Source organism: Propithecus coquereli, unplaced genomic scaffold (genome assembly GCF_000956105.1).
Source record: "Propithecus coquereli isolate 6110/MARCELLA unplaced genomic scaffold, Pcoq_1.0 Scaffold150, whole genome shotgun sequence".
NCBI classification, from domain to species: Eukaryota; Metazoa; Chordata; class Mammalia; order Primates; family Indriidae; genus Propithecus; species Propithecus coquereli.
This window is the reverse complement of record NW_012139414.1, coordinates 886521-956132: the sequence shown is the minus strand read 5'-3', so window position 1 is coordinate 956132 and position 69612 is coordinate 886521. Positions and strand designations below refer to the sequence as shown.

The following is a 69612-nucleotide window of genomic DNA, read 5'->3' as shown; positions in this document are numbered from 1 at the left end:
AGAAACACTTTTTAGCCTACAATGTCCAACAATGGGCAGGGTAACAGCTTGATAGAGAATTAGAATGGACAATTAAAACATTGTCTAAAATGGTGGGGAGACCAAAGCATGAAGGGCTGGCTGCCTCACCTTCACAAGTATGCACTCATTTCACATGAGTGGGACTAGAGGAGTGTCCCCACTAGACAGTCCTCTGTTTTTCTGGTGGATGTGGGGAGAGGGGTAGGGGTGCTGGTGTGACTATGCGACACTCACCTAGGCAGGAGGACACTGGTATAGACTAAAACTTTTTTCTTTCTTTCCCACATGACCTCAACTTATTTCTTCTTTTCCCTGACTGATGCAGAGGTCATACAACCAGGGCTGCAACTGCAAGTGCTGGAAGTAGGGACAGTACCTAAGAAACCTCATATCAGAGTTCCTAAGGGCCTGATGGGGGTGGGCTGTGCCTCCATCCCACCTGGGGCAAAACTGGGGCTAACCGCGAATGCAGCTGTGTTGCCTGGTGGTAAAAACAGCCCACTAGTTCTGCACTAATGTAACCTTCCCCTATATAATGGCAGTGGACTTGGGGAGGTACTCGCTAGACTTCTATTTCTATCTGCAACCTGTTCAGCACAGTGGCAGAACTTAACGTCCCTTCCAGAGATGGAACTATTTGGGTACAAATGAAGAGAAAGGATAGAACAGTAGCTGAGGGTAAAAGAATGAATGAACGGGTTATGTGATGAGGGAACTCACAGTAACACCTTGAAATAGGCTAAAGCAAAAGATGATAACGTCTCTGAGCTCAATCATACCATACACTCAAAAGGAGGAAGCTCTGTTGCCGAGCCCACTCCTGCTTCTGGAACCCGGCAAGCCGGAGAGCCTCGCTCCCAGAGACATTTTTACACAGTATGATGATGGACTCACTATTAATGACTATAAGGGATTCCAGAAATATGCCAGTGTCTTTTGAGTTGTACATTATTTTGTGGTTAAGGGATCTGTGGCCGGAGACCAGGGATGGACTATGACATAGTAAGAAATATATATTCAATCTCTACGTGTTTCCTGCACACAGTTCCAAAAAACCCCTGGAATCTCCAAAGTGATGTGTTTTTTGTATGCTATTGACAGGACTGGTGGCAGGGGATTCCTGGATAGCCTCAGGATAGGGGCTGGGTGCCAGAGAAACATATCATCATGGGATTAGAGCTGGGGTGCGGCTGAAGGTTGAATTAATCACCAGTGGCCAGTAATTTAATCAATCCAGGTTCAGAGAGCTTCTGGGTTGCTGAACACCTGGAGGTGTCAGGAGGGTGGCATGTCCAGAGAGGGCACGGGAGCTCTGCCCCCTTCCCACATCCCCTGCCCTATGTGCCTCTTCATCTGGCTGTTCACCGGTATTCTTTGTAATAAACTGATAAATGTAAGTAGGTGTTTCTGAGTCCTGTGAGCCGTTCCAGTAAATGACTGAACCCAAGGAGGGAGTTTCAGGAACCTCTGATTCATAGCCAGTTGGTAAGAAGCACAAGTAACAACCTGGACTCTTAGCTGAGTCTGAAGTGGGGGCAGTCCTGTTGGACTGAGCCTTCACCTGTGATGCCTGTGCTAAGTCCAAGTAGACAGAGTCAGAATTGAACTGAACTGTAGGACACTCAGCTGGTGCTGGAGAATTGGCTGGTGTGGGGAGAAACCCCTCACTATCTGGTGTCAAAAGTGAAATGTTCTGGAAATACTTAGTGTTGTGAATGAGAGTACAGAAGGAAATAGGGTTTTTTCCCCTGTATAGGGAAGAAATGGGTGGGATCAAAGATGAAAACACTGGCTTTATATGGATAATTGTTAAAGCTGGATGCTGAGTACATGGAGTAATCACTGAAACTATTATCTTTAGTTATGTAAATTTGAGATTTTTCATAATACAAAGGGGGAAAGTGGGATATTATGAAAAAGGAAAATCTGACAAGAGCTCTTAGATTCAAAATTTTAATTACTGGCCCAGTGCAGTGGCTCACAATGGTAATCCTGGCACTCTGGGAGGCCAAGGTGGGAGGACTGCTTGAAGTCAGGAGTTTGAGACCAGCCTGAGCAAGAGTGAGACCCTGTCTCTACTAAAGATAGAAAAAACTAGCCAGGCGTTGTGCAGTGTGCCTGTCATACCAGCTACTCAGGAGGCTGAGGCAGGAAGATCGCTTGAGCCCAGGAGTCTGAGGTTGCTGTGAGCTAGGATGATGCCACAGCACTCTAGCCCAGGTGACAGAGCAAGACTCTGTCTCAAAAAAAAGATAAACCAAAATTTTGATTACTGAAATGAAAATGGAAGACTTGGAAGATAAAGTACATTTCCCGGGAGAAAAGAGAGAAAATTTTTAGGAGACATAGAGAATAGAGGATCCCTGCAGGAGGTCAAACATCCAGCCAATAGATGTCCCAGAACGAGACAACAGGGGACAAGAAGAGGAAGATGTGATTAAAAAAATACTGCAGAGGCATTTCTTAGCTCTTAAGAGCTTGAACTTCTAGAAGTAAGACGCCTTACCTATAGGACTTGAACATCAGGGGGTAACTGGACATGTTATTGTGGAATTTTAGATGAATCAAGAATAAAGAGAGGCCGGGCGCGGTGGCTCACGCCTGTAATCCTAGCTCTCTGGGAGGCCGAGGCGGGCGGACTGTTTGAGCTCAGGAGTTCGAAACCAGCCTGAGCAAGAGCGAGACCCCGTCTCTACTAAAAATAGAAAGAAATTAATTGGACAACTAAAAATATATAGAAAAATTAGCTGGGCATGGTGGTGCATGCCTGTAGTCCCAGCTACTTGGGAAGGGAGGCTGAGGCAGGAGGATCGCTTGAGCCCAGGAGTTTGAGGTTGCTGTGAGCTAGGCCGACGCCACGGCATTCACTCTAGCCCAGGCAAAAAAAAAAAAAAAAAAAGAATAAAGAGAGATTAAAAGATTTCCTTACAGAAAGAAAAAGCAGATTTCTCAGAAATGACCACCAAGGAAACAGTTTGTCCTCAAATTTTTACTTGGAATCTGCACCTGGAGTCACGGGTGAGCCATCCTAACAGGGGAAAAGAGCACTGTGGGGGGTGGGTGGGGGGAGATGTGTCCTTTGATGGGAGGTGCAGAGGGGGGCATGGAGGAAGGCCTGGGGTTCGGGAGCAAGTCTTGAGGGGCAGGGCAGGGTGTGAAGCAGGGAAGAGGTCTGAGCACGGGAGGTGAAAAGATCTTAGCAGGAAGAGTCTGAAGGGGGTAAGTTCTGAGTGGGGAAGAATGAGGGGATAGATTCCAATGGAGGGGTAGGTCCTAATGGGGGAGGTTTTAACCTAAGGACTAAGTGGGGGGAAGGTTCTTTTCACTCTAAAGATCTAAACCAGCTATGTTTTCTGTATGTATGTATGTACACACACGCAATGAATGGATCTGCTGCCCAGGCTTCCAGCGATCCTTCTGCCTCAGCCTCCCGAGGTGCTGGGACTGCAGGCACAGGCCGTCATGCCTGGCTATGTATCAGCTATGTATTTTTAATCAAGTGTGAGGCCTAATAAAATCAATTCTTGGACATACAGAGATTCAGGTAATGTATCTCCTATACCTGCAATTTTCGTAAGTTGCTCAAAAATATCAGAACAAGGAAGTAAAGTAAGAAAAGGGATCCAGGAAGTAGTGGATTGAACCCAGGAGATGAAAGAAGTCCCAGAACGGCAGCTGTGCATCAGCCGACAGAACAATCCGTACAGACTGCTACACAAATACGGAGATTTCCAAGAGCGAGGTCCCTGAGAAGAAAGGGCACACAGAGATTATATGGTACCATGGAGTTTTTTTTTTTTTTTTTTTTAAAGATACGGATAAGATAAAAAGCAAACAGTTTCATGAAAAAAAGGTAATTAGAAATTCCAGGAAAAACAAGGCCAGGCACGGTGGCTCACGCCTGTAATCCTAGCACTCTGGGAGGCCAAGGCGGGAGGATTGCTTGAGCTCAGGAGTTCGAGACCAGCCTGAGCAAGAGCAAGACCCCATCTCTATTATAAATAGAAAGAAATTAGCCAAATGACTAAAAATAGAAAAAAATTAGCTGGGCACAGTGACGCATGCCTGTAGTCCCAGCCACCTGGGAGGCTGAGGCAGGAGGATCACTTGAGCCCAGGAGTCTGAGGTTGCTGTGAGCTAGGCTGATGCCACGGCACTCTAGCCCAGGCAACAGAGTGAGACTCTGTCTCAAAAAAAAAAAAAAAACAAAAAAACAAAGAAAGAAATTCCAGGAAAAACAAAAGCTAAAAAAAAAAAAATAAAAAGCATTAGTTTTTCAGTTAATAATATTATCATCATACAAAGTAGAGCACAGGAAATACTGTCTTTAGAATAGTATGAGTATGTATTATTTTCATTATAATAATCTACAGAGGGTCTAAAAGTAGGAATAGAACTATAAGGGATGAAAGAGATGGTTTTATATCTTATCAAAGCAAGACGTCAACAGGTATATGTCCAAACTGACAAATCAAGAAATGACAACATAAACATAACATTTAGCCGTATTGAAGAATACCTGGAAGAAACAGGTAAAAGTTGCAATGGTTCCCCTCTGTATTAACTGTCATTGTAACTCGGGGCTCTGGGCCAGACTGCCAGGCTGGACTGGCCAGCTCTACTGCTTACGAGCTACACAGCCCGGCAAGCTACTTAGCTCCTTCACACCTAACTCATCATCTGTAAAATGGAGATAATATCTACATTATAAAGATCTTATATTAAAAACACTAATCCACGTAAAACACATAAAAGAATCCCGGGCATTTAAAATATGATTAATAAACATTTTGAACAAAATTAATAAAAATAAGCTAAGAAAAAAAGTAATAAATAGTGACCAATGCTATCAAAACAATCTAGAAGTAAAATAAAATATGACAAACCAAGAGCAAAAGAATAAAAGCCATGCCTAGGTAAGCTGACGGTGTGGATGGGTCACCTTGCCCTTTGCCCCCAGTCCAGCCAGGCCTGCCAAGTAACACGAGACTCTCTCAAGTGCTGCCAGTTCCTCGGGCAGCTTTCCCAGGTCACTCTTGGCCCACAGGGATTGTCCCTGGACTCCTAATTCCGGTCCCCACCCCAGCCACCTCTTTCCATCAGCAAAAGGCTAACACATCACTTAAAGCTTCTCTTCTCCAGAATACATGGCTTTGGTACCACAGGACATTTTCAGACCCTATGGCATTACAGTCATTCTCCTTTAGGGAAGTTCTGGTATGTCACTAGAATCCTTTTGACAGACAGCGTCCTCCCTTCCTGCCTCCTTTCCACTCCTCTGTCATCACCGCTCAGACACCTGCCACTTCAAATGCCTCTGTGTCCTGTCCCTCCAGCCCCCGCAGACAATCTCAGCTCTCCTCGCAACGGCAGAGTCGAACCGGACTTCTCTCCACACGGCACGCAGCGTCTACAGAGTGCTCACAGCCAGCCCCCACAGGGACGGTGCAAGGAGTCAGCGATGAAGGAAGGCTCTCAATGGCGGCGTGGCACAGTCCTCGCATTTCGTATGTTCTAAACCAGCAGGCAATAAAATCTTGGTCTTCCCTTGAACCTACTTCCTTTGCTTGTGTGATTTTTTTTTTAAATGCTAAGTACAAGACTTCGTATTTCATCTCTACTAGAAGTGCTTTGAGGACGGCAGCTGCTACCCTCTGCCTTGACAGTCTGCAAGGGCCTGACTAAAACAGGACCAGAAAGGCCATCTCATCTCACACGTCACCCACCTCTCGGGGGCCCTCCAGCTCTGCTCAGATAACCCTGACAGGGACTGCACCAGCTGTCAAGATGACCCACTCCCCTGGAACGTAGAGGAGAAGTTCAGGAGTGGGCACTCACCCCAAGGCCATTCTCCAAAAGCAGTCAAATGTGCCACGTTTTCATTGTGTGCTCCCCATGTGGGAGAACTTAGTGTCACTTATGGTAGGATATTTAATTAGTAAACCCTCATATTAGGCCAAATTCTGTCTTCCTATTGTGTCTGCTTGCTGGTCCTGATCTTTGGAAACCACAGAATGTCACCGGTTGTATGTCACCGGTTAACCACTTATATGGTTGAAAACAGCTACAAGAGCTCCCTTTACATCTCTTTTCCAGACACAATAAAACTATCACAAGGGTCCCAGATAGAAGCATGTTGGGAAGGAAAAACATAATGCAAACTCTGAGGATGAAGATGAAAGGCAACAGAAACAGAACGAAGGAAAATGTTAAATGCCACACTCCAAGTGTTTTCCAATTATGACAGCATGTGTTCTAAAAGCTCTTTGGGGCCCCTGGTAAATCACGACTATTGTGGATGGAGCTCTGGTGAATAAAGTGTTACCATGGGGACAGTTAAAAAAATGTCCATCTATGAAAGTTTTTGTTTTTTTTTTTTTTTTGAGAGAGAGAGTCTCTTGTCACCCAGGCTAGAGTGCCATGGCATCAGCCTAGCTCACAGCAACCTCAAACTCCTGGGATCGAGCAATCCTCCTAACTTCAGCCTCCCAAGTAGCTGGGACTACAGGTGTGAGTCATCATGCCCGGCTAATTTTTTTCTATTTTTAGTAGAGGCAGGATTTCACTCTTGCTCAGGCTGGTCTTGAACTCCTGAACTGAAGTGATCCTCCCGGCTCTGCCTCCCAGAGTGCCAGGATAACAGGCGTGAGCCACCGCGCCTGGCCGACTTATGAAACTTTCAATGCAGTATAAACAAATATAGGAATACTGACTCCACTGCTTTGCAAACTACAGGAAAAGCAGTTTCAAAACAGCTTATCAAATATGAACTTGGGGTTTGCAATAAACCTCTAGGTCTCCTGATGTATGTGAGTCAAAGCATTGACTTCTAATCTTGACTTTTTAGATTATCCAAACAACGCTCCTATGCAGAAGTGTATGTTTTGGCCCTTTGGAAATCCTAATGGAGTGAGACTCTGTGCAGAGCCATGGACATACCTGTTCCTTCCACTGTTCAACCTCCCAGCACCAGGAGCTGCAACAGACTCCTGATTCACAGAACTGGCAAGTGGTCCCCTGCTCCATCAGAGCAGGACAACAAGTCCCACTCAAAAGAACAGGGACACCACAGTGTCTGAGTGCCCACGATGGGCATCTTGCTGGTTATCGTCTCCACCCCCTGGGTTTTGGGAAACAGCAGCCACCTTCTCTCAGACAATTATTCTTATCCCAATTCCTATCATGTGGTGCTTGGAATAGGAGATACTCACAGGGCTCTATATACCCCAGACCAGGCCAGGGTCCTGCCCAGGATTTTTCAAATTGAGTTATGGTTGGGACAGGAAGAAGAGAGAGGTGTGGGGTGAAGAAGAGCTCTCTCTTCATCAGAGAGAAGGCTGTGAAGATGGACACCTGGGCACTCCCTGTGGGAGAGAATGAAGCAGAGGGAAACTGAGTTCCCGAGGCCCTCAGAACCACCTGGTCTCTACCTGCCCAAGTGTTGCCCAAACTCTTGCTTTAATTTTGTGAGCTACTCCCAGGATTCCTTCTGTAAATCTTTTTTGGCTGACGCTAAAGATGGGCTTCTGTCACTGGCAGTAACAAGAGTCCTGACAGCCAATACGAGAGCCGGCCCAGAAGACGTTTTACAAGAGGTTGGTCTACTGCTGTGGCTGCTTTACATTTGATCCAACTAACATTTACTGAGCACCGCTCATGTGCCAAGCATGGTTCCAGATGCTAGAAAATACAAAGATGAAAAATACGTGGTCTCTGATCTCAAAAAATTCAATCTACCATAACCAGAGGCTTAGAGAATTGAGAGAAAACTCATTCTACCATAAGTAATCCTACAAGTCAGTAATATCTAACATCTAAGAAGAACAAAAGCTGAAGTGGTCCTAGTTAAAACTAGATTGTCAAGATGACCAAGTTTTTGGCTTATTTTAATACTAACTAGGCCACAAGCACAATAGAAAAAAAAGAGGAACAGGGAGAACAAAGACGCAAAAGCTAAAATATATTACAATCTTAGTGGCAGTGGGAATATGACAATTGTGGCCATTTTAGACCCAAATATAGTCACCATTGATGATAAGACAAACATTCACAAGTTAGAAATACGTGGGACACTATCTAAAAATCAGCCTCCACATCACATCACCTGACTTCAAATTATACTATAAGGTTATTGTAACCAACTACAGCATGGTACTGGTATAAAAGTTGACATATAGATCAATGAAATAAAACAGAGAACCCAGAAATAAAGCCATATATCTACAACCAACTGATTTTCGACAAAGCAGATAAAAACATACAGTGGGTGAAAGGACATCTTAGTCAATAAATGGTGCCAGGAAAACTGGATTAGCCACATGCAGAAGAATGAAACTGGATCCCTATCTCTCGCCATATATGAAAATTAACTCAAGATGGATAAAAGACTTAAACTTAAGACCTAAAACCAAATAAATAAATAAATAGGAAAAATGTTTCTGGACATTGGCCTAGGCAAAGAATTATGACCAAGAACCCAAAAGCAAATGTAGCAACAACAAAAAAAGGGACTTAATTAAACAAAAAAGTTTCTGAACAGTGAAGGAAATAATCAACAGAGTAAATAGATAACCTACAGAATGGGAGAAAATATTTGCAAACTATACATCTGACAAAGGGCTAATATCCAGAATCTACAAAGAACTCAAACAAGAAAAAACAAATAACCCCATCAAAAAGTGGGTGAAAGACATGAACAGATTTTTTTTCAAAAGAAGACAAATGGCCAAACATATGAAAAAATGCTTAACATTACTAATCAGAGAAATGCAAATTAAAACCATAATGAGATACCACCTTACCCGTCATAATGGCCATTATTAAAAAGTCATAAAACGACAGATGCTGGTGTGGATGGGGTGAAAAGGGAATGCTTATACACTGTTGGTGGGAATGTAAAATATTACAAACTCTATGGAAAATAATATAGAGATTCCTCAAATAACTAAAAGTAGCCCTACCATTTGTTCCAGGAATCCCACTACTGGGTATCTGCCCAAAGAAGTCATTTTATTAAAAAAGACACCTGCACCTGAATGTTTATTGCAGCACAATTCACAATTGCAAAGATATGGACTCAATCTAAATGCCCATCAACCGATGAGTGGATAATGTGGTATGCGTGTGTGTGTATATACACCATGGAGTATTACTCAGCCACATAAAGGAATGAAATAATATCTTCTGCAGCAACTTGGATGGAACTGGAGACCATTATCCTAAGTATCTCAGGAATGGAAAACCAGATACCACCCGCATGCTCTCACTTTTTTTTTTTTTTTTTGAGACAGAGTCTCACTCTTTTGCCCGGGCTAGAGTGCCCTGGCATCAGCCTAGCTCACAGCAATCTCAAACTCCTGGGCTTAAGCAATCCTTCTGTCTCAGCCTCCTGAGTAGCTGGGACTACAGGCATGCGCCACCATGCCCGGCTTTTTTTCTATATAGTTTTAGTTGTCCAATTAATTTCTTTCTATTTTTAGTAGAGACGGGGTCTCACTCTTGCTCAGGCTGGTTTCGAACTCCTGAGCTCAAACAATCCGCCCGCCTTGGCCTCCCAGAGAGCTAGGATTACAGGCGTGAGCCACCGCGCCCGGCCTGCTCTCACTTTTAAGTGGGGGCTAAATGAAGGGTACACACAGGCACAAAGAGACATAAAGGACATTGGAAACTAAGAAGTGGGGGAGGATAGGGGGGTAAAGGATAAAAATCTACCCATCAGGTACAGTGTACACTATCTAGTGATGGGTACACTAAAAGCCCTGACTTCAATATTATATAATTCATCTATGTAAAAAAAAACCACTTATACATACCCTCTAAGTCTACTGAAATATTAATAAAAAATTAAAAATAAAATAAAAATTAGTCTCCAAAGTCTTACAGACCAAAACGGATAGGAGGTAAAGATGAAGAAAAGGAAACTGTGGCCCAGATGGGTTCCCAAGCCTGGTTTTAGGACGGACCCTGGGAGAACTGGATTTTCGTTAATGGCAGGACCTGTCAGATTACAGTCCAAAATGTCCAGCCAATAGTCCTCCATTTCTACCACACATTAACAGTAGCCAAACGAGAGAAGTCTTCTGGCTCATGTCTCAGTTCAGAAGACCTGCAAATATGACTCCAAAGTCCCCCAAAAGACCTGAAAGCCAGGGTCAAAGGGTGTCAGTGATGAAGGCAACATTTACTTCTGATGCTGACTGGCTGCATCTGACAGGGCAGGCAGCAGCAGTTTATAGACCATTTGTGAGAATGTCTGGGATGAATAGGCCTTTTCACGGCCTCCTCTCAAGCCTCTTTTGTAGAGAGATGGAGGTAACAACAAAGGAGAGATTTATCACCATGAGCCCGTTCAGCAGCTGTTTTCTTGTTATTCCTTGTTTAACTTCCCTCAAGAGAGTGGAGTTATCTGCCCAGCTAAGCAGGTGTTCAAGGCAGGTGATTTTGTTTCCATTAATTTTCTTAAATAGACCAGACTGGAGGGTTATCTCATGTGCTCATGGGGAAACCTTGCCCTGTGCCTGCTAAATCACAAGGCATGTACTGGGTAGGATGCTAGATTCTGCTTCCCGTTGGTTTCAGCATCGTCAAATCTCTAACTCTAACAGCAAACAGAACTTAAGAGCCACAGCCCATCCCTACCCCTTGACACCTGGATTTTGTCTTCTTTAATGATGTGTTAGAGGTAAAGTGAAGTTGAAGGCTCCCAAGTTCTCAGGAAAAAACAGATTAAGAAAAGCCTGACACTTCAAAGCCCAGCTAAATCATCACACTAATGACCATACTCGCCAGTTTCATGTTCCAAGTTCCAAGCTACCTCAAGGAGAGTTCAACATAAAAATGAAGAATATATTTTTAGAAAATTTTAAAGATCAAGGCCCCCCCAAACCTATAAATTTAACCTCCAGGTCTGGGAGAACTGTCCAATAGTGATCTTCTGTATGAAAAGGTCCACAGTGTCAGCATTCTGCACTATAATTGTGACATTAGCTGCAACAAGGAGCTTTCCAAACCGCTCCCGCCCCCCAATCCACCCTAAGCTAGTAGACAGCCACTGTTCACTGGGGGAGCCAAGAAGAACAACATACTTGTTTACACCAGACAAAACCCTGAAGCCTCTCTGCCACCCAGCCCTTCAATTACCTTTAAGTTTCTCCTACTGTAGAGCCATCTCCACAAGGAGCAAACATTCGGTGACACATTTCTTTCTCTTTATCCACATAGTCCCTGTAATAGCTGTTGAGAGAATATACATTAGTTAGAGAAGGTCTGTGTTTGTAGGAGGTGACATCTGGTGGTTGGAATTCTCCACTCCCATCAAGAGACACTGAAAATTCAGCAGGCCTTAAGGTGAATCAGGAAAGGGTGGAAGTGATGCAGGGAAGGTGGAGGAGATGGGAAAGCTCCCGGGAACTGTTCAGGAAGCCCTTGGACATAAAGCCCACCTGTGAGCAGACGGCAGCCCTGATGCATGGGAGCCTCTCGGTGAGGCTCCAAGGCTGCATCTTGCCAAGTGGCCACTCACACTCGGCATTCTCTATCTAGCCTACCTTGAGATATTCTTGCTAAACAATGGTCAGATCCCCAAATTTCTGCATCTAACTTGACAGGACACTTCTAAATACCAGAAAGGAAATTGCTGGGAAGTCCTAAAAGGGCTGACATGTAACCATTGGTTCCAAATTTAAGACACACACATCAAGACTCTTAATGCCAAGAAAGCTTTAATTAGAAATCTGGATTGTGTATTTAATGTTAAGAGGAATAGAAAATCTCATCTACGCAGAAGAAATATGCCAGGCGTGTTGGATCATACCTCTAATCCTAGCACTTTGGGAGGCCAAGGTGAGAGGATTGCTTGAAGTCACAAGTTCAAGACTAGCCAACAGTTTAAGACCAGGCAACACAGTGAGACTCTGTCTCTACAAAAAAATTTTAAAATGAGCCAGGCATGGTGGTTCGTACCTATAGTACCAGCTACTTGGGAGGCTGAAGTGGGAAGATTGTTTGAGCCTAGGAATTTGAGGCTGCAGTGAGCTATAATCGTGCCACTGCACTCCAACCTGGGCAACAGAGCAGTACTTATGACCCTTTTTAAAAATTGCACTGGACCACCTCTCCGGGGGTGCTTATTTACAGGGTAGGAGGAAGAGAGAGGTGGAAAATGATCCAGACATCTGTAGTTTGGCAGTCTGTCTGACCTCCTCACTGGGAACTGCTGTTTCAGTGTACTGAGCATTCAGAAAACCAGCTCCAGCAGGGGCTGCCTCATAACACGTTCCGGGCAACGTTCCCAGACAGTCCTTTACCCAGGTAGATGGACCAGAACTGCAGCCGCATCACATCTCCTCTGTTCACATTCCTGCAGACAGAAGTCTCACCTGGCCAGTTTCTTCAGCTCATTATTGATGTCGTGATTGAAGGGCTGCTCCTTCTGGGCTCGGACTAAGAAATCTCGGGCTTTCTGATACTCGGTCATGAGAAGACAAGCCTGTCATAAAGGGCACAGTTTTAAAAACATACTTAGGAAAGACGGCATGTTTGCAGTACCGGAGCTGAGCACTGCTGCTATCTTTTCTAGGACGCTTGTTCCCAAGTCCCTGCCCTCCAACTCACCTGTCCACATCTGAAGAGGGCCTTGGCATTTTTTTGGTCAATGAGCAAAGCCTGCTCTCCATAGCGCAGGGCCTTTATCGGCCGGTCTAGCTTCAGGTATGCAAAGGACAGGTTCAGGAGGATGAGAAGCTTGGCGGCCTCCACCAGGTGCTGCTCGTCAAGGGGTGCTGCTCGGCGGTGGAGAAGCAGCAAGGCCTGCGGAGAGGGAAGGCAGATGGTCAAGAAGAGTAATGATGGTATATGTAAATCCTGAAGGATCCACACGCAAAAAGGAGCTAAAAATGAGTTCAGCAAGGTTGCAGGACACAAGATCAATATAAAAAGTCAGCTGTATTTCTATACTCTAGCAATGAACAATCCAAAAATGAAATAAAGCAAACTCCATTTACAATAGGATCAAAAAGAATAAAATGAGTAGCACTAAACTTGTAAGATTTGTACACTGAAAACTGCAAAATATTATTAAAAGAAATTAAAGAAGATCCAAATAAATGGAAAGACATCTCATGTTCATGGATGGGAAGGCTTAATATTGTTAAGGTGGTAATATTTCTCAAACTTATCTACAGATTCAGTGCAACTACTATAAAAATTTCAGTAGCTTTTCTTGTAGAAGTGGACAATTAGAAAATTCATATGAAAATTCAAGGGACTCTGAATAGCCAAAACACTCTTGAAAAAGAACGTAGTTGGAAGACTCAAACTTCCCAGTTTCAAAACCTACTAAAGCTAATTAGGCCAGTGTGGTACTGGCATAAGGACAGACATACAGATCAATGGAACAGAACAGAGAGTTCAGATTAAGAGTCCAGAAATAAATCCATACATTCATCGTCAACTGATTTTTTTCAACGAGGGTGCCAAGACCACTCAATGGGGGAAAAGAATAGTCTTTTCAACAAGTGGCACTGGGACACCTGGCTATCAACATGCAAAAGAACGAAGTTGGACCCCTACCTTACACTATATATAAAAGTTAATCCAAAATGGATCATATATAAAAGAAAGAGCTAAAACTGTAAGACTCTTAGAAGAACACACAGGTGTAAATCTTTGTGACCTTGGTAGACAATGGTTTCTTTGATATAACACCGAAAGCACAAAAGCCAAAGAATAAACTGGACTTCATCAAAATTTGGAACTTTTGTGTTTCACAGGACACTACCAAGAAAGTGAAAAGACAACCCACAGAATGGCAGAAAATATTTTCAAATCATATTTGATAAGGGTCTAGTACCCAGAATATATAAACTACTTTTACAACTCAATACAAAGATAAATAATCCAATTTAAAATGTGCAAAAGATTTAAAGACATTTCTCCAAAGATGATGTACAAATGGTAAGTCCATAAAAATGTGCTCAATGTCATTAGTCATCAGGGAAATGAAACTCACCACAATGAGATACCACTTCACACCCACTGGGATGGCTATAATTTTAAAAATGTAAAATAAATGTTGGGGAGGATGTGGAGAAGTTAGAACACTTGTACACTGCTGGTGGGAATGTAAAATGGTGCAGCTGCTGTAGAAAAGTTTGGCAGTTCCTCAAAAATTTAAACAGTTACCATATGACTCAGCAATTGCACTTCTAGGTACATGCTCAAGAGAAGTGAAAACATGTCTACCCAACAACTTGTACACAAAAGTACACAGAAGCATTATTCATAACCAAAAAGTGAAAGCAACTGAAATGTCCACAAAATGGTGGGCAAATAAAAGGCAACAGAATCACACAATGGAATATTACTCAGCCTTAAAAAAGAATGAAGTTTGGTACATGTTACAACACAGATTAGTGTTCAAAACATAATGCTAAGTGAAAGAAGCCAGTCACAGAAGGTCACATATTTGATGATGCTATTTACATGAAATGTCCAAAATAGGCAAATCCATAGAAACAATGTAGAACAGAGGTTACCAGCGGCTGGGGATGTTGGGAGAATGGTAACTGCTAACAGAGTTTCATTTTTCAGTGATCAAAACATTCTGGAATTAAACAGTGGTGAGGGGTACACAACCCTGTGAATATACTAAAAACCATTGAACTGTATGCTTTTTTATTTTTAAATTTTTTCTAATTTTTGTACAAGTTTATGGGCTACATGTACAATTTTGTTACCTGCGTAGATTACATAGTGGTCAAGTTAAGGCTTTTTATTTTTAAATTTTTTCTAATTTTTAATTATTATGGGTACATAATAGTTGTATATCTTCCCCCCACCCCCGCCTTGCTCTGTTGCCCTGGCTGGAGTGCAGTGGCATCATCACAGCTCACTGCAACCTCCAACTCCTGGGCTCAAGCCATCCTCCTACCTCAGCCTCCCGTGTAGCTGGGACTGCAGGCAGGAGACACCACATCCAGCTCATTTTTTCTATTTTTTGTAGAGATAGGGTCTCACTCTTGCTTAGGCTGGTCTCGAACTCCTGGCCTCAAGCAATCCTCACACTTTGGCCTCCCAAAGTGCTGGGATTATAGACGTGAGCCACCACGTTGGGCCAACAGTCGTACATCTTTACAGGATACGTGTTATGTTTTGAAACAAACCATGTGAATTAATGAAATGAGGATAACTGGTGTATTCATCATCTCAGGCATTTATCATTGCTTTGTTAGGAACATTCCAGTTCCACTCTTTTAGTTATTTTAAAGTACACCCTAACTTATTGTTTATTATAGTCACTTTTTTCTGCTATCAAATATTGTCAAGTCTAATTACATTTTTGTACCCTTTATCCATTCCCACTTTATCCACCCCTCCCTGCTGCCCTTCCTATCCTCTGGTAACCATCATTTTACTCTGTCTCCATGACATCAATTGTTTTTAATATTTAGCTCCCATGTATGAGAACATGCCAGATTTATCTTTCTGTGCTTAGTTTATTTCACTTAATATAATGTTCTCCAGTTCCATCCATGTTGTTACAAATGGCAGGATTTCATTTTTTTGTGGCTATATTATATTCCATCATATATATGTACAGCTATTTCTTTATCCAGTCATCCACTGATGGACACACGTTGATTCCAAATCTTGGCTATTGTGAATAGTGCTGCAATAAACATGGGAGTGCAGATATCTTCTCAATACACTGAATTCCTCTCCTTTGGATATATACCCAGCAGAGGGATTACTGGGTCATACGGTAGTTCTATTTCCAGTTTTTTTTTTTTCCAGAAATTCATGTTTATTTTCCATCAACCCTATTTCCACCTTGTTTAAGAGTTTGTGGAAAAACTTAAGACCACTTGGTGGTTGCTCCTACCCACTCAAGTGGCCTGAGCAGTGGGAGCTGCTGATCAGTCTTCAGTGGGGAATGCTGAATAGGCAGAGAGCCTGCAAGCCTTCACACCAGTCTGCGACCTTGGGATGAGTAGCAGTCCTTTCACCCTGAAATCCCTCTTTGGTCACAGCTTTCTCAGCAGTGGCCTGCTCTTCCTTTGCAATCTCTTCATGATCTCTGTAGAAGCAGAGATCAGGCATGACTTCCCACAGGTGTTCACACGTGCCACACATGTGGAGAACTTCCTGGGCCAGCATCCATCACATCAGACCCACTGAGTGAGCTCCCTTGTTGTTGCGTGGGATGGCGATGTCCACGTGACACAGAGGAGATGCTGTGTTACACAGAGCAATGGTAGGCAGGTTAACACAAGATGCCTCTGTGAGAGGCTGGTGGTCAGCCTTGGGGTCAGGAACCACCAGAAGACGTGGTTCCCAGAAAACTGCCTGGATCTGGTTAGTCAAGGTTCCAGGAGTGAAGTGGCCAGCACTAGGAGTGGCTCCAGAGGCAGCATCAAACTTCAGCACAGGTCGCTGGCCGGTATTCCTGGAGGATATGACATGGACATCAGCAGGGTTTTCAATGGCAACAATGGCACGAGCTGCCAACAGAAGCTTCTCCCAGGTCCTCTTCCGATTTATGATGCAGATGCCATCACTTTTCCTTCTGAAGATGTATTACTTCATTTGGAAGTCAAGGTTGGTGCCATCTTAAATGGGTTCCTGCTGCAAGGAACTTGAGGACATCCTCCTCCATTTGCAGGACGTCAAGGGCTCCAGACATTGTGATAGTTTCCCTTTAAGTTACAAGGGGAATCCAGAACAACACTGCATGGGCCCCTCTCTGGGTAGCATGGAAAAGGCTATTTGCAGTTTTTTAAGGAAACTCCACACTGTTCTCCATAGTGGCTACACTAATTTACATTCCCACCAGTGTATGAGGGTTCCCCTTTCTCCACATCCTCGCCAGCATTTGTTATTGCCTTTCTGATAAAAGCCCTTTTAACTGAGGTGAGAGCCCTTCAGCAGGTTTAGCTGCAACATGCCTGGCATGAAATACACAGTCATTGAAATAAAGTTTGTCCTTTCAGGTCCTACATACAGTGGTATACAGGTCAATGTTTAATAACCAGTTCTTGGGGGGAAGCGGAGGCCTGCTTTGTAACATTTGCCCATTCCTGTGGTGTAAATATTCCCACCAGAGCTGATTTCAAACTACCCAAAGTTATACTAGCCAGGTCACAAAATTCCTGAAAATTTTACTATTGAAATTTTGAGCTTTCGTGAGCTCCTGTGTGCTGCTGCTTGCATGCTTGTGACCACTACTTCTTCTCCGAGTTACTTTTATCCACTCCCTCTTCCTCAATGGTTTCCCACCATGCACGTCATCAAGTCCAAATCTGTCTGTACACAACGTCTTCCTGAATCTGGCCACCTCATCTCTATGACCCATCTCTATGACCCTACTATTCTTCAGTCTGTTTCAAACTAGAAATCTACCAACTACACTCTGAATAGGCTTTGCTCACTTCCGCACCCTTGCTCAATCTTCTTTCCTGCCCAGAGTTAATTCTTTCCCGTTTCCCTAATTGCTGTTCCATCCTTCTAGATTCAGCTACAACTCCATTTCCTCTCAGAAGCCTCTACCAGTTGTTCTAGTCCACGAAAATCTTCCTCTTCTCCAAAAAGCTACAGCACTAAGTATTAATAATATTCATACTTACCTTAGTCCATTTGGGCTGCTGTAAAAAAACACCATCAAGTGGGTGGCTTATAAACAACCAACAACTCTATAGAGATTTCTCACAGTTCTAAAGGCCGGGAAATGAAAGATCAAGACACAGGCAGATTCACTGTCTGGTGAGGACTCACTTTCTAGTTCACTGATGGCACCTCCTAGCTGTGTCCTCACGTGGTAGAGGTACAAGGCAGCTCTCTAGGTCGCTTTCATAAAGGCACTGATCCCATTCATGAGGGCGCCATCCTCATGACCTCATCCCCTCCTCCTAATACCATCACCTTGGTGATTGGGTTTTAACATACGAGTTTTGGGAGGACACAAATATTCAGACCACAGATATCTGTTAGTTGTTTGAGCTACATCTTCCTAACTAGATTAAAATCCCTTGAAAGCAAGAACCCTGCCTGATACTTATGTGACCCACACAATGCTGAACAAAAGGCTGGAAACACAGTGGTGCTCAATAAATGTCAGTCTGCTGCTCCAAAGACTGAGGAAATTTCTAATCGGAAAAGACACGCAAAACTTCCAGCTGAGCAAGGCAGACTTAACACCACACCCTCTACTCTCGCCTAACCACGAAGGAATAAGAAAGGTATACTCCAACAAGAGCGCAGGACAAGAGGCTTAAAAATAAACCCGATGTGGCAGAGGCAGTGTGATGACTGACTTGGCAGAGCAGTGTTGATATACTAATAAAAGGGAATGGTCTGCAGCTCAGAGCCCCAGAAACTAAGGGGACCAGGAGTGAGAGCTATTGGGGTTAAGTGGGGCTGAAGGAGGGAGGATAGGTCAAATGTTCCCTCCACCCACTGCCCCTCTGTGTCCAGATGGCCACCACCTCAGGAATCAGGAGGTCTATTTTCTAGAGAAATAGAACCAAAGAGGCTCTTGATTCAGGGACAGGATGGAGCAGAGGGGCAGGAAGGTGGCATACTAATAACGGGTATGAAATCAAAGTCTCAATAACAGTTGGCGAGAAACTCTGTCCTGTTCCCCTGGCCCAGCTCTCAGAATGCTGGTGGCTGGGCATGTACCACAAGCAGGAGGAGGAGGAGGAGGAGGACCGAATGGCTCCTGAGACCCCACTCTGACATGTGGGGTCTTTATCTGACCACACTGAAATCTGTCCCACCAAGCACTTAGAGTTCCCAGTTGTTTTTTTTTTCCAGCATGTGACAGGGTCTCACTCTGTCACCCGGGCTAGAATGCAGTGGCTTCATCATAGCTCACTGCAACCTCAAACTCCTGGGCTCCTCCTGCCTGTCTCCCAAGTAGCTGGGACTACAGGCACATGCCATGATGTCCAGCTAATTTTTCTATTTTTTTTTTGTGGAGATGGGGTCTCATTATTTTGCTCAGGCTGGTCTTGAACTCCTGGCCTCAAGCAATCCTCCCACCTCAGCCTCCCAAAGTGCTGGGATTATAGGTGTGAGCCACTATGCCTGGCCTGAATACCGATTTTTAAAATTATGTCAATACTGGAAAAAGTACGCCACGGCACTCTAGCCTGGGCAACACAGTGAGACTCTGTCTCAAAAAAAAAAAAAAAAATACTGGAAAAACAGAATGGAGAGTGACAATGAGAACTAAAGCCTCAACTTCCATGACAAGAATCAAAAATGTCAAAAAGAGCATCAGAAATATGTCATCTGTGAAGGCACAGCACCAGAGAATCAGCAGGTACAATTAAAAAGTGATGCCTCAGGGTCACACTTAGGAAATAAAAACTAGTGGGTGGAAAGAATGAAGTGGTGTTTTTTGTGGGAAAATTTTCAAACAAGCAGGTGCATTCTCAAGAAGGTTTATAACAGTATTCGTGATTCATCCTAGCCATGAGCCAAAATCTGTACCTTCCACATTTAGGAACCTGATTTTGTCACGCTCCACAAGAAAACATACACACGCGTGCACTCACCCCCCTTTCTCTCTCTGTAGCATATTCGCATAAGCCAAATGTGGCAGAACCTGTTACCTAATATCTATTTCCCCCTTCTTCTCCTAACAGAACTCCCATTTCACTCAAAGCAGCAATGTACTAATTTAAAAACTACATTCCCAGCTTCGCATACAGCTAAGGGCATTTATATAACATGGGCCGGCCCCCACGAGATATAAAGGGAAGGGACTGGGGGGACTTCTGGAAAGTTCTTAACATAAACACACACATCAGACTCTTCTCCCTTCCTTCGTCCAGTCCAGATGATCACGTGATGCTATAAAATGACCTTTTTGTGTGTGTTGGGGGGGAGACAAGAACACATTTAACGGTAGCTAAACAGAAAGAGGAATGTGGATACCCCATGGCTTCATGGAACTGCTATATACCAGCCTTGGACTGTCTCCCTTCAGAATTCTTATGTGAGAAAAATGAAATTTCTAGTTTAAGATATTCTTTTTCAGGATTCTGTTAAGTTCAGCTGAATGCAAATCCTGAACAGTTTAGGCTCGGTATGCAAAGGAGACAAAGTCAGAATGCCCCTCCCCCGCCACATGACTCTAAACTCTGTCCTGTTCGCATCTAGAACTTAGAGTACAGTTTGGCACACGGAAAGTGCTCATAATATTTGTTGAATGAATGAATTACAAAGGAAACAGAAAACAGCCATTGGCATAACCTACACAAGAAGCTAAATCACAGTCGGAAGCTTGGTGAGAGCGGAATCACCTCAGAGAGTCAGATGAACCTCCACCGTCAGAGACATGCGAGGTGAAGATGGCAAATGGGGTGGAGAAATCAGCTACTAGAGGACCTAATAAGCACTAGGAAGAGAATTTAAAATTAATAAACTTTGTTTTAGAGCAGTGGGATGGGAATTTTAAGAAGCTTCTAACTGAAGTACATACACACACAAATAAGTACAAAAATAAGTGCAGCACTGAATAAAAGATAAAAAAATAATCTGGGTGAGAGAAATCAAAAACAAAAGAAAAAAAAATAAGTGCATAGCTCGATGAAATTTTCACCACCTGAACACACCCATGTAACCAGCATCCAGAGGGAAACACAGAATGTTGCTAGGTGCCTCCCGATCCCAGCTGTCCCTCCTCCCAGCCACAGCCCTTCGGCATGAGGATTTATTTTAATGAGATTTTTCTTAATGGCTGCTCATGAGGAGTAGGGAAAGAGACAAAGTCTATGTTTCTTAAGCAAAGATGTTTCCAGGATCTAAACTTACACTTCACTTTCAAAGCATTCTTACCCTTTTATATCTCACTTTAGCATTATAGAAACGATTTTGGCGGAAAAGGTAGTTGCCAAACTCCCGTTCAGTAGCAGCCACTTTTAGGACCTTCTGAAGTGGAAATTGATCTTGTTCCTCCTGAAGACCAAAGACAAGAACACCCAGCAAGTATATAATGCCATAAAGCCACAATGGAAGTGTTATTACAGCTGTTAATTTCTCTTAGATTATGAACTTTTGTTTCCTGCATTACGTATGCACAGTCATCTCTGAATCTCAACAGAGGACACGGCAGGTAGGCGTTATAACTGGTCCCATTTTACAAACTAGAGCCAGAAAGAATTCTACTTCTTTAGTCCTCCAGAGATGTTCTCTGAGGCAGCAGTTTCCCACAGAATTAGAAACTGATGGAACTTGCCAAGCACAGAAACCAGGGCTCACAACCACTATTTATCCAGCAAGCATTTAGGAGGTCTCGGTTTGCTCAGAGCCTGGATGGTCTTTATGGCCATGATACTCTACCCTGGCTACAGACCAGAATCACTTGTAGAGCCTCTCTGGTCCTAGCCCCACCCCCAGGGATTCTAAATCAGTACAGCAGAGGTGTGACCAGGCATCTCCAAGAACTTCTGCCTGGTGGAAAGAGGAGATCTCTCATTTGGGGTGCTGATGGTTTAGCTGGGGAGACACCACATGTGGATATGAAACCTCGGGATGGGCATCTAAGGCCACATACAGCAGTGTGCAACAGCATGATAAAAACAGTGCATGTGATTGCTGATGGGATTAGAAGGCCTGTATCTATGGGATAGGGTTAAGTGAAAGGCTAACAAAGAAAAGGCAAGACTTAAGTTATGAGAACAATGACCATATATCCCAGTTTGCCTGCGACTATCCCAGTTTATACCTGATGTCCTGGTCATCCTAACTAGTTAACAGACTCTCTTACTCTAGTGTCCTGGGTTAGACAATCAATTATACAGTCACCCTAATCGTGAGCCAGCAATGACTAACTTGCTGGAAACCAAACTTAACACTGAAAAGCAAATGTTCATTGTCTTACAGGGAGAACTAGGCAAAGGATGACTGAGAGATCAGTTCAAACTGCTGATCCCTAAGAAACCCATGGCCTTACCTTGGCCCAGCACCACATTGATGCATACCTGAGAACCATAAGGAAGTGGCGGAACACCCCTCCCACCCCCATTGCACAGCAGCCTTGGGGTGGAACCCGGGGCATACAATCACTAGCAGGGTAGGCGATCTAGGAAAATTTCTAAAATCACAACCCATCCCTCTCTCCATAATGTGCTGACATCTGTGCTGGAAACTTACAGCCGAGAGGGCACAAAACTCGTCTGATTCGGCAGAGTCTAGGAAGTTAAGCAGCTCAATCTCAAACAGGACAGTGGCATTTGGGGGGATCAGTGGAGGGCAGCCCAGGGTTCCATAGGCATAGTTCGGTTTGAACAGAAACCTGGCCAGCTCTCCTCTCCGCATGCTCAGAAGGCCCAGCTCCATGCCCCAAAGTGTAATATCTGGAAGAAGGGACAAAGAATGTGGTTAAAGCTTGCTCAGTATCCTGGTTTAATGCTATCAGTTTCTTCCCCCTCCAAGTCTAAACCTCTCCGTGTGATATCCCAAGCCTCCCGCATTGTGGTACTAACTCAATTTTCAGCCTTGCTTCCTCCTACCACCACCATTCTCAAACCCAACTTCTCCAGACCCAGCAATATCCTGTGTCTCAGTCACACAGTTCCTTCTTCCTGCAGTATCCTCCTCCTCGCCCCATGCCCACCTTCTACCTTGATTTCCATCTTATTCAAACTTCAGGGCTCATTTCAAATGCTCTCTTTTCCAAGAAGCCTTCCTTGAACCTCCCAGCTGGAATTAATTCTGCCTTCATTAAGCACATCCACACCGCTTACACCTCCCCAGTACTCATCCAGTTCTACCAGGTGAGTTGTCTGAATGCGGGTCAATCACTCCTCCACAATACTATGAAGTCCTTAAAGGGCAGAGACGTTCTGGTTCTCTGAGTACACTCTGTTCACCAGGCATTGCAGTTAATGAGTATTCAATAGATGTTTACTTAATAAATGAATAAAGAAAAATGCCCAACGGTTAAGCCAGGATGCAAAGATAAGCCTGCCAGGCAGGCCCTCTCCCAAATCCCTAGGTGGCAAGGGGAATGCGGGAGGGAACACAACTGCTTTACAAAACCCAGCCTTAGAAAAACCAATCCAAAGAACCTGCGCTCCGGACGGTTTTCCCATCCTAAGGCTCTGTGCCTCATCTCATCCCCAAGCAAATCCTGCTTCCCAAGCTCTTAATCTGCGTTTACCCTCTCCAAGTTTCATCAACCGAGGAGTTTTCCTAAAGCAATTAGAATCGAAGGGCTTGTCCATGTGCTCCAGATATCCGGAATATTTCACTAGGACAGAAAAGAAAGTGAGGAAAATGAATCAAAGACACGGACACCTCCACAATATCAAGTATTTAATTACCACGCAGAAACAACGGCATCTGTGGCTTAAGCTGCCACACCCTAATCTGCAGGCCTGAATCTCCTCTCCCCATTTTGGAGGCCTGCATGCCGGCCTGGAGGTTCAAGGGTTCAATGAGGCGCCTTCAGTGTTCATCGTTCAACAGAGGCATCACGCCAAGGGGAGAGGGGTCTCTCGCTTTCCCCTTAGAAACCCCAATTCAAACAAAGCATTTCCAACCCTATAAAATTCTACTTTTTGAAAATGTGGCCTCCCTCGCCCCAAAGGAAAGTGCAATTACCCGGATCCCGAATACGCCCGCGCCGGGCCAGGCCATACCTATCACGGAAGCATCGGGCGTCACTAGGTCTCCAGCGCCCTCTCGGATAACATCCTTCAGCACACCCCGGTCCCCAGAGATGTCCAGCATCCTCTGACTGAGCCGCTGGTACGGGGACTGGTAGCGAAAGAAAGGCAGACCTCAGGGCCTCGGACCCACCCGATTCAGCCGCCACTGCTCCCCAGCCAGCCCCTGCTCCGCATGACACCGAAGCGGCGCCCCCGGGCCCTCACCTGGCCGAGGGCATCATCCCCTTCCGGGACTCCCTGGTTCCGGGCGCTTCCCCCCATGTCTGCGCCGCCCGCCCCGTGAGTGAGCCCTCAGCTCCGCCGCGGCTGTGGCGCGGGAAGGTTCGGAAGCCCCCTTTATACCCTGCAGTCCCCTCCCGACGGCAGCATTCCGTTCTGGGGACACGAGAAGGTGCTCAACGCCTGGCTCCAACCGCTGCCAACGGCCCTCCCACCGGAGACCTGCCGGAGCACCTGCCGGACGCGGTGGGCGGGGCCTGGGGGCACGTGATGGGGCGCGCAGAGCACGATGGGGCACGTGGGGGCGGGTAGAGCACGTGACAGGACCGCCGGGAACTGGAGGGAACACGTGGCGCGGGTGTGTGTGGGGCGCTCGCGGGTCAGCGAAGGGCGCAGGTGAAGCTCATGATTCGAGGGGAACGACTGGCCAGGACAGGAGAGCCACCTTCCGTGGGCAGGGTCAGGCCTCCCAGCCCTGGGTTACTTCCACGTTCTTCCACCCTCCCTCCTCTATCGCTTTCTGGAGAAACTGAGGCCCAGACAGGACTTGAACGTCAAATTGCCAACTTCCTGAGGTGGGGAGAAAAGTGATGTTGCTCACTCTCTTATGGCCGAGTCCTCAAACCCTGCTGCACCTGCTCCCTCGTGGTGCAAAGGAAGAATGACCCTTGATCTGACCCCCGTTCCCTAGATCCTTCCCCTCTTGCCTGCTCAAGGACTTGATTTTTATGGATATCCCCTCCCTCCTGCGCCAGTCTTGCCTTGCCTTCTGGATCATTCCTTAAGATTCTACATCCTTTAGCCCATGGCTGCTTCCTCCTGCAGGTGCCTGCACTGCTGCTCTTGACAGAAAAACTTCAAAAGGTGGCTGTAGGATGTGAGGGTGGTCTGTCTGTGACATCTGTCACCCCATTGATCACCAGGGTGGATTTGGCTGATCTGGCTGGCTAGGTGAGGGTCTCCTGCCTCCCTCACCATTCCATATGCGTCCCTCCTGAAGCTGCCCACTCATTTGAAGAGGACGACCTTCCCTGATAGAGGAGGACCATTCTCTGGTCAAGGTTATACGAGTAGCTGTGCTCCCCTGCCAGAACCTCCAAACAAGCTCTCAAGGTCCAAAGAGTGGCTGCAAAGGCTCTTGCATCACTGTTTCCACCGCTTCACCCTGCAGGTAGGTACCATTCCCCCTGCACTGTGCCCCTGCGACTGCTCTTGTTGCCAAATCCATCACACACCTCTTTTCTTCTTCTTCTTCTTTTTTTGAGACAGAGTCTCCCTCTGTTGCCTGGGTAGAGTGCAGTGGCATCATCATAGCTCACTGCAACTTCAGACTCCTGGGCTCAAGGGATCCTCCCGCCTCAGCCTCCCGAGTAGCTGGGACTACAGGCACAGGCCGCCACGCCCCGCTAATTTTTCTATTTTTAGTAGAGACAGGGTCTTGCTCTTGGTCAGGCTGGTCTCGAACTTCTGAGTTCAAGTTATCCTCCTTCCTTAACCACCCAGAGTGATAGGATTACGTACATGAGCCACCTCGCCAAGCCCATCACTCACTTCTTTGTCCTCAGGTTACCAGACCCTTGTCAGCAGTTAACAAAGTTGAACTCTCTGACCTTTAAACACTGTTTTGTCTTGGCTTCTGTGTTAGTTTTCTAGCACTGTTGTAACAAATTACCACAAAGCTAGATGCTTAAAGCAACACCTACTTATTAGCTCAGGTTGTGTGGGTTAGGAGTCCAAGGCCACACTCACTGGGCTAAAATCAACATGTTGGCAAGGCTGCATTATTTACTGGACGCTCTGGGAAGAATCTGCTTCCAAGTTCATTCAAGTTGTTGGCAGACTCCAGATCCTTGCATCTCTAAGCCCCAGGTCCCCATCTCCTTGCCTGTTCTCAGCCTGGGCCCACCCTAGAGCTCCTAGAGGCCACCCTCGGGTCCTTGCTCTTGGGCCCCTACCTCTCGGAGCCAGCCACAGTGCATCAAATCCTACTCATGCTTGGATTTCTCCTGCCTCCTCTCCTGTTGCATCTTTCTCTGACTCTAGCCAGAGAAAATTCCCTGCTGTTAAGGGCTCATGTGATTAGATTGGGCCCATTCAGATAACCCAGGGCCGTGGCCTTGATTACATGTGCAAAGTCCCTTTGCCACGTAAGGTAACATATTCACAGATTCCCGTAATTAGGCCATGGATAGCTCTGGAGGGCCGTTCTGCCCACCACAGCTTCCTGGACACCACACTCTCCTGGTGTACTTCCTGCCTCACTGGTGTCCCTTCTCTGTCATCCTCCTCTTCCCTCTCTCTAAACATTAGCATCCTCAGGGCCTTGCCCTTCCTGTTTTAAATTCCTGAGAGATCCCAACCATTCCCAGAGGTTTAACTAGGTGATGCACTTAAACAGGTGGTATACACCTGTTATCTATTCCAGCCTGGGGCCTCCCCTGAGCTCCAGGCTCTTGTGTCCTTTTCGGTTAATGGCCTTTTCTAGTGGTTCTTAAACTGTAGCCCCCATACCAGCAGCCTCAGTGTTGCCTGGAAAGTTGTTAGAAGTGCACATTCTTGGGTCCATCCCCTACTGAAACAAACTCTGGGGACAGGGCCCAGCAATTGATGTTCTAACAAGCCCTCCATGTGATTCTGTTTGCCTGAGTCTGCAGACCACTGAGCTACTCAGCCACTCCCCCTGGATGTCCTCAGGCATCTGACTTTAGATTCTACCATTTACCTTTTTCACTTCTATCTTCTCAATAGCAGTGGTTGGTGTCACCATCCATCACCCGGGTGCTCAAGCAACTATGACCCATTATCTTATACAACAGCCAGAGTGATCTTTTAAAAATGTAAATCAGATGTTACTCCCATGCCTTAAAGCCTTCCAATAGCTCCCACTGCCCTTGAAGTTAAATCCAAACCTTTGCCGTGCTTGACAGGCCCTCCCTGCCAACCCCTCTGGCTCAACTCCTGGGGTTACCTCTCACTAGGCTCCGCTATCCAGGTCTCCTCACTAGTGTATCACAAGTACCAAGCTCGTTCCAGCCTCAGGGCCTTTGCACTTGCTGACCCATTGCCTGGACTGCCCTCCGTCGGCCTGTCAGGTGGCTGGATGCTTTTTAAAGACAAGGTCTCACTCTGTCACCCAGGCTGGAGTGCAGTGGCATGATCATAGCTCACTGCAGCCTCAAACTCCTAGGCTCAAGTGATCCTCCCACCTCAGCCCCCCTGAGTAGCTGGGACCACAGGTGTGCACCACCACTCCTGGCTAGCTTTTAAATTTTTTGTAGAGATGGGTCTCGCTATGTTGCCCAGGCTGGTCTCAAGTGATCCTCCCACTTCGGCCTCCCACAGCGGCTGGCTTCTTTGTATCCTTCAGGTGTCAGCGCAACAGTCCCCTCCTCAAAGACATTGCCCTGTCCCTTTCTAAAGTGGTACCTCACACACTTGTCACCCCATCTCCTTCTTTCTCACCACCCTGCACAGCATTTAACACTATTGTATTGTTTATTTATGACTGAATACTGCCCCCACCCCTGCTGTAGTATAGATTCCAAAGGGACAGGGACTTTGCCTTGTTCGCTACCATATTCCTAGTACCCAGCTCAAAGCTTGACACATAGCAGGTTCTCAATAAATATTTGTTGAATTAACAAAATTAGCTTTCTACCTACCCATGCCAGACTTTGGCCTTGCTTGTCACTGGGGTAGGGACCTCACCCAGCTGGCAGACCTGGGTGCTTAGGCCTGTTGGGACTGTGGTCTGCTGTTCTAGAGCTCCCTGTTTCTAAACACCCCTGAAACCCTCCGCCATGCCTTCTTTCAGTAGGGACTCTGTGCGGAGTCCCCCGATGGCACGGGGCATCACATAGTGAGGGGCTGAGCTGCTAGCTCAGGTTCTTTTCCTCTTCCCATGAGGCCACCAGTCTAGCTCCCATGATAACCATTAATCCATTAACCCATTAATCCTTTAATGGACTAACCCATTCCTGCGGGCAGAGCCCTCATGACACACCACTTTCCACTACTGCCACTCTGGGGATTAAGGTTCCAACACATGACATTTGGGAGACACTCAAACCATAGCAGTATATTATGCCTGTAATATCCATGAACTGTATAAAAGAATGCCACTGAACTTCTAAACCTTGAAAGTCTTCACATTTAAAAAGTTCATAATTCAACAATGATGAGTGGAAGAGGCCAGACACAAAAGAGTACATTCTCTGTGATTCTGCTCATACGAAATTCAAAGGCAGGCCGCACGATGATATGATGACAGTAGGATGGCTGAGTCAGGATAGTGGCTTTCCTCGTTAGGGGTTCTGACTGGGAGGAGGCCGAGGGAGCCCTCTGGGTGCTGGAAACGTTCCACATCTTGATCTTGAGAGTAAGTACACATACGTAAAATGTTTATCAAACCGTGTGGTTTGGAGTTGTATACTTAGGTAAGGTATACCTCCCTTTAAACATCCAAGTAAGTAAAATACCTTCACATTTCTAAAAAAAAAGAGACAGCGAGATTGAGATTCAGAAAGAACTGTTGTACATGCTCCACAGCACCTGTCTGCTCCTGTTGGGGGCAGGTGAGGTGTGGAGGGTGTGCCAGGGCCTCCTCTCCGCCCCTCCCCCTATTTTGGCCAAGGCCAGCACCTGAATGTCGCAGTTATCAGAGCGGGCCCAGCAAAGGCTGCCTCCCAGTCCCGTGATGTGACCCAGTTTCCACCTGATTCTTAGTGACCTTGGGGACACGGGGGTGTTGCTGGGAAAGGGGAGGAGAGAAGGGGCAGAGACTGGGCAGTGGAGCAGACGTCCAGCTGCACTTCTTAGGTCTCCGTGCCTGCCGTCCCCTCCTGGGCAGAAGAAAAGGCCGTGTGATCCAGTCGGCGGTGCTGGCTTGAGACCCCAGTGGGAGGCCGGGTGGATTGTGAGAAACCAGGTAGTCCAATGTCGGGGCTTTCCCCGGAGCTGCTGCTGACTTCAGCCATGGTGCTTCTTTCTCTCTGCTGGTTTTCACAGGGGAGTGGGTGGGAGATTAGGACAGAGGCCTTATAGGTCCCAGACACTGCAGAATTTCCTGGGGGTTTCCCCGGAGAACCCCCCTGAAGCAGAATCCTTGAAGGTGGGGCTCTGGGATCTCTAGTACAGCTGTACTTTCAACAGTTGCTGGGAAGTTTGAGAACTGCTCCAGAAGGTGGGAAGGAGCTTTGCATGTGTTTGCTATCCAGTTCTAGGTGTGGACACCTGTTGGGGCTGGAGCTTGCATCATTAGTATCACTCCAGATGACCCACAGATGGGGTCATGTTTGCCCCCACATCTGAGTAAAAAATATGGAATCAGGTATCTCCAAGGACTATTTTTCATTTACGCCTTTGTTTTTACAGATGGGGAAACCGAGACCCAAGGTCATAGGGGTTAGGACTGGAATCTGGGACTGGCATCCTTCCCTCTGAAATTCTGGCAGCCCTTGAGGATGGGGCTGGCTGGCAAGTGGTGGGCAGGGGGACGGGCGAGGATTGAGGGTGGCTACCTGTGTTTCAGCCCCGGCAGCGCGGATGGCTTGGCAGGTGAGTGTGCCCGAGCTGGAGGACCAGCTTCTGTGTCCCATCTGCCTGGAGGTCTTCAAGGAGCCCCTGATGCTGCAGTGCGGCCACTCCTACTGCAAGGGCTGCCTGATCTCCCTGTCCTGCCACCGCGACGCCGAGCTGCGCTGCCCCGTGTGCCGGCAGGCGGTGGATGGCAGCAGCTCCCCGCCCAACGTCTCCCTGGCCCGGGTGATCGAAGCCCTGCGGCTCCCCGGGGACCCAGAGCCCAAGGTCTGTGCGCACCACCGCAACCCGCTCAGCCTCTTCTGCGAGAAGGACCAGCAGGTCATCTGCGGGCTCTGCGGCCTGCTAGGCTCCCACCAGCACCACCAGGTCACGCCGGTCTCCACCGTCTACAGCCGCATGAAGGTGGGACGCGGGGGCGGGCCGGGAGCGGGGGCAGCGCGCGCTGGTGGACCGCGGAAATGGGTCCCCGCGCTCTCTGGCGCCATCACCTGGCACAAAGCAGGAAACCGGGGCTTGTACTCGGTTTCTCTCAAGCTCTGTCCTGGCGCGTTCATTCATTCCACATCTGGAGCAACTGCTCAAACCAGGTGCGGGGACTGCACATGATAGAGAGCCCCCGTGTCACTTGCCAGGCCCTCCTCCTGCCTTTTCTTTGCAGTCCTGGTTTGTTCCTTGAGGGCTCCCCTGCCTGCCCTCTCTGGCTTATTATTAGGGTGGGGACTTGGTCTTGTTCCCTGGTGTCTTTCAGAGCCTAGAGCCGTGCCTGGCACATAGTAAATGTCCAAAGTGACTTTGTTGAATCAATACCCAAGATGACTGATGGTAATATTAATACCACCATCTTAGGCTGCTGTGTGGATCTGAGGTTTATGAAGCTGTTTCATCTACACAACTTCATTTATTCCTTTAAAACAATTCTGCGAGGCAGGCAGGGTGGGGTTGTTATTGTATTTTACAAATGAGGGACCTGAGGCTCAGAGAAGGCAAGAGTCTGTTCCAAGGTCACACAGCCTGTCAGTGGCAGAACTAGGACTCAAGCCGAGGCCAGTTTTCTTTCCACTGCCAATAGGTCAAGAAAGGGCAGGAACGCTCTTGTGATAGGAAGGAGGATCCTTGACTTGGTGACGATGGGGGGATGGGAAGTGAACGTGAGGACTAAGGGGGCAGGGAAAGGAGAGACAGAGGGGCCCAGCACAGGCTGTTTCGGGCTGTCTCCTGGCTGACTGGACTGCTCTGGGCAGTATTTCTTTGCTCCTGAGCCCTGGGAGACAAGTAGAAAAGGCACACAGGTTGTCAGCAGCCCTTCCTACCTCACGCGTTTCCTGGGCGTCTAATATGTGCCAGGTGCCGCGCTAGTCCCTGTGGGACAGCAGTGGGGAAGAGGCTTGCCCTGCCAGGGGAGCTCCCAGTCTGGGGGTGTGACAGAGCAGTCTGTGTGTCGGGGCTGCTGTCAAGGTTAAACACAGGCAAGATCACCTAGAGCGTGGGGCCCGCATGGCCGCAGGTGGCCAGGGATGGCTTCCTGGAGGAAGTGGACTGCTAAGCTGAGACCTGCACAACAAGGAGGACTTGACAGGGAAGCAGAGCAGGAAGAGCAGGCAGGCATGAAGACAGCATGGCCTGCTGGAGGACACAGAAGTCATCCCATAGAGCTGGCTGGAGAGCGAGGTGGGGGCGGGCTAAGCAGGGTGGTGATGTGGTCAGGTCCCTCTGGTGGAGGGTAGCTTGGAGCTGAAGGACAGAGCAAGAGATGAGGGTGCCAGGCATTATGCAGGTGGGAACTGGGAAGGAACCTGGTGCAGAATCGGGAGATATTTAGAAGGAGGAGAAGAGAAAATCCTGACAGCTGCATATGGGAAGGGTGGAGAGGGAGGCAGCAAGCTCGACGCCCAGGCCTGCAAATTCCCCTTGCATGGGGAGGATTGGGCATGGGCTGGGGCCTGCAGTTGGGTCTAAGGGATCTGGAAACCAGGAGAGCACTGGGGCTCAGGACAAGAGATGGCGAGTGACTTACAGAAGCCACCACAGTGGAGAAGACCAACCCAGGAGAGGCTGCAGAGTGACAAGGGAAGACACTGAGGACCTCGAGGAGCACCAGGATTTAAGATTTGGATAGAGTGAGAGAGAGCCCAACAGGGGACAGAACGAATGGACAGAGGGAGCAGGAACACTGGCTGTGGGGCCTTCTGCAGTGAGAGGGACAGAGCACTTAAGAATGAGATCACGTGTGTGAAACGCCTGTGAGGACTGGAGACAGTCTGTTAGGTGTAGCAGCAAGAACTGGTTACCTTGGCCAGAGCAGGTGAGGGGCGTGTGGAAGGAGGAAGCCAGGTGCAGGGTGAGGAAGATGAGTCTGCATTTTATTGGCAGAAGTGCTGCCCAGGTGGGAACAGGCCGGGGGGTCATCTGTCCTTTCTGGCCAGGAGTTGGGGCCCAGCTTGCGTCCTCATTTTGGATTTGGGTTTTTATTATATGATTCCAAGATTCTTCTCTGTGCTGCAACACAGAGTGCAATTCCATCATCTATTCCCTTGCAGGCATTCCTGTTTCCTCCTGTTATTGAGATCTTGAGATACTTGATCGATGGATGGATCATTTGCATAATTTACTTCCTCTCACTGTGGCCCAGTTTTTTTGTTGTTGTTGTAGAGATGGGATCTTGCTATGTTACCCACGCTGGTCTCAAACTCCTGGCCTCAAGCAATCCTTCTGCCTCAGCCTCCCAGAGTGCTGGCATCACAAGCATGAGCCACTGTGGCCCAGTTGATGGGAAAGAACTAGTCCCATCTCTCTGCCTCCAGACGGTGACCATTGCTACGTCCTTCTGGGGCCGCTATGAGATGTTCTGATACCTCGTTACCCAGAGCAAGGCCTGTGTGTGCACTTGCTTTATTCTTTACTCAGCTCCCTTCCTGAAAGGCCCTTGCAGCTCTCGTGCTTGGGAAGGATCTAAGCCAAAGATTCCATAGGCTCCCCGGGCATAAACTGGTGGAGCTTGGGTCAAGTAGTGGAGCTAGATGGTGATCCAAGTGACCCTGGTTGGCACCCCCAAGGTGAAGTCAGATTTGGGGCCTGGGATGGATCCAGGTGTTTATAGGGAGTAGGGAATCACCAGGTTTAACCTGGGCCACTCTGAGCACCACAGACCCTGCTGACCCCAGAATTAGCCCCACTTGGGGCCAGGCTTTTTGTAATGACTCTTGGTCAGAGTTGCCCACTAACTGTGGATCTGCTGGTGACCAGAGAGTTTACCCAATGGGTCCCCTACAAGCAGCATTCAATGCAGGGAGTGTTGGCTTCAGATTGGTGACTGTCACTCTCAGGTGTGCTGTGGTGACTTCTGGGTGGCTGTGACATTTCATATCTCTCCCCAGGTCATGGAGATCTTCTCCTGCCTGGGCAATTCCTGCTGTTAATGTGGAATATTCTTGGATAATCTTACCTACCTGGGAGTCAGAGGCACCTGGGTAGCTCACATCACCACCCTAGTTCCCTGGGAGTGCTTGTGGCCATTGGGATACTCCCAAGAAAGTGGCCCCAAAGAGCTGAGAGGGTGGAGGGGCCAGGTGCTCATGGGCCATGGCCTGTCGCCTCCAGGAGGAGCTCGCAGCCCTCATCTCTGACCTCAAGCAGGAGCAGAAGAAGGTGGATGAACTTATCGCCAAACTGGTGAACAACAGGACCCGGATTGTTGTGAGTGCCCTTTCCCTCTGCCCCCTGCCCTGGGCCAGCCACCTTCACGTTCCAACAGAGCCCGGTTCTAATTGGTCCACCGAAAACCACATGTCCCATATAAAGCCAGAATTCAAAGCATTCCAGGGTGGGGTGGGGCAAGTGCAAAGCCTCTTAGCGGAATTCAATCCAGTTGTCAACACTGGCTCCAAGTTGGCTTTTGTCCTCCGTGTCCTTGGGACTGAGATAACCCAGAACTTGAGACCCAGAGGTAAACAGCCCAAAGCATGAGCACAACTCCCCCTGTGCCCGCTGGGTCTGCCTGACCTTGACAGCCTGCCTTGGTCAAGTACCTGGGAGCGTAGGCGTGGAAAGGCCAAAGCCCCGGCACTGTCTGATCTCCCTAAACGAGTGGCACTGCAGCCCAGAGAGGGAGGGGGTCTTACCCCTGGTCTGACGGAGGCAGAACTCAGGGTCCCACAGGAAATTCTGGGCTGTCTCACTCTGAAGCCTGCTCTCCTGGGGCCTGTCAGGTTCCTTTCAGTTGCGGAACCCTGTGATAAAACGAAATCTTATGTGCACATTTAATAGTTAAAATAGGCAAAAGCAGAGCCACTCAGTTTGAAATGGGAGCTGGGGGTCCAGCCTCTCCCCTGCCACTGGTCACCCTCCCCCACGGCCACCTCAAGGGCTCCCCAAGCACAGTGTAAACTCCCTAGCAGGTGTCAGCCCATATGGCCTCCCCGGGGACTCAGGTGCCAGGGCCAGCCCAGTAAGGGAGGCCCTGGTGACACGGAGGCCAGCCAGAGCCAGGCAGCTCGGCTGTGACTCTGCTGTGACCAGCCTTCCCTGTCCCAGAACGAGTCCGATGTCTTCAGCTGGGTGATCCGCCGCGAGTTTCAGGAGTTGCACCACCTGGTAGACAAGGAGAAGGCCCGCTGCCTGGAGAGGATAGAGGGTCATACCCGTGGCCTGGTGGCCTCCCTGGACATGCAGCTGGAGCAGGCCCAGGGCACTCGGGAGCGGCTGGCCCAGGCCGAGCATGTGCTGGAGCAGTTCAGTAATGAGAGTCACCATGAGTTCATCCAGGTGAGTGGACAAGGGTGTGTCCCCATGTGAGGCCCCCAAGGCCCCCAGAGCCTTCCCCTTCCTAATAGCCCTCAGCTTCCGCAGAGCCATCCTCTAGCCTTAACTTGCCTCTCTCTTGTCTTTCAGAAGTTCCACTCCGTGACTTCCAGGTAATAACCTCGGAGGGAGCTGCAGGGGGAGGGCTTCGGGCACAGGGAGCTCGACCCCACTGGTCCCTCCATTCAGTTTAACCAGTGACTCTGGAGCAGCTGCCCACATCTGGCTGTAACTGAGTCCAGGGAAAACAGAGGAAAGTCACATCCCTGCCTTCAGGGGTCTCACAGACTGGTGGGGAGGCAGGTGGTTACCACACTGTTGGTACCTAGAATAACAGATGTTCCTTCAGCCTACAGAAATACCAGAGGAGGTGACACCGGGTAGACTGGCAAAGGTGCACAGCTGTGCTAGCTGAGCAGGGGAGGGACCCGGTTTGCCAGGCAAGCAGAGTGGGGAACAGTCACATGAAAGGGTGAGGTGTGTGTGGACTTTGGGCTACCATGAGAAGCTCAGTGGTGCTGGATGTGAAGCAGGATGCTGGGAGGAATGGGGGACAAGGTGGGAAGTGGCCGAATGAGGGGCCTTGAGACACGCTCTGCAGATCGTGGGATAAGAGCAGATCCATGTCCCGACAAATGAATAGTTCTGCAGCTCCTGAGCCTTCTCAGGTCCTGTTCTTGGAAGTCTCCCTGTTTCCTTAAATTTATTTATTTTTTTAATAAAAAAAATTTTTTTTGAGACAGACTCTCGCTCTGTCTCCCTGGGTAGAGTGCAGTGGTGTCATCATAGCTCACAGCAACCTCCAACTCCTGGGCTCCAGTGATCCTCCTGCCTCAGCCTCCCGAGTAGCTGGGACTACAGGCACAGGCCTCAACACCTGGCTATTTTTCTATTTTTAGTAGAGATGGGGTTTTGCTCTTGCTCAAGCTGGTCTCAAACTGCTGAGCTCAAGCTCCTCCCACCTCAGGCTCCCAGAGTGCTAGGATTACAGGTGTGAACCATTGTGCCCGGCCTCAAGTATCTTTTAGTCTTGGGGAAAATGTGGTTAGGAGACATGGGTTTACATGTATGGACAGAGAATCTGACTGGCTCGGTTTGGAGCAGGCATCTGCTCCAGCTGTGGCTGTGGTCAGGTTCAGATAGAGAAGTTGGTCTCAAACTTCAGCACTGGAACCACCTGGAGGGCTGATTTAAACAGACCACATGGCCTCAGTAATCAGTTTCTGATCAGCAGGTCAGGGGTGGGACCTAAGGACCTACATTTCTAACCAGTTCCCAGGTGATGCCAATGTTGCTGGTCCCTGGACCTGCACTTTGAGAACCACTGCTATAGTGTTTCCCCTTCTAGGAAGCATGCAGGTCCTCTCTGGAGGGGTGCGGAGGGGAGGGAGTGATGGGCATCGTGAGGGCACAGCCCCGAGCTGTGGATTTGGCTGGGTGGATTCCCACAGGGTATGAGGGCCCCACCTGGCCTCCGGGTGCATAGCTCCCCCATACTGTGAACTGTCACCTGCAGAGCAGAGCTGCAGCAGGCCCGGCCCTTGGAAGGTGCATTCAGTCCCATCTCCTTCAAGCCAGGCCTTCACCAGGCTGACATCAAGCTGATTGTGTGGAAGAGGCTCTTCCGGAAAGTTCTGCCAGGTGAGGCCCCAACCATTTCTCCTTCCTGAGGGCTGCCGCCCAGGCTGGGGAGCAGTTCATCGACTGCATCGGAGGAGGGAGTTTAAGCCACATAGAGCTCAGAGGGAGGTTTGTGTAAGGTCGTGGTGAGAGCATGGGGCTGGGGTTCAAACAGCTTGGGTTCAAGGTCAGCTCCATCCCTTACTAGCCCAGAGCCTGGGCAAGTTGTGCAACTTGAGCCTCAGGTTCCTCATCTGTAAAGAGGGGCTATTAACACGCACCTGGCTGGGCTGCATAGTTTATATATATATATATACACACACACACACACACACACACGTGTGTGTGTGTGTGTTTGTGTGTGTGTGTGTGGCTAGCGCTCTCTACCAAAAAATAACACAAAGACATTTAATTTATTCCTTTATTACTGGCTTACTGTTTTGAGCATAAGAAAGATGGATAACAAACTGATTTCATTGACCAAAGGCAAAAACAGGGTTTATATGAAAGAAAAAAGTGGAGAGGGAGGAAGAAAATTGTAGTCTGTGAACAGTGAATTCTGTTTGCACATTTCTGGGGTAAACAGACTAGCTGGTAGCCAGCAAAAAGGTCAGTTGGGATAGTCTGTCCTCGAATAGGCTGACTAGGCCAGCAAATAAGAGTTGCAGTTACAGATTCTCCAGAAAACCTCAGGGCTGAGCTATGAGCACACAGGACAGGTGTCTTCCGGATCCTTCCATCAGCACCTGCACCTTTCCCTTACCAGAACTCCTCGGCTCACAGTGTTCATTTTTTCTACGCTTTGGGCACCATTCATTCATTCATTCAGCGAGCGGCCCTGTGCTTGGTCCCTTCTCAGCCCGGGGGATATAAAGTTGGGGTGGACTTGGTTCCTCTCCATCAGAAGTCCAGGGCCTGCAACCAGCCTCCCCGGGCAGGGTCTGCTGCCTCCCTGCTGAACAACAGGCCTTCCCTGTCCTCTTTCCCAGCCCCGGAGTCTCTCAAGCTGGACCCTGCCACCGCCCACCCACTCCTGGAGCTTTCCAAAGGCAACACGGTGGTGCAGTGTGGGCTGCTGGCCCAGCGGCGCGCCAGCCAGCCCGAGCGCTTCGACTACAGTACTTGCGTCCTGGCCAGACAGGGCTTCTCCTGCGGCCGCCACTACTGGGAGGTGGTGGTGGGCAACAAGAGCGACTGGCGCCTGGGGGTCATCAAAGGCACGGCCAGCCGCAAGGGCAAGCTGAGCAAGTCCCCGGAGCATGGCGTGTGGCTGATCGGCCTGAAGGAGGGCCGGGTGTACGAGGCCTTTGCCTGCCAGAGGGTGCCCCTGCCAGTGACGGGCCACCCCCACCGCATCGGGCTCTACTTGCACTACGAGCAGGGAGAGCTCACCTTCTTCGACGCTGACCATCCTGATGACCTGCGGCCGCTCTACACATTCCAGGCTGACTTCCAGGGCAAGCTCTACCCCATCCTGGACGTGTGCTGGCACGAGAGGGGCAGCAACTCCCTGCCCATGGTGTTGCCCCTGCCTGGCGGGCCTGACCCCCTCAGCCCCCCACAGCCCACCAAGCTGTAGGGCTGCCTTGGTCCCGCCTGCCCACGGGCCTGTCCCAGTGGAGCACTGGGGACCCCAGGGTTCCCCTGGGTCCCGAGGTGATGTCTTTCACTGTTTTGGAAGGTCTTCATGCCTGTGTGTTCTAGAACATTTAATGGTAGGGAGAAGGACCACAAATCCTTTCCAGTCAGCCAGGGGTGCATTTGTTAACTTCTGCCTGAGTGAGCAGAGCCAGGCCTTGGCACCCACAGGACACGCTGAGCTTCCCCGTCCCTCCAAACATGCTCTCCGTGCCGACTCTTCCAGCTGAGGATCAAACATCCCAATACACCTTTTCTTTATCATTGTCAACTTTCTACAGCTATTAAGGATAATAAATTTGACCTTATTTCTTTCTCATTAAATGACCTGCAAATATTAGTTGCTGTACATACATACGGTATTATGCACGTGTCTTTTATTTTCTTCCTCAGGAAGAAACATTTAATAGGGTCTTACGAACAGAGGCTGTGTCTTGAGAGGCAGTGAGACCAGAAGGGGGATGCCACCATTATCCCCAGACCCAGGGCCCACAGACCACAGGGCAGGAACGGGGAGGACAACTGAAGTGGACCCCCTCCCGGAGAGGCAGGAACACTAAGTGCACCCGCCTCGGGGAAGGACTTACAGTAACAGGAGATAAAGTGGAAATCTTAGCGGCATTCTCCATTCCTAGAACAGGGATCAATGCCAACATGGCGGGTCAGCATCTAAGAGTTACTTTAGCCTCCACTCTTCACCCCCGCATCCAGCTCTTACATCTCATACACCCTCCTCTGCAATGGTCCCTGAGCCTTTGGGGGCGGGTGCTTGATACTGTATAACTTTAGCAGCAGTGCGTGGGCCACGGAAGACAGATTGGGCCCACGGGATTCCAAATGAGGGGGATTTGCAGGCTTTGGTGAATCACCTCTAGTCTTCGGAATACCAAATTCTCTAAACTATAAGTAGCTCAAAAGGAAAAAGCTTTTCCTGACTCTTCTTTAAACAGATCAGCAGCCTTCTGTTCACCTGGGAACTGCCATCCACAAGCCAAGCAGCTCTGTCAGGCAGGTGCGAGCTGTTTACCAGGCACTGAAGAATCCAGCTGCTCCTCGTGGTTCCAGAGTCAATCGAACAGAAGCCGCATCTCAGGCAGTGGGAGATCAGACGGTGGATCCCACTACGTGCAAGTCTTTAAAGGCAGTCTAGCCAGGCGCAGTGGTTCACACCTGTAATCCCAGCACTTTGGGAGGCTAAGGCAGGAGGATTGCTTGAGGCCAGGAGTTCAAGACCAGTCTGGGCAACATAGCAAGACGCTGTCTCTACTAAAAATGAGAAAAATCAGCTGGGCATAGTGGCATGTGCCTGTAGTCCCAGCTACTTGGGAGGCGGAGGTGGGAGGATCACTTGAGCCCAGGAGTTTGAGGTTACAGTGAGCTATGATGGTGCCCCTGCCCTCCAGCCTGGGCGACAGAGTGAGACCCTGTCTCTCTCACTCACACACACACACACATACATACATCTCTAAACTCTGGTGGGGCCAGATCTTGGTTCCGCTTCCTGTACACTTGGTCTACGGTTAGAGTCACATCACCACTCCATCATTGCTCTGTCCTCGAAGACCTCTCTGATTTCCCTCTCAGGTAGATGAGATGGAAATGACACTATTCAAAGCAGAAGCAAGGAGGGGCCAGACATGGGGTGCAGCTCATCCCTGAAAACTGCCTGGCACAGGGGGTGAGCCTGAAGGCCTTGTCTGGCCATGGTGAACCTGCCCTGCTCACAGCTGACAGGGCAGGTGTCCACCCCAGACCAAGGCTGGAACAAGTGAATTCTTGCCCAAGAATCTGAAATTGAAGAGGAAGAATGGCTGGGACTGAATCGCCTGAGACATGGTGCTTCAGAGAGATCCACAGCCCTGTGCTGCTGAGGTCTGTGGGGCTGACAGCCTCCGTGGGGGACAGTTCCTCCCCGGCGCCCAGGCACGAATTCACACAGGCCACGCAGACTGATCACCTGTTGAGTGATCCGAGGGATGAGAGGCTGGTGAAATGCTATCTTAAGGCCATCTCATAATCTTAGCACTCTGGGAGGCCAAGGCAGGAGGATCACTTGAGGTCAAGAGTCTGAGACCAGCCTGAACAAGAGTGAGATCCTGTCTCTACTAAAAATAGAAAAATTAGCCAGGTATGGTGGCATATGCCTGTAGTCCCAGCCACTTAGGAGGCTGAGGCAGGAGAATCACTTGAGCCCAGGAGTTTGAGGTTGCCATGAGCTATGGTGACGCCACTGCACTCTAGCCTAGGTGACAGAATGAGACTCTGTCTCGGGAAAAAAAAAAAAAAGGCCACCTCCACCCACCTTCTTCTCTCCAATGGGAAGCCGCCACCACGAGACATGGCCCCCTGGGTTGTGGTAAGGTGCCTTCCTCAGAACAGAGCTGCAGATGACCCACAGCTCACTGCAGTCTAGAGCTGTCCCTCACAACGGGCTACCCCACGACTCACGACTCATACTGTAGTCATGGCCCTTTTGCTTCTGTGGCATCCTTTTTGGTGTGTGCAACAGGGACCATGTGGAGCCAGCACCTTTGGTCACTCTTCCTTTTGCTATGCAAGTAATAAGCTGTCTGGTTCAAAGTGGCTCATTTTATCTTTACCAGCTGAAGCTGTCAAGCCTTAGCCTTGGCCTTGGCCACTGTGTGCTTGACCTCGCAGACCTGGTTTGTGGTATTTCAGCTCTTCCCTCAATTCCATGACTGGGCTGAGTGTTGTCCTTCTGTATCCATTTTCCACCTTTCTGCACCTGCTGTGTCCTGGGAGGGTGTCCAATCCCATGGATTGCAAAACCTTCTGGCTTCCTGCTGGCTCAGCTGGAGGAGGCACTGGCAGGAGATCCAGGGCAGGAGAGGGAGTTTGAGGTGCTTATTTTCCTGTTTCCTGCCTGCTGGGCTATAGGTTGGCAGCTTCCCTCTACCAAAGGCTCCTGCCAGGCAGCCCTCCCCTTCTGTTACTTTTCCTGTGTTCCTTCAGGCCTGGTGGTGGTACCACCTGTGCCCTTGCTAGCCCTAAGTACTGCACCCTCTCCTGTAGGTCCCCTTAACTCTGACCTTTCATTTTTTTGAGACAGGGTTTTACTCTGTCATCCAGGCTACAGTGCAGTGGCATCATCATAGCTCACTGTAGCCTCGAACTCCTGGCCTCAAGCAATCCTCCTGCCTCAGCCTCCTGAGCAGTTGGGACTGTAGGCACATGCCACTCTGTTCAGCTACTTTTTCTATTTTTTGTAGAGACAGGGTTTTTCAGGCTGGTCTTGAACTCCTGGCCTCAAGCGATCCTCTTGCCTTGGCCTCCCAAAAGGCTAGGATTACAGGCAGGAGCCACCATGCCTGGCCTATTTTTTAAATAAATAGTCCCTTCTTTAAATTCTCAACTAGAGTGCACCTTTCTGCCTCCAGCCAGACCCTGAAGACACAATGGCATACTTCTGCACCCATCTGATAAATCCCCACTTCTGTTTGGCTAGCCACAGTTAGTGTCTGTGGCTTGCAACCAAAATATCTTAACTGATACGCATCCAATGTGGAAAAAGCAGAGGTAAGAGCAGTTAATTCTTCATGTGGAGGTAGCCTTTAAGCGGAAAGAAGCAGGATACAGGCAGAGCAGGGCCTTCTGGGGTCTAGGTATGGGATGCTGCAACTGGACCTGGAGAGGGGGGCTGGGGGCTGGACAGGGAGGGCCATCGATGCTACTTTCAAGTGTATGAACATTACAGTAATGACAGTGTGGGAGTGCATGAGTCTGCCCAGGGAGAAAACATCAGGCAGATGTGAAGGAGGTCAGGGGATGGGACACCACAGCCAAAGGAGCAGCTCAGACGAGGTTGCCAAGGAGACTTAGAAATGGTCAGAGAGATGGGAGGGTATGGCCAGGAGGAGAAGCCATGGAAGCCAAGGGGGAGAGCTTTGCGGCAAAGAGGGTGTATGAAGTCACAGACTCAGCAGGAAAAACCCGAGAGGATACTGGTGGCTGGTGGCTGGTGGCTCGCAGGGGCTATCTCAGCGGAGTCGGGTGGAAGGCGGAGTGCAGGGAGTTAAATAACAGCATATGAAGAAGTAAAGGCAATGATTGCTGATTCTCTTTTTTAAAAGTTTGATGGGGAAGGGAAGAGGAGGGGGTCGTGAGATTAAAGGAGGGTCTTCTTAGGATAGAGGAGACCCTAAACCAGCACTATCCAAAAGAAACACATGAGCCATACACACAACTTTAATTGTTCTAATGGCCACACTAAAAGAACAGGTAACCTAACTTCCAGATCTTGCATCTATCACCACTTTCCAACAGAGGGACCCAGGGCTGCTTGGAGAAATGGCTGATTCTTGCACTAGAGCAGGAAACATTCGAAATCAGCCTTGAATATCTTGTGGTACCTGGAAGTAAGGAAGTATTCGAAACCAAGCAAACAGAAACATGCGCAAGACCTCCAATAATAGGGGCCTGTCAAAAGGGCAACTGAAAACACTCCAGTGGCCGAGACTGGATCAATTTGCACAACACACTAAAGTAGTGTTGGATTATAGCTCAAAGTACAAAATAATTATCCATGAGTCTACACCAATGTAAATGATTGAGTAAATAAGTAGGTAATAGGGAAGAGACAAATCTGCGCAGAATTCCAAACAATTTATGTAAATACTCTGCTCTCAAGGAAGGGAACACAACTCCCCATTGCATCAATGTGGGCTGCACAAAGTGACTTCCTTCTAAAGAGTACAGTATGGACAGAGGGAAGAAAGAGTAACTTTATAGTAATCTGACAAACACGACCTCAGCCAGGTGACCAAGGCCAGCATCGACAGTGATGAGTCTTGCTGACAGTACGTACCCTTGACATGACACGGTGAGAAGGGCACTTCACCTCTGGGGTCTTTCTCCCCCAAACCCATAAGCCCAGGCTCATCAGGAGAAAAACATCAGAAAAATCCCAACTGGGAGACTTTCCACAAAATTCCCGACTCATAATCCTCAAAACTGTCAAGGTCACAAAAAACAAGGAACATCTGAGAAACTGTCACAGAGGAGCCTGAGGAGACACAATGAGTAAATGTAACATGGTGTCCTGGATGGCATTCTGAAACAGAAAAATGACAGTGGGTAAAAACTAAGGAAATATGAATAAAGTATGGACTTTAGTTCATAATGATGTGTTACTGTTTGTGTATTAATTGTACCATACTAATGTAAGATGTTAAAAATAGGAGAACCTGGGTGTAGGGTTCATGGGGACTCTCTGTACTATCTTGGCAATTTTTCTGTCAATCTAAAACTGTTCCAAAATAAAAAGTTTAATTAGAAAAAAAGGTCAAAATAATTTGAACAATAAACATATATTTTTTGCTACTAAACATCCTACAATGCGCTGAACAATAAATATTTTAATATATCTAGTTTACCCCAATATATCAAAAATATACATTTCAACATACAATCAATCCAATTATTAATGTGATATTTTACATTTTATAACTTTTTTCATGCCCAGTCTTCAAAATTCAGGGTATGTTTTACATGTGTGGCACATTCAATTTGGAATGGCCACATTTCAGTCACACTGGGTAAGTGGGGACCACAATGCGCCACTTTAGAAGATGAGAGATAACAAAAAGCCAGTGACTGAAGAGTCGCTATGCAGCAGAGGGGTCACGGATGGGCAAGGTCCTGCAGAGAGGCCATTGCCACGCAAAGGAGAAATATTTGAAATGCTGCCTGAGCTGAGCTGCAGGCACTGGGTAAGGAGGGTCACACGCCTCTCTGAGGGGCAAACATCTCAAACAGGCTCAGCACCGCCACCCTCTCTGGTCGCAGCCATGAGTTTTAGTTACTAACAAGTGCAGACACAACAGGGCTGCCACTTTAGGCTTAGAAGCATCATGTGGTAACAATTTGTTGGTGGGGGTTTTTATTTTTATTTTTTGTGGAAATGGGGTCTCACTATGTTGCCATGGCTGGTCTCGAGCGGTCCTCCTGCCTCAGCCTCCCAAAGTGCTGGGATCATAGGTATGAGCCCGACAATAACAATTTTGAATGTATTCCGCTTTGTTTCTGCTGTTGGCCCCTTCGTCCATAATGCTTTTTTAATCATCAACTTGGTAACCTCTCAGATCATCACAATGGAATCACGACTTCTTCCTGGGTGACGCCTGAAATGGTCATAATTGAGCGTCCTGGCCAAGGACATAAATACTCCAGTCTCATCCCTGTTCTCCCAACTGCTTCTTCCTGCTGGTGGTAGTGACACCCTAAAATGGGCACTCCACCCTCCCCTGTGGGATGGCTGATATCTGTGGGACAGAAGAGGCCTGGCAGATACCTAAGTCACTAAATCCAATGGACAGTTCTGCATCTCATCTCCCTCGACCCTCCATCACTGCCGCTTTTGCTTCCTTCCTGCTTCCTGAAACATTTCTGCCTCACTTGTGTTCCCTGAGAAACAGACTGGGAGGAACATTCCAGCCCATGAAGTTTGTTTGGGAGTTAAGTGGGCGGGTGACACTGGGAAAGAGAGGCAGCCCAGAGAGGAGCATTATGGAACCAGCCCCCGCGGCAGGCGCTGGAGCTTCATCCCACGGGGACTGGGGATCCTTCTCAGCAGTGAATGAGAGAGCCGAGTATCTGTACCTCCGCACCTGTCAGTCACTGCTTAACGAATGCCCGTCGGGGGACAGTAATTCCTGTGCCCTTCTGACTCTGTGCCCACAGGCAGAGTGGGTTCTGGAAGCAGCAGGGGGGAATCCCTCTGACCGAGGTGCTGGTTCTGGCCACTGGAAGTCACACTGGGCTGGGATTACAGGTGTGTGCCACCAGGTAAGAGGGTCTGAGGGCACCTGGGCAGGTGGCAACAGCAGCCCTTGGCTTCCACATGGCCCTCCTGCTGCCTCTTCCGGGTCTCCTTCAGGGATTCATCCTCCCTCCTGGCTGCTCAAAAGAATGAGGGCCCCATAGCTCCTCTTTCTGTTGTCTACACATCCACACCCACGGCGTCAGTTGTCACTTCTACAGGGATGACTGGGCAGTTTACTCTCCAGTAGACCTGTCCTTATGGTGCAGATCCCTCCAGCCACTTGGCAGCCCCTTGGATGTCAAAGGCATGTCATGATCTTCTTACGGCCCCATCCCCCAAACTTAACATGTAGCTGAGGTTTCCTGTGGCCACCATAACAAATTACCACAAACTTCGTGGCTTAAAACAACAGAAACGTATTCTCTTACAGTTCTGGAGTCCAGAAGTCTAAAATCAAGATGCCGGTGGGGCCATGACCGCCCCTGGAGACCATCGGGGAAAATCTTTTCCTTTCCTCCTACAATCAGGTGGACGCTGACACTCCTCAGTGCTCCTTGGCTTGTGGCCACATCATTCCAGTCTCTGCCTCCATTTCCACATGGCCTTCTCCGCTCCTGTATGCGTTGGTCTACTCTACCTCTGCCTCTCTCTCATAAGGACACTTATACTGCTATTTAGGGCCCACCCAGATAACCCAGGATAATCTCCTTATCTCAAAATCCTTCACTTAAACACATCTACAAAAATATTTTCCATAAAAAGTAATGTTTCCAGGCACCAGCAATTAGGACCTGCCACCTCTGGGTGGCCATGACTTAGCTTACCATACCAGGCTTCCCCATCCTCCCAAGGGGCACGCCACCACTGTGTCAATTGCCCAGATAGGAAACCTGTGAGTTATTCTTGACCTGTCCCTCCTCCTGACCAAGTTCTGTGGATCTAACTCTTAGACAGCAGTTGTACTGCCAACGTTAACTGAACTCCACTGCCACCAACTCAGTCCAGGCCAGCACTCCTCGCCTAGGTGACTGTCATGATCTCTACTGATCTCCCTGCCTCGACTCTGTACCCTCAGTTGTATGCCCACACTGTAGCCAGACTGCTCTTTTAAAGAAGTAAATTTGAATACATCATTCCTCCACTTAAAACCCTTCCATAGACTCCCATTTCTCTCAAGACTGAAATCCTTATTGTGGCTTTTGAGGCCCTGGACCATACCCACATTACTTACTGCATCTGGCCATATGGGTCCATTTCAGGTACCCAAAGACCCCAGCTGCTTTCTTGCTTTAGGGCCCTTACACATGCTGTTCCTCCTGAGCCACATGATCTCAGCCTGGACGGTCCAAGTCCTAGCTCTGAGACTGATGTGGGTGCTGGTGGAGAGACGGGACAGGCATTGTGGACCACATCTACTTTGAGCTGCTGGGACTTTCTCTGTCATTACACAGAAAGCACCTGTCTAAGAATGGAGCCTTCAGAGGACACATGGCAGAGGAAGATAAGACAATAAACATAGACACACAAAACTGAACAAGTTCAGGTTCTAATTTGTAAGCTTGCTGATAACATTTGAGCCCCTAGATCCAGCCATGCCTGAAATCAGTACCTTGATCCCCCAACCTCTTGGACTTCCTACTTGTGTAAGTAAATAACCCTCCTTCCTCTTTTGTTTGCTTTAATTAGCTGGGTTTTTGTCACTTGCTACCAAAAGGGTCCTGACCCAATTTGGAGGTCACCTCTGGATATGTGGCCAAGAGTTTCTAGACCCTGCTAGAGAGCTGATAGGTTAGCCTTTCTCTTTCACATGCAATCGTATTTAAACAAGCTAACAAGCTTTGGCCCCAGTCCACTTCTACCCATACCTGTTACCCATTCACCTGCAGGAGGGATGACTCTTTCAGGATGGGTCAACTCCAGCACAGCTGGTCATCCAACATCACATCAATTTGTGCTCATTCAGTCATTCACTCCTTCAACAGTTATTAATTATAATAGGTCCTTTTATTCTTCTTCTTCTTTCTTTTTTACTAGCACTGCAGACACAGGGCCTCAAAAAAAATGGGTTAAGACTCAGAATTATTCCTCTCCAAAGAAATGTGTAGCAAAAGGCAAAAGATTTATATGATCCGAAGAGAAACTAGAGTATATTATTATACTAGGTCCTTATTGTGAGAAAGACACTGGTCTAGAAGGTAGGGATAGATTCGTGTCAAGACAGACAAAGTCTTTGCCTGCATAGAGTGAGTTGGGAAGACAGATGACAAACCATAAATAAGATTACCATATATGGAAAATATGCTATGAGGAAAATAAAACAGGTGATGGGATTTGATGGGGGAGGGTCTACTAAAAGATCACTGATTAACCTAGGCTGGGCGCTGTGGCTCATGCCTGTAATCCTAGCACTTTGGGAGGCTGGGGCAGAAGGATCACTTGAGCTCAGGAGTTCAAGACCAGCCTGAGTAAGAGTGAGACTCCGTCTCTAATGAAAATAGAAAAAATTAGCCGGGCTTGGTGGCACTTGCCTGTAGTCCCAGCTGCTTGGGAGGCTGAGGCAGAAGGATTGCTTGAGCCCAGGAATTTGAGGTTGCTGTGAGCTAGGCTGATGCCATGGCACTCTAGTCCAGGCAACAGAGTAAGACTCTGTCTCAAATAAAAAAAAAAAAGTAAAAATCCCCCCTAGAGATAGAGGAGTTGGTTAAAGCTTTAAACAACTCAGTAATTTTAATGTAGACTAGAGTCAATCCTCTGGGAAAATGTTTGCTGATGTGCTGTTAGCAATCCCAGCAGGGCAGGCTGGGATATTCCATTTCATGAGTGCCTGTCTACCTGAATGCTTGAGATACATGTATACCGGGTTTATTCATTTTGTTCAATAAACCTATTATGTACCACAACAGGTATTGGGGACACAGAGACAACTACCATTCAATTCCTGTCCTCCCAGAGCTCAGGCTGGGGAAAACGATCCTACAAATGAATCACTGCAAGCCATGGACAAAGGCAAGCCATAGGGAAACAAAGTTAGAGCCCTTCCTTACCTCATATGCCAAAATGAACTCTAAATGGATTAAAGGTTTGTGGAGGGAAAAAAAAAAGCCATAAGTGATTTCTATATTGTAGGGGTGTGAAAGGACTTCCAAGCATGACACCAAAGGCACACACCATAAAAGAAAAGATGTCCACAACAACCGTAAGCCACATGAAAAGGCAACAATGAACCGGAAAAACCTCAATACCTAAGACAAGAGGTATATGTTGTTAATACCTAATGGGCACTAAGGGACAGACGGTAGAAAACTGAGCAAAAGACATTAATATGTGATAACATAGCATATGACCAATAATTGTGAGGGTATTCAACCTCAATAACGAAAATTAAATGAAAACGGCAGTAACATCCCATTATTTGCCCATCAAATTCGCAAAATTGAAAATAGAAACAGAAAAACTAGTGAAAAAGTGGCGAAATGGGCTCCCAAAGCCGCACTCCTTACCATGGCTGCTGTATAAACCGATACACACCTCTGGAGTACTTAGACGGGGACTGGGGTTCCGGTCCCGAAAGGTCCGTGACCTTTGACCCCGGAAGTCCAGCCGAGCGCAGAGCCAGGCGTGATTTGCGACTGAGCCGTAAAGGTGCATGGGAATATGGCGCTGTACGCGGCTGCGGCGGCCGTGCTGGCGGGCGTGGAGAGCCGCCAGGGCTCCATCAAGGGGCTGGTGTACTCCAGCGGCTTCCAGGTAGCGGGGCCAGGCGCAGGCCGTGGGGGGTAGAGAGGGGCAAGGCCGATCTGGGCGGGGAGCGGGTGGCGAGGCTTGGCGCGGGGGTCAGCGCTGCCCCCCGGCACAGCGTGTCTCCCCTGGGCCACTCGCAGAACGTGAAGCAGCTGTACGCGCTGGTGTGCGAGACGCAGCGCTACTCCGCCGTGCTGGACGCCGTGATCGCCAGCGCCGGTCTCCTCCGCGCCGAAAAGAAGCTGCGGCCGCACCTGGCTAAGGTGACAGGCGGAGGGTGGTGTGGGGCCAGGGAGAGAGCCATGAGGGTTAGGGGGTCTGTAACCTGGTCACAACTCAGCTGCCACGCACGGCGTGATTGGAACTAGTCGCTCATCAGAAATCGAGCAGCCCCTCATTGGGTTACGAATTGAGAAGGTGTGAAAATGCTCTAATTTCGATGTATGTGTGAAGGATTAAGTAGGAACAGAAGTACAAAGTAGCGCTGGCACAGACTAAGAAAACGGAAGGGTAATTTTGGCAAGGAGGCGGAGTTGGGGTCCACAGCTCCGCTGGTGAGTATCCATGGGGAAAGGGTCCAGGACTGAGAAGATGCTAGGTACCAATCCTCTATCTGTCCTCAATTACTTGTGCGATCCTGGATAAGGTACCCCACCTTTACCTGTAACCGTCTGGACACGTGGTGTGTTTAGCTCTTCCAGCTCCAACACTCCGTAGAGTTCTAAGGCATTAATGCTTGGATTTTTTGTTGTTCTTTGTTTGCCCATCCCCAGGTGCTAGTATATGAGTTGTTGTTGGGAAAGGGCTTTCGAGGGGGTGGAGGCCGATGGAAGCCTATGCTGAGCCGGCACCAGGCAAGGCTCAAGGCTGAGTTAGCCAGGCTCAAGGTTCATCGGGGTGTGAGCCGGAATGAGGACTTGCTGGAAGTGGAATCCAGGCCTGGCTCAGGTGAGCTGGAAGGAGTTGTGGGGGTAGGGCAGAGGAGGGGGCCATGCTCCTGCCCGCTCACCACTGATTGCTTCTTAGCCTCTCAGGTGCCTCGATTTGTGCGAGTGAACACTCTCAAGACCTGCTGTGATGATGTAGTTGATTATTTCAAGAGACGAGGTTTCTCCTACCAGGGTCGGGCTTCCAGGTGAGAGCTTAGATCCCAGCCTGGCTGCCCTCATCTAGGGAGGTGTCTGGGGGCACTGGGAAGAGAGACTGGGTGGTTGTGACTATACTCTGTGGGTTTTCTTCCTACCTACCTTTCCAGCAGTTTCTCCATCTCCTTCCAAGGCCTGTCTTCCTCTCATCCCTTTAAACATTGATACTCCCGGGAGTCCCATCCTACATTCTTCATTAGTATTCTTCAGTTTTTGTCTCTAGCTTTAACCCCTACCTCCCCGCTGATGATTCTGTCTCCCAGTATACACTTCTCTTGTACTCCTACCTCCTCAAGTTCATATATCTGCCCCACAGGTACCACAATCGCTGCATATGTCAAATTGAATTCAATCATCTTCCATTTTATTTTTTTTATTTTTTTGAGACAAGAGTCTCTGTTGCCAGGGCTAGAGTGCTATGACATCAGCCTAGCTCACAGCAACCTCAAACTCCTGGGCTCAAGCGATCCTCCTGCCTCAGCCTCCTGAGTAGCTGGGACTACAGGCACGCGCCACTATGGCCGGCTAATTTTTTCTATTTTTAGTTGTCCGGCTAATTTCTTTCTATTTTTAGAAGAGACGGGGTCTCGCTCTTGCTCAGGCTGGTCTTGAACTCCTGAGCTCAAACAATCCGCCCGCCTCGGCCTCCCAGAGTGCTAGGATTACAGGCATGAGCCACCATGCCGGCTTTCCATTTTAAACTTTACAACTCATGCATCCCTATTTTAACATAACAAATATCACCATCATCCACCCATTTAGTCAAGCCAGAAACTGCATCATCCTAGATGCCTCTCTTCTCTCCCTCCATTTACTGCTCTACCTTTAGCATTGTTCTCAAATCCAGTTTTTTCTTTTCATCCTCTTGGACATTGCCTAGGTTTAGGCACTCATCAGTTCCTATCAGGGTGGGTAAAAGAACCCCCTAGACTGGCCTCCCTACTTCCAGACTATCTCGCTGCATTTTCCTCCTTGTAGTTGGCTGCAGAAAGATCTGAAACCAGATCTGATACCATTACTCCTCTGCTGAAACCCTTTCATGCCTCTCCATTGTGCTGTTCCTCCTGCCTCCTCTCCAGGCCTGTCTGCATGGTGCTCCGTGCACTGGGTATTCAGGCACAGTTGCTGGTCCCTCCCCTGACGTTTCCCCACTTCCACTGGACTCACACCTACCTCCTGTTTTGTCCTTTGCCAGCCCTGAAAGGTGCCTCTGCGCTCCCTTTTCCCCAATCTGTTTTAGATATTCTTTCTTCTGCCTCTAGCATGTTACCTGGAGACCAGGGTGGAATAGTAGAGAATGGCTTTGTTGGGTTTGAATTCCAGCTCTGCCACTTGATAGCTTTCTGAACTGAGGCATGTGACTCTCTCAGCCTCTTTCTATGTTGGTCAGGTGGAATGGACAGTACTCCTTTGCAGAGTTACAGTGACTGTCACTTTAACCTAAGCTCCTTGTATTACCAACTCCTCACCCATCAGGAATCAGCTCAGCTCTTACCTCCCCCTGCACCCCTATAAAGTAACCTTTCCCCAAAGCTGTGCTTGAACAGTAATTGCTAACATTTATTGAGTGCTTAGTTTGTGCCAAGTATTTTGAGTTTATTAACTTATTTAATCCTCACACCTACCATTTTACAAAAGTGCAGATTAGGGCTGGAGATTAAATCACTTGCCCATGCTCACTGCTGGTAGGTGGTAGAGGTGGGGTCGTGAACCTAGTCAGTCTGGCCTGAGAACCCATTCTCTTAACTGCTGATTCTGCTGCCTCTGTCTTATCACTGTTTTATTTCTTCATAGCCATTTCAAATATTTGTTGCATGAAAAACAGTTAAAATGGGGCCTGGCATGGAGGAATTCAGGAAATGTTGAATTAATGGTTTTTATTCCCTGGCAGCCTTGATGACTTAAGGGTCCTCAAAGGGAAGCATTTTCTTCTGGATCCCTTGTTGCCAGAGCTGCTCGTGTTTCCTGCCCAGACAGATCTGCATGAACATCCACTGTACCAAGCTGGTCACTTCATTCTACAAGACAAGGTTAGGGAAGATGAGGGGAGCAAGGGGGGATGGGGGATAAACCAGCCTGGGGTCTGTGTTCACCTGACTCCTGTGCCCTGCCAGGCCAGCTGTCTCCCAGCCATGCTGCTGGCCGCTCCACCAGGCTCCCATGTCATTGATGCATGTGCTGCCCCAGGCAATAAGACCAGTCACTTGGCTGCTCTTCTGAAGAACCAAGGGTGAGTGCCACGGTCCAGAAGGGGATGGGGTCTGATCTGTATTCTGCAATAGGTCATGAAGGCTGAAAGGATGCCTTCCCTTAACTATTTCCTGCTGAACCTAGAGCAGTTCGTGGTATTAGCCCCATGCTAAGGTTCCCAGTGGGTTGCAGGTGTGAGATGTAGATGCCTTAGCCCTTGGGGCAGAACCCCCAAGTCAGTTACCTCTGATCTGGACCCTCGTAGGCCATTTATTTAATAAATATTATTTCTGTGGCCTGACTTTAACATACATGTTATTGTTGTATATGTCAGAGCTATAGGCCCTTAGTGCTGCATAAATTCTCACCTTACCCCCGCTGTGCTCTCTGCCCCAGGAAGATCTTTGCCTTTGACCTGGATGCCAAGCGGCTGGCATCTATGGCTACTCTGCTGGCCCGGGCTGGAGTGTCTTGCTGTGAGCTGGCCGAGGAGGACTTCCTGACAGTCTCACCCTCAGACCCGCGTTATTGTCAGGTCCGCTACATCCTGCTGGATCCTTCGTGTAGTGGCTCTGGTGAGATGGGGACAAAGTGTGGCCGAGGGACTCGCAGGTCCAGAGTAGTCTAGAGCTCAAGTAGCAGTAGTTCATTTTGGTCTTTGTCTGCTCTTTAATGGTGTTGGGAGCCTAGGCTAAAAGTTCAGTTCTATAAAGTGAGGACTTCAGTACAAAATAAGGCAGGTTGTAAAGCTATGTAAGAAAAACACTCTTCTCCTTAGGTATGTTGACCAGACAGCTGGAGGAGCCAGGGGCAGGCACACCTAGCAAGGAACGCTTGCGCGCCCTGGCAGGGTTCCAGCAGCGAGCTCTATGCCACGCGCTCACTTTCCCCTCCTTGCAGCGCCTCGTCTATTCCACATGTTCCCTTTGCCAAGAGGAGAACGAAGATGTGGTGCAAGGTGCCCTGCAGCAGAACCCAGGGGCCTTCAGGTAACGGGTGTCCACCAGGGTCTTAAGGAGGGGGGCTGAGCTGTTCTCTTTTACCCAGAGTCTGTGCTGTTTCTTCTCCCAGGCTAGTTCCTGTCCTGCCCTCCTGGCCCCACCGAGGCCTTAGCACTTTCCCAGGTGCCGAGCACTGCCTCCGGGCCTCCCCGGAAACCACACTCACTGGTGGCTTCTTCATTGCCGTCATTGAACGGGTAGAGGTGCCAAGGTGAGTTGAGCGGGGGGCCTGTTGGAAGATGTTGGATAATTGGGGCACATCTAACTTCTATACTTTTCTTCTAGCTCAGTCTCACAGGCTGAAGCACTGGCACCGGAACTTATGCCTAGCCCGGCCCCAAAGAGAAAGAAAAGACGGCGGAAAGCGGCGGCTGGTGCTAGCACATTGCCTGGCACGTAGCAGGTGCTCAAAGCCTTTGACTTTTTCCTGGTAGGAGATGAAGATGCCAGTCCGCCTCTCTACTGAGAACCCACGGACCCTCATACCCAGGCAGCAGTTTGGGTTTTGAAAGGTTATTTTTACTCCTGTAGGAAGTTAACTGGTGACCCTGTTTCTGCAGCTGGAAAGACAGAGTGGATTTCCCAGTCCTTTGGGTCCCTCTCCCTGGCCTGTGTTTTTGCTGGTGAGAGAAGTGCTGCCCACAAAAATAAAAAGCAGAACATGGCCCATGATAGATCACAGTTTTTTTTTTATTCTTAATGACAGAAGCAGGAAAAAAAAAATCTCACATTCATACTAAAAACTCCAACTAGACTCAACAGGAATTAAGTCTTTATTTGTAATGGAAAGTCCCAGCCTCCCGTTCCTGTCCAGTGCGCGTACACATACACACTCTCACTCACGCTGTGCCAGGACGCCCTCCTTCAGGGGTTCCTGGGCCAACTGTCCTGCCTGTGGAACTGAGGTAAACTAGCTCAGAGTACTTAAACTAAGAGGATCTACCTTACGTAAGGTATAGGTAGAAGCTTGATCTCTATACCCGCGCCCCACCCCCACCCCTCCAATCCTAACAGGTATTTGGGACTTGAGGTTCAGGCTCCTTCCTCAGCTCCACACGCAGCCAAGTATTAACATGTCGGACTTCAGAGCTCTTCTGAGGGGTGGGGAGGAGCAGTCCCCAGCCACAAAACATTCAACCTCAGTCACTAAAGGGGGAGGGGGACGAGTTACATCTACATCACATTATTTATAAAATAAGAATTACGTTTTATATAACGTGTCCAGAAGGAGCTCTAGTCCCTCAGGAAAGCTGCCTGGGACAGCACATGAGCCTCCTCTTCACACAGGCATAACTTACTATACAGCTAATTTCTAGTCAATAGCGTTTATACTTAACCACCTCGATGAACCAAGCTTGAAGGAATTTAAAAGGCAATTTAGCTTAAATACAAAAATAAATTTTTATTTTGTTAAAAAATGTTTAAATATTTTTTCTTTTAATTTAGACACACGCATTCATACTTCTCCCGAAGAGGATGGGCATGGCAGCAAGGCTCTTGGGCCTGGGGTGTGTGGTTGTAGAACAAAGGAAGAAAAGAGGATGGATGATGGATTGGCAAGGGCCCTGACAGGGAAAAATAACTAAGATACGACCTCAAAGTAGTAAAGTATGGGTCATTAATTAGGTTTCCTAACAGATGTTATGGGTGATGCAGCCTCCAGTGAGGTCAGGTAGGTAAGGAGAGATACAGAGGAAAGGTCTTGCTTCCCCCGGGCCCCACCCTCCTGGGCTGCCAGCCCTTAAAGTCAAAACACCATTTGAAAATTCAGGAGTCAGCACTTGTAGCCATAAAGTGGTGCTACTTTCCACATTCAATTAGCTAGGCCCCAGAAAACTTGAAACAGTTAAGTCCGGCACTACCAACATGCCGCCACTCATACAATTCAATTCTTCCTCCAAACTCGATTCAAAGAGCGATAGACGTGAGCATCAGACAGTAACACAGGACAAGGCTCGAAACATACAATCCCGGAGAGGCAGACAAGGGCCCGATGAGGCCAATGGGTGTGGGGGGAGGAGGGAGCTGAAAGCAGCGGTGGGCGTCCTGCCTGCTCCAAGAGCTTTTCCCTCCTGGAGCGAGGTATCTCACCCCTGGCTCTGCCAGGCTAACAGTCTTGAGCCACCAAGCTTTTAGGGGCCAAACTGGCAGAGAGGACTGGAGATGAAACATTGACTCAGAACTGGCAGGAGGAAAACGGCAGGAGCAGCACCCACTGGGGTCTCCAAGGCAAAGCTAGATTCAAGATCATTTAAAAAGGATTAAATCCTGCAAGGAACCAGTGAGGGACAAAGCAGCAAGAAATGGGGAAAGAGTCCCCTAAAGGGACCCGAGGAGGAGAACCACTTTTTATAGCCAAGCCAAGCAAGGAAAAGCTTTAGGGATAATCGATTTCCCCCGATCCCATCGAATGCACACCAGAGATCCAAGCGGGCTGCAGCTTACACCCTCCAGCAAAGGTGGCTCTCAGGCCAAGGCGGAAAGGGAGGCCGCCTGACTACGGTCACACACAGCAAGAGGCAGGGAAGCGAGTGAACGGTATGTACAGATGTTTCCTTAGTTCTCCAGCCTCACCAGCGGGACTGTTCAAGTAAAGGTTTTGGGCTCTGCCCTGCCAGACCCGGCCTCCCCCTCCCTGAGGCTGGTGCTTCCTCCAGGAACAGGCAAAGGGCACCAGGGCCACCACTACCCTGCTGGTGGCTGAAGCCAGAGATCTGGGGCAGATTTGCTTTATGGAACTCAAGGTCAAAGGCTCTTCCTAGCAGGTGCCAAGGTCCAGATTTGGGAAAGGGGTGGGGGGAACAGGGTCAAGGGACAAAGGCTATTTTTTGCGGGTGTGCTGCCTTCGGGCCTGCAGTCGCTGTCGAGCCCCTGGGGTCTTGGATCCCGCACCAATGGAAAACGAAGGGGCCGCTGATCCTGGAAAGATTCAACAAGATCTCATCAGGGCAGCTGCTACCTGAGAAAACATCTCCAGGTACTCTAATCTCTGAAAGTTAGGCCAACAGAATACTGGGTGCTTCCCAAGCTGCACCAGCACTGTGCAGAAGGGGCCTACTGAAAATGCAAAATCCCAGAGGTGGTCTAAGAATGAGGTTCATGACTCCATTTTTACCTGGCTTCCCAAGTGATCTGGGGACTTCTACCCAAGACGGCTCCTCTCTGGTCTCTGCCGTCCGACTCCCTTACCTGGGTTGTGTGGACTCTCAGGCCAACTGCATCTTTCCCACACCAAGCCTGACCTTCATGGGGCCTCAGAGAGCCAGGAAACTGCTACCCACCCCAACCCGCCTCAGGAGATATGCAGGTCCCGCTGGCCAGAGACTTGCTTCTTACCGAAGGGTCCGACTCCAACAAAGCCTTGGGTGGGTGTTGATGACCCCCCGAAGGAGAGGGTGCTGCCCGATGTGCCCACTCCAGGAGTAGGGGTGTTCTGACCAAAGGTGGGAGTGGAGGTGCCTAGAATGAAGAGAGCAGACAACCAGAGAGCTGTAGACACCAGGCCAGTGAGCAGAGGATATCAAAGCAGGCAATGGAGCGAGGTAGGTGGTTTGTTCTCTGCAGGGGCATTTCCCATAGGATACCCGACTCCCGTCCTCCCCGACTGTTCCTGGCTCTCTCCCCCAAAAGTGACTGCGTAACATATTTAGTCTTAACACCTGCTGCTCCAGGCGACTGCCTTCTCCCAGCCTTATAATGGCAGTGCTGCAGCAGAGAGAAAGCCCCTCATGCTGCCTTCCCCTGGTCACACAAAGAGTTGGGCCAAGGAGTTCCCTTGGTCAACATTGAAGAGGGGCCCCCCACCTCCTAGCTTGACCAGGTCACCTACCTTCTAACAGGACTAATCTCGTTATGCTGCTTCTCCCTGGTTACCTGTGCCCTCCCCTCTAGAAGCCACAAACTCAGCACCAGTCCACCCTGTTGGCTCCTAACCTCACAGTGCTCTCCAGAACGTCAGCAAACTCCCTTCCCCTCACCTGCTCCAACCAAGTTCTGGCTGCCCTGTCCCCACACTGCTTTCCCCCTCCAGGCCAGGCTCTTCGCCCTCACGTGCACAGGTCCCAGGGCTAAGCAGGCACAGGCATCTCCCTCCTCAAATACCTTAACTCGTTTGAAGTTCAGGTCATCAGACTTACAGTCAGCGCCTTTGTCCTTGTTAGCACCATCTTTCAACTGCCAGGCCATTCCCCCCTTCATTCACGGAGGACACCTGGCTCACTGTCCTCCCCATCCCACTCCTGGTGACTTCATCTGCAAGGATGACTGATGATCCTCTCTACCCTCTGACCTTGTTGCCTTGATGAGCTTTTCCTCTACCCCACCTCTGCCACTCACTATGGTCACCCTGTCACCACCAGGAACTGCTCCAGCTCCCAGATCTCACTGCGAGCACTATTGCACTCTTCCTCCAGCTCACTATTTCTAGTTCTCCCACCTCCCGCATTTCCTCAACCTCATCAAGGCCTCTGGTCCCCCACGCCTCCTGCTATGCTTGCTTGGGTTTACACAGGCTGGGTTTTGCCAGATCTCTACATATTTTAGGTCTACATCTCAACAACTGAATGTTGCTGGGGAAAAACTGGCCTCACTGTGATCACAATTCTCCAATCCACAAAACTGCCTTGCAAATGTATTACACTTTCTTCTTTTTTTTTTTTTGAGACAGAGTCTCACTCTCTTGCCTGGGGCGAGTGCCGTGGCGTCAGCCTAGCTCACAGCAACCTCAAACTCCTGGGCTCAAGCAATCCTACTGTCTCAGCCTCCCGAGTAGCTGGGACCACAGGCATGCGCCACCATGCCCAGCTAATTTTTTCTACATATATTTTTAGCTGTCCAATTAATTTCTTTCCATTTTTTGGTAGAGACGGGGTCTCGCTCTTGCTCAGGCTGGTCTCGAACTCCTGAGCTCAGAACGATCCGCCCGCCTCGGCCTCCCAGAGTGCTAGGATACAGGGGCGTGAGCCACCATGCCCGGCCGCCTTCTTGTTTTTTGAAGACAGGGTCTCACTCTTTCACCCAGGCTGGAGTGCAGTGGCCTCATCATAGGTCATTGCAGCCTTGAACTCCTGGGCTCAAGTGATCCTCCCACCTGGAATTACAGGAGTGAGCCACCACACTTTCTTAAATTATGTTCCTTTTCCCACTGTTCAAAATGGCTATTTCAAGGGGCCCTCTTTGTATGTATCTTAACCTGACTCACTCCTGAAGATCTTCTCTCATATTTAATGAAGAAAACAGAAGCTATAAGGGTCAAAATTCATCTTCTACATGATAGATAAGACCACTTCATTTTTTTGCTTAAAATTCTACAATAATTTTCCTTAATACTTAAAACTCAAACACCAAGCGCTGACCACGAATGATCTTCACCTCCACCTGCCTCTCAGCTCCTGTACACGTTTCCTCCATTGTTGTCCCTCCAGCCACACCTGCCGTTTCACACGCCAGCTTGCTTCTGCCCCTGGGCCTTTCTTTGCACCAGCTGTCTCCTGTGCCTGCAAGGTGTGCTCGCTCTTTCGGGCTCTCTCCCTCCCTCCCTCTCCCCATACTCCCAACCCTCTTTTGTCGCAAACACACTCTCAGCTTAACTTTTTTTACTTCCTCAGAAAGGCCTTCCTTGTCCACCTTAATCCACAATGGCTCCTCCATAGTCATTAATTACACATCTTATCAAAACATTGACTGCTGACATTTGACTTCCATATTGAATGTCTATCTTTTCATCGCCACAGCAAAAGCTTACTAAGAGCAGAGCCTGTGCTTGCTCTTAAAACAGCACCTGGACCAGCAGACCAAGCATGTTCCCACACTTACCTCCAAACACAGGTTTGTTCTCAGGTGGGCTGGGCACACTGAAGGCAAAGGGTGTACTCTGGCTGGGTGTGCCCAGGGTGTTCTGACTTAAGCTCCCACCAAAGGGGGTGGTGGTGCCTGTGGTCCCACTCTGTCCAGCTCCAAAGCTAAAGGCTCCAGAGGCGGAGCTGGTGCCTGGGGTAGCCACGTTGATCCCAAAGCCCCCACTGCCAGCCGGGGCTGCTGATGCCCCAAACGTGAAGGGCGATGGAGTTGTGCTGCCAAACACTGAGCTACTGGTCCCACTGCTGGTGGTTTGTGTTGTAGCTCCAAAGCCAGAGGTGGTGGCTGCACCAAAGGAGAAAACAGCTGTGGTGCTACCAAAGGCTGGCTGAGTGCTGGCAGGTGTGCCAAAGGCAGAGGCTGTGGTTTTCAAACCACCAAAAGCTGAATGTGCAGTGCTGCCAAAGGCTGGCTGGGCTGGGGTTGGCGCTGGAGTCGCAGCTGGGGCCGGGGCTGCAGAGTTTCCAAATGTGAAAGAGCTGCCAAAGCTTGGGGCAAGGGCTGCCTTGGTGGCCCCCTGTGGCTGCCCATCGGTGGCCCCAAATGTGGGCTGGGGGTTGGCTCCTGGATATGATGGGAGAGGAGGCTTGGTGCTTGAGCCAAAGGGAATGTTGAATGCTGGCGTGGTTGTGTTACTGAACGTCAGCGTAGGCTGGCTTGTGGTGGCCGGGGCTGAGGTGGTCAGGGTGCTGCCAAAGCCACTAAAGCCGGCAGTGCTGCTGCTGGTGGCTGTCTGAACAGCACTGGGAAGGGACTGGCCAAAGGTGGTGACTGTGGTTGATACGGGCATGGCAGGAGGCTTGCCAAATTGGAATATGGAGCCCATAGCTGGGGTAAAGCTGGCACTGGAGGCAGGGGGCGCCCCAAAGAGGAAAGGCTGTGCAGTGGAAGTGGTGGTGCTAGTTACACTGCTCATGGTGCTGGTCACACTGTTTACACCAAAGCCAAAAGCAGGCTTCGAAGCAGAGTCTGCAGATGTACTGGCTGTGGTGGTAGAGGCCACTGTAGAGGTGGCAGTGGCCAGGCCAGTGAAGAGAGGGGCAGTTGTGGCTGCAGCAGTGGCTGGAGTAGTTGTCTGCTTGAAGAAGGGAGCAGACAATGGCACAGACGGAGGCAGCCCCGTGTTGCTAAAGACAGGCGGGAAAGTCAGGGCCGAGGTGCTGGCAGTTGTGGGGAGAGTGGAGGTGGAGGATGCTGTGGTCGTGACTGAAGGGCTAGATGGCTCGGGGCCTTCCTTCTCACTCTTAGGTGGGACCATAAAAATGGGCTTGAACATGGGAGACGATGAAGACACAGCAGGAGCGACAGGGGAAGGAGGGTTAGAAGGTGGGGTGTTCAGCATTCCAAACAGAAAACCTTGCTTGGGGGTGGGGGACGGGGCAGACGGGGCTTGGGGCTTGGCAGATGTCTCGGCCGGGAGGGCTGGAGGCGACTTGGTGTCAGTGACTGGTATTGTGGAAGAAGCTGGGCCCAGCCCCATGAACGTGACTGTGGATTTCGAGTCTGCAGAGGTGCCTGGAAGGGGCCCTGACTGTGAAGAGCCAAGAGAGGCCAGAAGGCTGGGTGTCTTCGGAGGCGAACGGGCCTCAGTGGTTACCACTCCAGCAGATTCTGGGAGGAAGAATGAAAAAAGTCAATTCGAATACTTTCAATATCTCTGTATCTTCCCCATGCCAATCAGAGAGCCAGGGATCCAAGAGTCAGTCAATGAATATGGCTAAGTCTACATAACAGGCTCATGAAGTAAATCAAGCATCTGTTATTTCCACCTCACAGATCATCAGGAAGAAGGGGATAAAATGGGGCCTTGTTGAGGGCCACATGTACAGAAACCATGGAAACTCCAATCACCTGAACTCAAGTTCAGTTACGTATCCAGATACACCTTATGCATCTGACAAAGATTTACTATGTTCACCCCCCAGGCACTGGGTGGAGAGCATACGACCACAAATGAGCTAGTCTCTACCTGTGAGCCCTGGAAGAGAGTGAATACTAACCCTACACCACCATTTGATGAAGAGCAATAATAGAGGTGTGCATATATGCAGTGCCGTGAAGGCACCAGCTTGGGACATTGAAAGGACCCTTGAAAACCTAGCGGGAAAAGGAATTAGTACTGTGTTGGACCTGTGGCTCTGACCAGCATGTAACATATTAACCACATCATCACATGCACAGAAACCCCTCCCAAGAAAAGCACTGTTAGTTTTATTCCCATTTTACAGATGACAACAGCAAGGCTCAGAGCAGCCAAGGAACTGGGTTTCAGATGAAGAGCCAAAACGAAGCTGCCTTCCCTGGCTTTAAGTGTTGCAGTACACCTGCCCTAAAACTTCCCAATTAGAGAATGCTAAGTTTTAAGCTTGGGCCAGCTCCGGTTTGGTAAGTCAGAATGTGTTCAACCTTTAGAACAATTTCCCGCGACTGATAGGCACGATGCTTTTCCTTCAACCTAAGCAAAGGTTGATGCTCCAAGGGCACCTCTCCCACTCACCTGTGAAGGATGGGAGGCCTGGGGAATTCTGCATTTTCTTCAAGCTCTCTAACAGCGGGTTGGTGCTTGGGGCCGGGACGGAGGCTAGGGAGGAGGCAGTCCCCGCAGCAGGCAGGGTAAAAGTAAACGAAGGCTGAGTGGTGGTTGGTGGGGTCTCAGTGATGGAGGTTGAGGCAGCATCTGAGGAAGAAAGAAAAGATAAAACTGCCCTGGCTTGTATGAGACTTCTCTCCAGATGGCCTACCAGAGAGCAGGGGATGCTCGGGGTGGCAGGACAACTCATCTAGGAATGCCTCCCCTCCAGCGCAATGTCCATGGTTGCCCAGTTTCAGTGAAGGCCCAAATGAATTTCTCGAGTGAGAAAACATGAACTCTTCCTGGGGTCTTTCCGGAGAAACTCATTTTAAAAAAAGACACCAAAATAACCAGAGGCAAGAAATACTTTAAACCTCTCTGGAGTGGGCAATTGGTCTGTACTCCTTACCGGTCTTGTCCTCCAAAACCTTGTTGAACCACTGTAATGAAGCTTTCTTTTCTAAGTCGAGGTCTTCGGCAGTGATTGAATAGCCAAGCTGAGGAGGTGGAGGCTACCAAAGAGATAAAGATTCAGGTCAATCAGAAGAAACTGCAAGAAACCTGTACTTAGCCTTCCTGAGACTCAGAACAGCAAAGCTGGGGTGGGCAGGAGTAGATGGACAAGACCGTACCAACGTCAGCTGTTCCCCTCGCCTGGAGGGCAGCAGCTGAATCTTCCGCTTTCGCTGCCCAGAGCTGCCAGGTGTAGATGGGGAATTCCAGGAGTTCTGTTTCTTCCATGTGGTTGTATCTACAACTAAAGAAAGAAATCTAGACTTGTTTGTGTTCTTCCCTCTTCCAGAAATGGATAATTTTGTCTACCAACTTGGTTCTTAACATTGAGTTTCTCTGGGTATCTCTGAAAAGATTCTATCTTCCATGGTTTGGGCACTTGGATGGTGTTTGCAAGATTATTTCTAATAGTTGAGAGGATTTAAAGAGACAACTGCTCCAACGTTGTACATACAACTGTTTACTGGACAGTAATTACCTCGATTGTCCATGATGCCTCAAACTGAGCTCATCTCTATCCAGCAGTTATTGCTTTTACTGTATTTGTCTGCATTACCTTTCTCGCTTATCAGACTATAAACCTCTGAAGGACAGGAAACCTCTCTGTAGCTACCATGCCCCAGACAAAGTAATGTGCAATATGTTTTCTCAATAGGTATTAATCTAAACATCCTCCATAAACACTTGCATCAGCACCACTACCAGCCACTCCTGCTGGCTCAGCAACCTACCCCTTTCTCCCTGGGACTCCTTGTCTGTCACCAATGGAGTTGAAGAACTGGAATGATGACAAAGCTCCTCTTCTCTACTGGGAGAAAAGACAGAATTTAATTTAGAAAGATTTCCTGACCAAAGTACTGAGTAACTTCTTATACTCCTGGAATTACCAAGTGGCCAATGCTTAGGAGGACCATGATTTACAATCTCAGTATGTTGGGATAAAAAAAAAAAAAAAAGTCAAAAGAAAATTCCTACAGAAAAGAAGGGAGGCAGCTCATGGAGGCCACGGAGAAACCTTTGTTGTAAAACAACCACAAAACAAGAATCTTCAAAACTTTACTTACAACCTGCCAGGTTCCTGGGAGCTCTAGACACAGCTCCTGAGGGAGTGGAGTTCCAGCCAACTATAAGGACCTACGGGGTCGGCTAGAGTCAAGAACCTGAAGGCTCCTGCCCATTGCCACAACTCTCTCCCTGCGCTCCACCCTGGGTGGTCTCTGCTCTTGCACCCTGACCCCTCACACTGGGGCAAGAGGCGGACAGCCATAGGACTATGAGAGATGAGAGCAATTCAGGTGGGTACTTCACTGTCCTTCTCCCGGGACTTGATTTCTTTGCTTCTCCAAGTCAGGGGAGAACAAAGCCTAAGAGCTGAATACATTTTCCTCTTTTCCTCACCTCTCATTTGTCGATACAGCAAGTGATAACTGCAGGAGAATGCTCATTACCTTATTTTCTTTGCTGGCCTCTCCGGTGTCTGGGAGCGGGATGAGGCCGGGCTAGAGAAGGGTGATGAACTGGGGCCACTTCTCTTCCAGAGCTAAAAGCCAAACCAAGAGCGACATGACTAAGCCAAGCCAGTTGATAATTTAGCATCTGACCCTCAACCTAACTTAGTGGTTCTATACATCATTGTGTACAAAAGCCTTTTTTTACGTGACTAATAACATATTTCTTTGTGAAAAAAGATCCCTGAAAGGAAAGTCAATTGCCAGTATTATTAATAATTATGGAAGCAAAAAAAGAAAAAAAGGAGTCTAGAAAAGTAATGGAATGCTACCTAACAAATGTAGAAGGAATGAATGCACTTTTGCGTATATTAAAAAGTAGGATGTTGCATTCAGGAACGGTAGAGCTATGCTGCATACAAGCCTACTATAGACTGTCTATGGAAAGGATAAAAGTAAATTAAGAAACTGTCCCAGTGAAGATAAGCCAGTAAACTAACTTAGTCTTACTTTCATTAAATTTTCAGTTTTAATTTACTAAATTAATTTTTTAAAATACGCTGTCATGGCATTTATGACTTTTGCAACACTTATGGCATTTATTATTATGTGACAATTATCCATACATCTGTCCCTTCTACCAGGCAAGTCTCTGACAGCAAAGATGGTGTTTTCTTCTCTGCCTCCTTCAAAGGCAGCTAAGTAACTGTTGTAGAGCAAACACTGCAATTATTCTTGTAAGGGTTGAACCTGATTACAAAGATACTGAACTATTACACCTAACACCCTTTTTTTCCTACTTGAAAAGCTTCTAATGATTTCTTACCCAGTAACAGTTGTGTCACATAAGTACAAACAGGAAGACAACAATGTTTAATAAGAGTTCAAAAGAAGAAAAGAGGGACTTAAATAAAAGACTAACATCAGGAAACCCAAGGCCCAGAATGACCTTCAGAAGAAAAATGATCACATCAATAAGTTTTTAAAGTTATGCTCAGAAAAAGAACAAGAAACAAGAAAAGACAGTCATTTGGAAAGGCCAGAGCACAATGGTTTAAAAAATATGGGATTATAGGGACACGAAAGAATAGAAAAATCCATTGAAGTGATCCAAGGAATGAATGAATATATACTGATGTATGAATACATATATGGCCATTTTCAATTCCTTCAAATCCCTAATGCCACCTCACTGGTTCTCACACACGACTGCTCATCTGTCAACTGTGGAACTGTAAAAGAACGTAAGTGTCTGGGCCTTGCATTTTTAAATAAAGTGCCCTGGACACTGAAGGCTCCACATACCTTAGCAAGTAAGGGTCAGAAATGCCAGAGGTGACTTTAAAGTTTAGCCAGGGTGGAGCACAACTTGGTTCCACAATTAGCAAAAAACAGTGTTGTATCTCTACTTCACTGACTACACGTAAACACACATTCCAGATGTAACAAAGAAAAGGATGTTTGCTGTCACTTCTATTCAACGTTAATACTCAGTCCTAGCCAAATGCAATAAGGCATAAACGAACAAACAGTATAAGATCGGAAAGAAAAGGAAAAAACTGTCATCACGATAGACAACATGATCGTATATACAAAAATCCTGAAGAATATAGAAATATTCAGAATTTAGCAAACTTTCTGACTACAAAATCAGTTGTATTTCCACACACCAGCAATAGACAACCAGAGTTTAAAGATACTATTTACAGCAGCATCAAAAACATATACCTATGGCTCATGCCTGTAATCCTAGCACTCTGGGAGGCCGAGGCAGGTGGATTGCTCAAGGTCAGGCATTCGAGGCCAGCCTGAGCAAGAGCGAGACCCCATCTCTACCAAAAAATAGAAAGAAATGATCTGGACAACTAAAAATATATATATATAGAAAAAATTAACCAGGCATGGTGGCGCATGCCTGTAGTCCCAGCTACTCAGGAGGCTGAGGCAGAAGAATTGCTTGAGCCCAGGAATTTGAGGTTGCTGTGAGCTAGGCTGACGCCACGGCACTCACTTTAGCCAGGGCAACAAAGCGAGACTCTGTCTCAAAAAAAAAAAAATATACCTGGGAATAAATCTAATAAAAGAGAAATAAAACCTCTATACAAAGAAATTAGAGATGACATAAATAAATGAAGGATATTCCATATTCATAGATTGGAAGACTCAATATTATTAAAATGTCAATTCTATCCAAAATAATCATCAGTAGATTAAAGGCAGTCCCAATCAATGTTTCAACAAGTGTTTGTTTTTTTTTTTTTTTGGTGGAAATTGACAAGTTGATCTAAAAAGTGCATGAAAATGCGAAGGGCCGAGGTCTAAGACAATCTTGAAGAGGAATGAGAAAGTGGGACGACTTATTCTACTAAATACCAAGTACAGGGCAGGAAAAAAAAGACTGGCACAAGGGTAGAAAAACAGACCGACGGAACAGAACAGAATCTAGAAATGAGCCCACAACATACATATGGACACTTAAATTATGACAAAGGTGGTGCTATAGAGAAATAGGGAAAGGACAGTCCTTTCAATAAATGCTACTAGAGAAATGGACTTTTTAATTTTTTTTTTTTTGAGACAGAGTCTCACTCTGTTGCCTGGGCTAGAGTGCTGTTGTGTCAGCCTAGCTCACAGCAACCTCAAACTCCTGGGCTCAAGTGATCCTCCTGCCTCAGCCTCTGGAGTAGCTGGGACTATAGGCACATGCCAGCCCACCCAGCTAATTTTTCTATTTTTAGTAGAGACAGGGTCTCACTCTTGCTCAGGCTGGTCTTGAACTCCTGAAGTCAAGCAATCCTCCCTGCTTTGGCTTCCCAAAGTGCTAGGATTACAGGTGTGAGCCACCATGCCCGGCTAAGAAATGAATATTTCTATGGTTAAAAAAAAAAAAAAATACTAATTTTGATCCCTACCTCACACCACACACAAAAATCAATTTCAGGTGGATTATAGATCTGTGTATGAAAAGTAAAATAATAAAGCTTCTAGAAGGTAGTACAGGAAAAAATCATGACCTTAGGTAGCTCTCAAACAGTACACAAAGTATACTAACCATAAGAGAGTAAAATGGCAAGACACAGAGTAGGACACTTGCTGCAAAACCTCATTGACAGAGGGCTCATATCTAGAATATATAAATAACTTATTCAAATCACTAAGAAAAAGACAACTTAACAGAAAAGAGCCAAGAAACTTGAACAGGCATTTCATAAAAGAGGATATACAAATAGCCAATAAAAAGATCTTATTTCTGTCTAATTAGTAATCAGGGAAACCTGATTAAATTAAAACCACACTGAAATATTACTTCACACCCACCAGAATCACTGATGAGACTGGCAACACCAAGCATTAGTGAGGATGTGAAACAACAGAAACAAAAATCTCATATATTAATACTACTTCTAGAAGTATAAACTGAAACACTCACTTTAAAAAATTATTCAGCAACATCTACTAAAAATGAACATACGTATACTTTCTATGTGTGTACCAAAAGACTTACACAATTGTCCATAGCAGTATTATGCAGAATAGCCCCAAACTGGAAACCCAAATGTCCGATAGTAGAATGGATAAATTAATTGTGGTATATTCATATTATGGCAGTATACAGCAATGAAAATGAATTATTCACTGCCACATGCAACGACGTGGACAAATGTCACAAGTAAAATATTGAGTGAAAGAAGTCAACAGCAAAGAATGAATACTCTATGTTTCCATTTATATATTATAAAATTCAAAACAGGAAAAACTATATATGGTGCTAATATTCAGGAAGGATGGAGGAAAGGAGTAGTGATGAGGAGCAGGTGCGAGGGGGGCTTCCGGGTACTGAAAATGTTTTACTACTTGACCTGGTTACATGGAGCTGTAGTTATGATTTGTGTTTTTCTATGTATTATGCTCTAATTTAAAAAGGCCATGTAAAGAGTAAGGTAGATTACATGACATGGAAGGCTCTGCAAGACATAATGGCTAAAGAGAAAAGGTAATGGTTTTTAAAAAGCACAAATGCTGTGATCCCATTTTGTAGAACAGCCCAAAAATTCCGTGTATTATCTGTATTTGCACAGACAGTAAGAATGCAACAATAGGTACCTATGGGATGGAGACTGGGCCAGGACACGGGAATCTTTTTTTCTACTTAAAAAAAAAAAAACCTGAAACCAGGAAAGGTAACACTTGCATGTTATAGATTACAAGAGTATATAGTAAAAAGTAAACTTCCCTTTTATCTCAGTAATTATTACCAGTTTCTAATATATCCTGTCAGAATTATTCTATGCATATTAAAAGATTAAAGACACTAGGAGCCCAAATAATAGAGAACTCCATACACAGTTCTGCACCTTGTTTTTTATGTATTTTTGAGATTGTTCACAAGTTTCTATTACTAAGCTGCCTTAGCATTTTTTTTTTTTTTTTTAAAGACGGGGTCTCACTCTTGCAAACTCCTGAGCTATTATAGGTGGTGAGGGCCTGGCTTAGTCTTTTAAATAGTTACATAGTATTTCAACTTACAGAATTACTGTAAGTTAGTTATTCAGCCAGCTCCCCTGAAAAGATACATTTACATTGTTTCCAAGCTTCTGCTATTAAAATAATGCTACAGCCAAATGTTTGTACATGTCTTTGAGTGTATGTGCAGCTGCTGAATCAAAGAGCATGTGCATGTGTTGACAACTCCTGCCGCACAGCCTTCTAGAACTGTACCAACTGAAGCTCCCAGCAGCAATGCATGAGAAGCTTATTTCCTCTAATACTGTACTTATATGGTTTCTACCTTATGTTTAAAACTTTAGTTCATTTGGAATAGGTTTCTCTAACATAGGAAAAACTCTTGAATTTGAGAAGAAAAAAGACCAGCAGCTCTTCAAAAAATGGGCAAAAGATATGAACAGTCATGGAAACGGACCAGAAAATAATCATTAACATATGAACACATGATCAAACTTATTCGTAAGAGACCAAATTAGATACTTAGATACTACTCTTCACTTGTAAAATTGGTGAAAATCCAAAGTTACGACAACCTCATCTATTCGTGAGGATGTGGAAAAATAATCCCTCTCATACAATGCTGATGGGAATGCTAAATGGTTCGCATTCTGTAGAGGGGGATTTAACAATGTCTAGCAAAATTACACATGCATTTAACCTCTGACCTGGGAAACTTGACTTCTAGGAACCTATTTTTTGCATATAGTTTAAAAAAAATGAAAGATAAAAAGTAACAAAATGGAGAGGAAGGGAACAATGTGAAGAGGAAAGGGATGGAAACTGGATTTCTCGAGTGTTTCTTGTCTTAGTATATGATCTTTGGAACAATTTAAGTATTTTACATAAAAACAAAACTATTTCCAAAAGAAAAAACATAGAAATCCCCAAAACTTTCAAACATCTTGAACAAATGAACCTTACTATATATAAAGCTGGTGATGTAACCAACTAACAATTAATTCGCATTACTTTAAAACACAATATTTTGATTGTATATCCCCAGTATTCATAGAAGGATATATACTAAAGACAAAATGAATCACGAATAATTCTTAAACTGACTTCAGAAGTCTTACTGTTAATAATGACACTGATGATGTTATTTTGAAATCGTCTGTACTAGGATCAATCAAATAAGTAACTATGGACCAACATTTTTTGTGTAAGAATATATAAAAATGTAAAATCAAAGAAATTATGTAAAAAATTTGGCTGATGTAAATCTGAATTTGAAATATTCAGATTTCAAATTCCTGGCGGGGGGGAACCACCAAGCTTTCTATCAAAGACTGCTGGGGTCAAAACAAAAGGATACATGTGATAGTTTAAAAGGGCTCCCACAGGCCAAAGTAGGAAAAGTTTGTGCATCAAAAATAACAACTACAATGTATTGAAAAACCATGAAATGTTCACAAAAACTCAGAAGTTCATGAAGACAGCAACAGCAAAAACCTCACTGGTCACCTTTGGCCTTAGCTATGGCATCAAGCCTTATTATCTTGTCATTCCTCTGGGAAGGGCCTGTTCTTCTATATAAAATGAAATTTTATAAGTGCAGAGGGCACAAGAGTATTAGAGTATCACCATTTGCAATCTATTTTAATAGTAGATCTAGGTAAATGGCTGATAAAGTCATCAGGTGGAAAGGTCACAGAAATATTGAAATGAATGAATAGGAATGACAACACCTGCATCAAGTGATCAATATTCGTATCACAGAAATTGGGAAACCAGATATTATTTGCATCCTGATGTGATACAAAAGGAAACACACAGCACCACCTATGAAGTATTCTGCCAAAATAATTGAATTTGAATCTAATCAAATTTAAGGATCCAAAAAACCATTTACATGGAAAACAGTATCCATTTACATGGATAAAGTACATCTTAAATTGACACCATGATGATGCAAACTAATTCCAGAATGTGAGGAAATTCTACAGAAGAAAATGATCTATTTTTTCAAAAGCACGAAGAACAGAAAGAAGTATTATAGATTAGAAACGCCTAAGAGATTTATCAACCAAATGCAATGAATTGATTTTTGGCTCCTGATTCAAAGTAGTTTTGGGTAATAAGGGCAATTTAAACATGGAGTGAGCCTGGGCAACATAGTGAGACCCCCCATCTCTAAAAGAATAAAAAATAAAAAAATTAGCTGGGCATGGTGGATCACATCTGTAGTCCCAGCTACTCGGGAGGCTAAAGTGGGAGATTGTTCAAGCCCAGAAGTTCCAGGTTGCAGTGAGCTATGATTGTGGCACTGCACTCCAGCCTGGGCAACAGAGCAAGACCCTATCTCTTAAAAAAAAAAACAACAGTGATATTAACTAATATTAAAG

General features: G+C 47.5%; 4 protein-coding genes across 7 annotated transcripts in view; 2 read left to right on the top strand and 2 right to left on the bottom strand.

The window, feature by feature from the left end:
- Positions 1 to 11162: 11162 nt before the first annotated feature.
- Positions 11163 to 23960, bottom strand: FKBP6 (FK506 binding protein 6, 36kDa). Of its 2 annotated transcripts, XM_012640262.1 has the most exons (8): positions 23904 to 23960; positions 23670 to 23787; positions 23189 to 23278; positions 22180 to 22382; positions 20863 to 20982; positions 12634 to 12828; positions 12399 to 12508; positions 11163 to 11253 (listed from the first exon to the last, which is right to left on the bottom strand). In XM_012640262.1, exons 1-8 carry the CDS (start codon positions 23958 to 23960, stop codon positions 11163 to 11165), a joined length of 984 nt encoding a protein of 327 aa, XP_012495716.1. The 2 variants fall into 2 exon arrangements, with proteins under 2 accessions (XP_012495716.1, XP_012495717.1); XM_012640263.1 differs by lacking the exon at positions 23189 to 23278.
- A 5494-nt stretch (positions 23961 to 29454) lies between these two features.
- TRIM50 (tripartite motif containing 50) lies at positions 29455 to 37838 on the top strand. Of its 2 annotated transcripts, none has more exons than XM_012640265.1 (6): positions 29455 to 29861; positions 33057 to 33152; positions 33990 to 34220; positions 34347 to 34369; positions 35773 to 35897; positions 36866 to 37838. In XM_012640265.1, exons 1-6 carry the CDS (start codon positions 29463 to 29465, stop codon positions 37453 to 37455), a joined length of 1464 nt encoding a protein of 487 aa, XP_012495719.1. In that variant the 5' UTR covers positions 29455 to 29462; the 3' UTR covers positions 37456 to 37838. The 2 variants fall into 2 exon arrangements, with proteins under 2 accessions (XP_012495719.1, XP_012495721.1); XM_012640267.1 differs by having other exon boundaries at positions 34350 to 34369; positions 36866 to 37524.
- A 10038-nt stretch (positions 37839 to 47876) lies between these two features.
- On the top strand, positions 47877 to 53023 carry NSUN5 (NOP2/Sun domain family, member 5). 2 transcript variants are annotated; one of them, XM_012640333.1, is made up of 10 exons: positions 47877 to 48042; positions 48177 to 48299; positions 48810 to 48984; positions 49063 to 49171; positions 51073 to 51211; positions 51296 to 51411; positions 51768 to 51906; positions 52272 to 52360; positions 52443 to 52583; positions 52658 to 53023. In XM_012640333.1, the coding sequence occupies exons 1-10, from the start codon at positions 47950 to 47952 to the stop codon at positions 52770 to 52772; spliced, it is 1239 nt and encodes a 412-aa protein (XP_012495787.1). In that variant the 5' UTR covers positions 47877 to 47949; the 3' UTR covers positions 52773 to 53023. The 2 variants fall into 2 exon arrangements, with proteins under 2 accessions (XP_012495787.1, XP_012495786.1); XM_012640332.1 differs by having other exon boundaries at positions 51768 to 51946; positions 52150 to 52360.
- Positions 53024 to 53096: 73 nt separating this feature from the next.
- Positions 53097 to 69612, bottom strand: part of LOC105807058 (nuclear envelope pore membrane protein POM 121C-like) — a 23335-nt gene continuing 6819 nt past the window's right edge. Inside the window, exons 6-13 of the mRNA XM_012640331.1 lie at positions 62762 to 62853; positions 62045 to 62118; positions 61433 to 61557; positions 61210 to 61312; positions 60726 to 60905; positions 58187 to 59839; positions 55709 to 55831; positions 53097 to 55291 (exon numbers count right to left, since the gene is read on the bottom strand). Coding sequence (XP_012495785.1) covers positions 55194 to 55291; positions 55709 to 55831; positions 58187 to 59839; positions 60726 to 60905; positions 61210 to 61312; positions 61433 to 61557; positions 62045 to 62118; positions 62762 to 62853 — 2448 coding nt within the window. The 3' untranslated portion in view covers positions 53097 to 55193. The remainder of the gene's footprint in view (positions 55292 to 55708; positions 55832 to 58186; positions 59840 to 60725; positions 60906 to 61209; positions 61313 to 61432; positions 61558 to 62044; positions 62119 to 62761; positions 62854 to 69612) is intronic.

Excerpts from the sequence above, each read along its gene's own strand:
- FKBP6 (XM_012640262.1), bottom strand. The coding sequence starts at position 23,960 with ATGGGGGGAAGCGCCCGGAACCAGGGAGTCCCGGAAGGGGATGATGCC. Across the intron at positions 22,383-23,188 it reads GTTGATGAAACTTGGAGAGG|ATATTACACTTTGGGGCATG; the intron begins GTAAACGCAGAT and ends CCCTTCTTCCAG. Across the intron at positions 12,829-20,862 it reads CTAAAGTGAGATATAAAAGG|GCCTTGCTGCTTCTCCACCG; the intron begins GTAAGAATGCTT and ends CCCTCTCCGCAG.
- TRIM50 (XM_012640265.1), top strand. The coding sequence starts at position 29,463 with ATGGCTTGGCAGGTGAGTGTGCCCGAGCTGGAGGACCAGCTTCTGTGT. Across the intron at positions 33,153-33,989 it reads ACAACAGGACCCGGATTGTT|AACGAGTCCGATGTCTTCAG; the intron begins GTGAGTGCCCTT and ends TCCCTGTCCCAG. Across the intron at positions 34,370-35,772 it reads TTCCACTCCGTGACTTCCAG|AGCAGAGCTGCAGCAGGCCC; the intron begins GTAATAACCTCG and ends TGTCACCTGCAG.
- NSUN5 (XM_012640332.1), top strand. The coding sequence starts at position 47,950 with ATGGCGCTGTACGCGGCTGCGGCGGCCGTGCTGGCGGGCGTGGAGAGC. Across the intron at positions 48,985-49,062 it reads GGAATCCAGGCCTGGCTCAG|CCTCTCAGGTGCCTCGATTT; the intron begins GTGAGCTGGAAG and ends ATTGCTTCTTAG. Across the intron at positions 51,412-51,767 it reads GCTCTTCTGAAGAACCAAGG|GAAGATCTTTGCCTTTGACC; the intron begins GTGAGTGCCACG and ends TCTCTGCCCCAG.